The sequence below is a fragment of the Panicum hallii genome, chromosome 7, assembly GCF_002211085.1.
Source record: "Panicum hallii strain FIL2 chromosome 7, PHallii_v3.1, whole genome shotgun sequence".
NCBI lineage: Eukaryota > Viridiplantae > Streptophyta > Magnoliopsida > Poales > Poaceae > Panicum > Panicum hallii.
This window is the reverse complement of record NC_038048.1, coordinates 27,215,261-27,286,632: the sequence shown is the minus strand read 5'-3', so window position 1 is coordinate 27,286,632 and position 71,372 is coordinate 27,215,261. Positions and strand designations below refer to the sequence as shown.

The window sequence follows — 71,372 nt, the reverse complement described above, 5'->3', positions numbered from 1 at the left end:
CACGATCATTAGCAGTTAGTTCAAAATGATCTATGATACCCCCCTTGATCGTGAGAAAGAAGAGTTTCACGAAGAAGAGATATTTCTTTTCTGAGTGGGCACCTGCATTTTCGTGAAGAGATGCAAAGGGAAAGATTGATTCATCAAAAACCATATCTCGCGAAATAAAAACTCATGCAGTAGCTGGATCAAGGCATTTGAATCCTTTGTGTTGGGAGCTAGGAAGGTTCATCTCTTGGATCTGAAAGTAAGCTTTCTGGAGTTAAATGGCCGCAGATTTGGCCAGCAGGCACAGCCAAAAACACGAAGAGAAGAATAATCCGGCTTTGATTTGAGAAGAACCTCGGTAGGTGTTTGATAGTCAAGGACTTTTGTGGAAGTAATATTTATGAGATGAGCTGTAGTGAGGAACGCCTCATCCCAGAACTTTAGGGGCATGGATGCATTAGCTAAGAGTGCTAATCCTACCTGCACGAGGTGTCGATGTTTCCGTTCAACAACACCATTCTGTTGATGCGCATAGGGACATGAAACGTGGTGAGCTATTCCAATCTTTTGAGAGAAAGAGTTTAGCTTGGTTTGAATGGTCAAGATTTTCCTACTGAATTTTCTTTCAACAAAGTTCTGAAAATTGTGGAAAACTTGAAACACATCAGATTTTTTCTTGAGAAAATAGATCCATGTGTGCTTGCTAAAACCATCAACAAAGCTTACATAATATGTATGCCTTCCTACTGAAGTGGGGGCAGGACCCCACACATCTGAATGTATCAATTCAAGAGGAAAAGTAGATATACTACTAGATCTGGAGCAAGGAAGTTGATGACTCTTGGCTTGCTGGCATGGATCACAAACAGACTCATGACTCAAACTACTGACGGGAAGATTATTGTTCCTAAGGACTTGCTTGACAATAGGAAAAGCTGGATGACCAAGACGACTGTGCCACCGTGCAATGGATGGCTTATTGACTCTGAATGCTTGCCTACTTGAATTGAATCTTGAGTTCTGTGGTACAAGGGGGTAAAGCCCTCCTTCACATTTGCCTTGAAGAAGAGTTCTCTTCGTGGGCTGATCCTTGATAAAAAAAATAGTTTGGATGAAATTCAAGATAGGCTTTATTGTCAACAGCTAATCGATGTACAGAGGCAAGATTCTTTTTAGAGTCAGGAACATGAAGAATGTTTCTTAGATGCAATGCACGACTAGGGGTATTTAAGATCGAATGAGCAATGCTGCTAATTCTCATACCTGAACCACTTGCAGTATGCACCTGATCACGTCCGTTGTACCTGTCGCGGACAGTCAGCTTCTCAATGTCGCTGGTGACATGATTAGTGGCGCTGCGGTCGACATACCAATTTGTGTCGACGCTGTAACCAGTGGTGGCTGATCCTGCAACCTTGGGCTGGTAATCTTCGTCAAAACGATGCCAGCACTCGTCAGCTTCATGGTTCGGCTTCTTGCAGATCTGGCAATGAAGTTTAATATCAACTTGCTATCCTCCTTGCTTGGGTGTGCCTTTGATGTTGTTGCCGGTACCTCCTGTGCCACGGTTGTTGCCACCACGACCGTGATTGTTACCACCGCGACCATGGTAGCCGCCACATACCTGTGACGCTGAGTTGGTGGAGGATTGGAAGCCACCATTGTTGTTGTCCTGCTGCATCTGAAGACGCATGTCGAAGGCAATGACTTGAGCATAGAGATCGCTCAGCTTCATGTCGGCACGGCCCATCACAGATGACACCAACAAGTTGTAGTCGTAGTCAAGCCCGTTCAGGATGAACAAGATCATCTCATCATCGTCGACTTGCTTGCCGATAGAAGCGAGCTCATCACCGATAGATTTCATCTTGGCGAAGTAAGCTGAGACGGTCATGCCACCTTTCTTGCAGCTTGCCAACTGCATGCGCAGATTGGTTGCACGAGCACGGGATTGGGCAGAGAACATCCTTTCAAGGGATGCCCAAACTCCGGCAGCAGTTGTTAGTGTTGCCACTTGGGCAAGCACATCCTTGGTCAGCGAGTTCAGCAAGTAGCCGAGTAGCTGCTGATCCTTGATCAACCACGACTCATAGGCCGAGTTGATGACAACTTCTTCTGTCTTGTCTTGCTTGGTGATGACCATGGTCTTCGCCGGTTCCTTGGTGACGTCCTCCAGGATATCCACCAGCTAAGATCCTTGGATCGCCAGCATGATCTGGGCTTTCCATAGGAGGAAATTGTCTCAAGTAAGTTTCTCAGAGACAGGAGGGCCAAGGCTCTGGCCAGATGTGGTGGAGGAGGAGGACGCCATGGATGTCGGCTGGAGCTAGATGGATTTTGATGGAAGAGTTGGCTCTGGTACCATGTGAGAAAATAGATTAACGTGAATTAGTCTTGGCCTTCACGGTTGCATGTTAATATAGGGCCAAAGGTCTACAAGATTACAACAGGTTGTTACAAAGCTTGACGAGCAAGTCCAGGACTCTATCTCCTAATCTATCTCTAACTTAAACATCTCTGGTTGATTCAACTTCTAACAGACCCGAGAGCAAAACTTCAAGGATGATATCGCCTATTTTTCCTTCATCTTCAGTGCAAGGGCTCTCGGTCCCTCGTACGCTTCTCTCTTTGGCTGGAAAGAACTTTCATTCCTGTATCTGGGTCGCCGCGTGGCCGAGGCGGGTTGTTCCCCATTTTGGTTGGTAGGTCATCTTCGAATATGCATAGTTGCTTCCAACTTACTTAATCTCTTGGTTTATCATTATCTGGTGGCAAAATTTTCAGATTAGCTATTCATGAAGGTGGCCGGTTACTCATTGCCGCCGCTGTTCATGGGTTGCAACCGTAGGGTATGGTGTGGCCATGGCCCATGGGCGTGCGGCTTCCCTTCTCTTCGTGGCTCGGATATAGGTACGGTCCTCTCTGATTATTGGCCTCCAATAGCCTAATAACGAATTGCTAACAAATAAACATGTGTACTATCCCACTTGGGCAATATTTCACGGGCTAGAGGAACCTAGTGCCAGTTTAGATGCCTGCAACTTGTTCATTTGCCAAGATATATGGTTGCACCAGATAATTTCCGAATCTGAAAAGTCTGTCAAGGAGTAGATAGTGCGCTTCTTCTGTTCTCTGAACTTTTGTACATATGGAATCCAAGTAGAAATAATAGATAAGAGTAATTCTAATTTGAAGGGAAACAAGTACTACATACATAGTGCAGAAAATAAGAAATTCTAGAGCATCGTCATCATCTTGGGGATGTTAAGGTGGGCCTCGACAAGATGATCCAGCACATGCCTGAGTGCAATGCAGTATTTTGATAGCTCTCGTAGGAAAAGAGACATCCACTCTCTCATAAAGCCTCCTTTTCCTCTAAAGTTCTTGTGGAATTCTGATACTCAAAGAGAACCTTACCGTGATACCCCAAAAGATGATCCAAAGTCGTGCTCCGAGCTATTAAATCTTTCGCTGTAGCGAGACTGTGAACTAGAACTTTGACCAAAGCTAATATCAAACGTCTCATATCTAGATTCAGCTCTTGTAAATAGCAATGGTTGCATCTCTTCAGATTCAGAATTATCTTGAACAACATGGCATGAGGTTGACCTTTTTGTTCGCAAGAACTGCAGATGCATCTCGACTTGCTTCATTGTAGGTCTCTCTCCACTGTTGAGTCTTAAGCACATTTCCGCAAGAGAGGCAACACTTTTAATCTCTTCCTCAGTTGCTTCCTCGCAAACTTGAGTAGCTACTATCTCTTTTACTGGCTTTGCTTTTAGTTCCCAAAGAAAGTAATTTGATAAGTTTTGCTTTGACCCTGTCTCATTTGTAAAAATAGGTTCCCTTCTTAGAAGTAGTTCCACAAGTACCACACCAAAACTATATACGTCGCTCTTGTCATTTAGCTGCCCAGTATGGTAATACTCTGGATCTAAATACCCAAACGTGCCTTGGACATTTGTAACAACATGAGTTTGATTGATAGGAACCAATCTAGAAGCACCAAAGTCTGAAACTTTTGCAGTATAGTTTGAATCAAGCAGTATATTGGAGGACTTGACGTCACGATGGAAGACTGATACTGAAGCTGCCGAGTGGAGATAATAGAGAGCTCCTGCAGCTTCTGCAGCAATTCTTAGGCTGTCATCCCATGACAGAGAGAAACTATTATCTGAACCAGAATGTAGAATGCCAAATAATGAACCATTGGGAACAAAATCATACACCAGTAGTGGAACCTCAGTTTCTAGACAACACCCAAAGAGCTTTACAATATTCCGATGATTTATTTGAGAGAGAATTGCAACCTCATTAATGAATTGGCTGATCTCATCGTCCTCAATCACCTTAGACCTTTTAATTGCAACAACACGTTGATCTGATAATATGCCTTTGTACACCATGCCATGCCCTCCACGGCCAAGGATTCGTGTAGGATCAAAATTGTTTGTTGCCTTTTCTAGCTCTTCCAAAGTGAAAATCTTTGTTTTGTCACTTGCATTTTCATCAGATGATAACAGTTGTTCCAAGAGAAGGCCTTTATTTTTCTGAAAATATCTTTTTCGTAGTTTCTTCTGGACATCTCTTTTCCATCGACGGATGAAAATTATTCCACATATTCCGATAAGTAGAATGCCACAACCGCTGCTAAGCCCAATCATAACACCTGCAACAGTAACGTTTTAGTTAAAAAATTATGTTCTCTTATTCATATAAGAAATGAAAAGATCATAAGCTTACCTAACAGGAGGCTTTGTTGTTTAACTGATGTACACTTCATTTTTACTGGATCATACTCTGTTTTGCGTGGGCACTCAGTACATTCATAGCTTCCTATGATGTTATGACAGGTCCCGTTACAAATATTAGGGTGGACAATGCACTCATTAACATCTGCATATGAATCATATGTGGCTTAGAAAAACATCAATAATAGTAATAGATCATTATTTTTTTCCGACTAGAAGAGCATGGATGATTATTTTATATAACATGGGAAATAAAAAATTAAATGAAAGTCATGAATCGGTGATGCTTCTAAAATTCTAGTGAAGGAGCGCACCATGCAACATTCTTTTATCTTAATTGTTCACGTAAGTGTACATATCTAGTGAAAATTGAGGAAGGACTACAGAAATTACCTGAACTGATGAATATATACAGCAGGAAATGTACAAATAACAGCACCAAAAGATAGATATTATTTTATCTAAGGGAATGTGTGATTTGCATTGAAAAATAAGGAAAATATATTTAGATAGATGCATCTTTTCAAACTTACATCAAGCAGGGCTATATTTTCTTTTATGTTACTATGTTATTCTGCACTATAATATGCTTCTTAAGCATAGGGATGAAAGCAAAGGATGCACTTTTATGAGAGAAAACAAAATGAATAAAATGGTGTGAAATGCACCCTCTATATTGTACGATTACTGTTTTTTTATCATGTGAGAAGGTGGGGCCAGTTAGCACCTGTGCAGCCATTTTGAATGTATGGATTCCCTACAAACCCATGGGAGCATATGCAGCGGTACCCAATATAACCGTTGGTAGAGTTGACTATCACACACATGCTGTGGTTGCTCACGCATGCATATCCAGAGTTATTTCTCTGTGCTTCCTGACAGGTTAGATTAGCAACAGCCCATTGCAAGGAGACAGATTCCCCCGAGTTAACAAAAAGACTAGCTTCATCGGTTAGAAAGTCATCAATGGATCCTGCCTCTTCAAAAGGTAAGATGTATTTGATGGTCCCATTCTCGACATCAATGGATGTTACTTGATAATATTTTTCGAAAAGGAGGATAGAGGACGTCATGTTTGTGCAGTTGAGGTAAAATTCTTTCCTCCCGAAACAACCTTCTTCCAGACCGAATGGAAATGGAACGCTGATATTTCCACATAAACGTGAACAATTTACTCCCTGCAGTGCTGGACTATAACCTGTTTCCAAACAATAACAGATATATTCATGAGTTCTATCACCAAGAATTTTACAAACTTCTATACATGCGTAAGTACTAGAAACTAGGTCATTATTTTCTGGAATTGCAGACCGTATGCCTTACACACGAGCATGAATGCCTATTCAATTAAGTTTTCAGTATGTTTTCTTATCCAATTTTGATGAGCCTAGCTTGGGCAATATTGATTTGCATCTGTTCAAGCCCTATGTAATCATAGAATTCACATAACGTTGAAAATCTGTATTGAACTTTGGATTGTTCCCCTTCTTTTTTTGTTGTAACATTGTTAGGTTTCCCTTCGTGTACGTTACGGTGTACCATTACCCATCCGGCACTTCTCAGCATGTTGCTGCGTCATGCGTGATCTCATCCGGCTCCCCTCCCTTGATTCTGTTTCCATAAATCAAGGAGGTTGGGTTGCACCGTATGAGATCTATATATTGTAACATGTGTCATCAGTTGAATATAATCGGATTACGTGTGAATCCTCCACTATCAAACATGAAAGATAACACCTAAACCCATCAAATTGAGAGCCTAAGTTTGGTAGACAAACATATCATTTGTTATTTAATAAAAAGCTATAGCCAGTTACACAAATGTAGCAACATCTACTTTTTTAGGCACGCAATATGTTACTCAATACTCCTTTCAGAAAAAAAAAATATTACCTTTGTCACGTGAACAGCCATCGAGAATGTAAGGGTTGCCACCATACCCAGCACTGCACCAGCATAGGTACCCAAAATTCATTCGCGTATAGGAGTCATCGCACCTGCTGTTCCTGCTGATACAAGCATAGCTTGACTTATTCTCCGCTGCGCTGGCGCAGCTAGGCTGATCCATGATGCTCCATGAAATTCTGGCTTCATTAGTGGTTATATTTATTTTATCCCACAGTGAGCTCTTGTCAGAGAACGCCTCAAGCTTGGATTTCGGATGTCGGACAAATTTTAACTCAAACTCATGGGTGTACATCTCAATAAAGATAGAACAACAGCCTGTACCATTGCAATTATTCCTAGCCATGCTGTCCGTAATTTCTTTGTTGGGGCAAGTCATGTTGCATAATGGCTTGGTGTAATCAATGTATTGATTGACCATGTAAATGTCCAAGTCACAACCAGTGATGTTTAGTTGGGCATATTCAAGGCCAAAAGATCTCCCAGGAGCTTTCCAGGACATGCTATAATTATCGACTCCAGGTCTCATGGTAATTATATGGGAGAACCGAACACTGAAATACTTAACATAGTTATAGAAAGACTCATGATCGATAACATCAATATTGTTAACAACCTCTGTGGTGCCATCAAGAAGGAAGAGCCTGGGGAGCTGCTTGGTGCCGTTGCACATAAGGTTGAAATCATGATCCCGGAAGCAGCCCGAGCCCATGCCGAAGGGGTAACCGAAGCTAAGATTGCCACAGCTTGTCTGACAACCTTTAAGTGTGGTCGTGGATGCTTGAGTCCTAACACCCCCTTGGCTTCTTACGATGCCAGAAGCTTGCACAATTGTGGACCCGGTAGAGGCAATTGCAAGTAGGAGAAGAGAAAGCAGGGCATCAAAGGAACTCATGTCTAGCAGTGCAAGAGTGTGTACCTTCTGAAACGTGACACAAATTGATGCTTGTATTGTGGAAGTACAGGGAATGAACGTAGTACCAACACAGGAGTAGAAGAAGGGTTCGATTTACTTCAGAAACTAATTGCGCTCTTCCTGTTTTATAGTCTCTGAGCACTGAAAAAGACCAGACAGACATTTTCTTGACCGGTGCAAAACTGAAGTTGGAGCGGACACGGCAAAGTTATGTTGCACAAGTATCCAAGGGCTAATGGGGACTTGGCCCTTTAGGGTCACATCATCTCTGATCTATCTTAATCAGGCACAGTAGCTATCGTTTGTTTTGATGGCATGGAAAATAGAAAACCAAGTTTTAAACAAGTATAGTACATCAGCAAATGAATGTAATTTATTCCTCTCAAACTGATTCTCGTTTTTATTCATTCTCCCCCCATATTGGAACCACTTGTGTACAAATTAAATTAACCAGTAAGGTTTCTGATCTTAAATTTTGAGTTGAACATACTTTCAGTACACCAAGTTTTAGTGAGCAGCAAGAAGTGACTCAGGATCCAAGAAACTAGTCCTTTTCAGAGGAGGAGCAAAATAAATAAAAACTAGAAGATATATGCTTTTTCCACAAATGAAGGTAAGAAAAGGCTGCCTAATCCCCTCTGATCTAATGTGAATTTAACTCACGGAAAGCTGTCCAGAATCCAGATGATTTTTCTCACCTCTGGACAGGTGAACCAGTGCATGACTATATATGGCATGATTGGTTCTTGAAACTCCAGCTGGACCTGGAGACTCAAAAAGTCGGTCAACGCAAGGATGAGCATCAAATGTGGCACAGACAATGGTACGAGTTGAAAGCCAAGCCACTACCACTGCATTCTAACCCATGAAATGGGTTGTTGAAAAAGTTGATAGATTTTGTCCTTGTCCTTGTAGAGCACGGCAGGTTTTCTGCAATGACTGGTCAACCTGAGGTTTCCTACTGTCACTGTTGAACGAGGCTTCATTGTTGGAAGTAGAGAAGAAAATAGCGAGGAGCAGTCCATTTCTTCGGTCAAGCATCTCTCCTGTTCGTCTTAGCAGTAAACTATTGGGCAAAAGGGGAAGACACGAGCTGAAATGATGCAAGGGTCACAGTTATGAGTCGATATTACCCATATTCCACACAATAATGCGTGCACAGCCATCCCTGGAGTTGGAACTACAGTTCGTGAAACTGGAGCCTATCATTTCACCAGATTATTTTTTTTCCTTAACTAAAGCATATCAGCAGATTTGTTGGAGCTGAAGCCAACAGGCGCTCCTAATGCCCTTGAATCGGTAGAACATGTTGTCTATGGATATCTGGGCATTAACTCGTGAAAGGCTGTCCAGAACTGAGATATTTTACTGTGCTACTAAATACGGTAGTACCTAAAGCCGTGCACGGAAAATTCATCTAAAGATACAGGTGGACAAGGCCAAGAAACATCTATTATCATGCAAAAATTGAGGTTGAAGAAAAACTTACACAAGGAGAAAAAAAATATCAGCACCCGAATAGTTGCGGATCAGCCACGAAGAAGCTCAATAAATTCTGTCCCTATTCGCGCGGGGCAGATTTTTGCAGTAATTGTCCAGTCTGAGTTCGGATGCTCAAATTGTTGGCAAAAACTGAGGTTGAATAAAAACTTACACAAGGAGAAAAAAAATCAGCACCTGAATAGTTGTGGATCAGCCACGAAGAAGCTCGATAAATTCTGTCCCTATTCGCGCGGGGCAGATTTTTGCAGTAATTGTCCAGTCTGAGTTCGGATGCTCAAATTGTTGGCCAAGCTGGTCAATCGGGTATCTGAGGTTTACTTTTCAGTTTCCTGCCGTCCCTGATCAAGGCATCTCTGTCCACAGCATCTGCTGAGGGAATACATACTAGAGAAGGGGAGAAACTGTTAATCATGCTCAGAGTATGGGAGTACCGATTATTGGCACCTATTTTTCTCCCAAGTCAGAAACTGATTAGTGGATGTTACGCAGAAGCAGCCATAACTCGAGGCTGGCGGTCCTTTATCTGTTTGCTGAAACCAAACTAGTTGGAGAAGACTCCCAAGTCAACGCAGAGAGTGAAGGACTTGGACAAGGTCCCACTACTGGTGTGATGTTGCGTCAGGAATGACGACCTGTTTGCAGAAATTTCAGTGACCCATGAAGCTGGGTGCTGAACAGTTGATAGACAGAATCTCTGTCCTCGCAACTCGGGAGTCGAGACAGTTGAACAGTTGATAGACAGAATCGCTGCTGTTCTGGTTCCTGACAGCCATAAATACCAGAGAAAACATCCGGGCGTTCTTAATACAAACCAACAAACTTATCACCGCTTTACCATAGACAATAGAAAATTTGCCAACTGGAGGTTAACAAATTTCTTGCGTGCCAGGTGTTGACGCAAAATTCGGTCAACACACCGAATGTGCCAGAACGTGCGGATCGCAAAAGAATCGGATAGTTGTGAGTCTGCGATAACCGCACACCGGTTTCAAGGACCGGTCAGGACGGTTCCCTCAGGCTTCGCCGGAATCGGTCGCCCGAGGAGGATAACGGCAACACTTACGTGATGGAGGACAGCTAGATTTACGAGCAAGCCAGAAAGGATAACCAGCGCGCTTACGTGACGAAGAACGACTAGTTTACGAGTAAACTAGCAAAGACCATCGATGCTCTCGCCCGGAAAGGACCCTGTCAGGGTATGGACGTCGCCGATTGTGCCCTAGGATGGCCAGCAAGCCTAGGACACCATCTATGGTCGTGGAGATCCGTAGACGAACAGCATGGGAGGTTGGAAGAGAAATTAGGATTTAGGGGCAAAAAGGTAAATGCATAGTATTTGGATCGATTGGATTGTGCTCAATCAGCCGTGGCCCTTCATAAATATAGGGTAGGGAGGCCTGTACCTAATAGGAGTTGAAACCCATACAAATCTCATATCAAAATACAACTCCTAGCTCGGATTTGGCTGACAAAATCGGTCGACCGCCCCTCTAAACCAGTCTGACCGGTCTGACCCAGGTGCAGATTTTCCTAGAGCCATAACTTCCTCATCCGGACATCAAATTGGGCATTCCATATATGCATTTTGATCATCTCGATGAGAGATACGCAATGGTGAATTAAAATCTGCATTTTGACAATGTCACCTAACCGGTCTGACTGTTTTGCATAACAGGTCTGACCGGTTTTTCTCGATTGTTTAGAAAACCTGAATCGTGCCAATTTTGGTCATCAACATATGCCCCCCTGTTTCTTGGTAAAGCTTGCGTACCAAGAAACATTTCTCGAAGCCAAAACTGCAATGAAACAATGAGAAGCACCTGTGCACCGATCATGTCTTGCTCCTAATGAAGAAGGAATCTGATTGACCACATATCTTAATATGTCTCAACATAACGGTTTCACTTTGCTGCCTGCATTCCTGCATCTTCAGTGAGATATGAGCCTGAGTAGACACCACCTCGGCTATGAATATTTGAAATACTAATTCGAAATCCCTCTCATACCTTCAAATCACTACGGATGCACAAAGTGACCAAATTGCTTTATATGGCAATTGGTCTTTACAATGTCTCTCAGATTTAAAATAAACGAGATCATAGACTGGCTAAAGATTGCATTCGCGTGCTCTACATCCATGAATCATAAATCTCTAGCCGGAATAAAAGAACCTCATATTCGGCTTGCTTATTAGTGCAAAACACTCCAATCGGCTAGAGGTCCCAAAATAACACCATTTAGCGAAATACAACACAAATTGAGAACACATGCAAGCCAATTCATCAAATTATAAACTTCATGTGATAAATTACTCATTTTGCCCTCAGAGCATTGAAGCCACATAAGCAATCTCTCATCGAGAAACTTACCACTTTAAGATGATGACCAAAAGTATTCATCGGCCGTATATGATGCCAAGGATGATATAAATATCATCCATAGTGAATTCATCTATAAGAGTATGTACAGCCGAAATAAATCATAGAGAGCATTATGAGCGCCAGATTATCTCTAAAATCTACATATTTCGGCTTCTAAAATAAAAAGCTTATTATATGCAATTTGGTAATGACCCTCCAAGATATAAAGACCCATAATTAAACCAAGGATCAAAATAAAAGTGTGAGGTATAACCAAACATACCTAAGGATGAATTCCAAGACATAGGCATATATGGCATTTGTAGATCAAATGGATTATGTAATGACCAATAATTTCGATGATTTGGTGCAAACCTCATACTTGAAAATCGTCTCTCGGACTTTCTCTTCCCCTTCAATTGTATTGCACCTTTTGCTTCAACATCAACCTTGTCCTAGTCCTCAGTGCTCCCTTTAGAAACCCATGCCAAGTTCCTCTTTTTCAGCTCTTGAGCACTAAGCTTTTGTAGGTTTTCCTTCTGCCAATTTGATAAACCTAGTGGATGGCTTGGCTTTGCTTCAGTTCTGGACAGCAGCAATTCCTTCTTGATTTTCAACTCTTTCAATCTACTTTTTTTTTATTTGACACTTGGAATATCAACACTTGATTTTCCCTTTCCTTTGCCATCAATAGCCGAAGTCCTCAACACATTAATTAGCTTTTCATCAATTGTATTCAGATCTGAACTTGTATCCTTGCAACCATCTCTTTTCACTCGATAAACTTGTTTGACAACCTTTTTCTTGTTTTGAACTCTAGACCGATCCTTATGCTCAAAACGGTCATTTTCAACATATGGCTGCCTTGCACATGATGGTTCTCTTGGCGTTGCATACTCTACATGATATGGTCTACAATATGAAGGAGCATGTGCCCATGGATCATTCCACCCCCATGACAAATAGGGATGAAAACTACTGTGATATGGAGCATAGGGCATTGGTATTGGCGGCTGAGAAGGAGCATATGGCGCTGCTGAATATAATTCCTTCTTTTGCCAATTCCAATTCCTAGAATTATGTTTAGGAGGTATTTTTGCTGATTTAACATAATTTGACCGACTAGCACGTTTGACCTCATTATCTTTTAGATATTTAGCCACAAGTTCATTGAAACTGAGCTTCAGATTTTTTGCCAATGTGCTTATCACGGTCTTTGCCTCCAAGTGTCCCAGAATGTTCAGGTTTTAGCAATTTTGGATTCTTTAGACCAAGACAGGTCTGACCGGTTTGTGAGACCGGTCTAACCTGTTTGGCAAAACCAGTCAGACCTGATTGGCAAACCGGTCTAACCTATTTCCTCGGTACAGCAGGAGCGATAGGTTCTTGATCTGACGGGGAAGAAGTTGCCTGCCCCCCCCCCCCACCCCCGCCCCGGTAACTTCTGGGATTTTAATAGGCTCATCGTCCCCATGAATTTCATCGCTTTGCAACTCATGGATGATGCCTTTATCATCCGTCAAGGAGTTAGAATCCTCCTTTTCACTAATATTTTCATTGTTGCATGGACTGACCGATGCTGGTCAATTTTGTAACCTCTTGTCATCAAGACCAATTGATTTCAGTTGGTTGTTCTCTTGTGCATGAGCAAATTTCAATGGTCCGGAGTTAATGGCCGATTGTATAAATTGCAAAACATATTGCAATTCTGAGTACCGTGATCAAATGAGTTATGCCACTTGCAATATTCTTGCCCCTTTGCATCAAGAGATGACAGCAAGACTTTGTGATGAAAAGGTTTAATAAAATTCTTGTCTATTAATATATCAAATAAATCATCATACAAAGTCAAATCAAAAGTGTACTTTATTTTCTCTAGCCGATGCTTTTGTGGAGAAGGTTTTAAGGCCGAGCAAACGAACAGTTCAGATTTCTCATCGATCCATTCGGCTATACCTTTCCTTGTGCTTCTCATATCCGATGCTTTAGAGCTTATCACTATACCATCATCGGATTTCACAATGCTTTTCAGTTTTGGTTTTTTATTCTTAATTCTAGAATGACCACAAGTAAACCATGTAGAGAAAAATTTTGGCAATGATGATGGAGCAAGTTTAAATGCCAAAATATTACTATTACCAGCCTTTCTAATTTTCACAATGCATTGGCCGATACTATCTGAAATTATTCCATTGCTAACAAGTAAATTACCTTCCTCAATCAATCTTCTAGGATTACTCATAATTATATCACTAGTAGATGTATTGACTGAAAAAATAGGATCTGATTAGGAATTGGTTAAATTACTTTCAAGACGTACCTTGTCAAATATGCTGGAGAGGCAAGGGACCTTGATGTGGATGATATCATGCTTCTCCTCTTGATGGCAGCCCACAATCACATCCTTCATGGACCGGTCAGACCAGTTTATAGAGCCGGTCAAACCGGTACTTCCAGAGTTGTTGGAAATCACCTTGTGCTGACATGCCAATGTTCCTTTCTTGCCTCCATTGTTATGTTTTTTAACAATTTGATGTTCTTCACCACTCAAACGTTTTCCAGCTAGAACTTGTCGTTTAAGCAACTGATAATCACTAGAAAAATACACGACACCTTCGGCTTTAGGAAAATCAAGTATGGCTGTTTTATTGGATCTGACATATTTTTGTATAGCTGGACTTGGTTCTTGTGATACAATAGATTCGAAACAATCTTTACCATAACTGAATTGTTATCCATATCCAAATTGTTTTCTTTTTCCTTGTCAATACCATCAGTGGCCAATGCTTCTTCTTCTCTTAGAATGAGATCACATATTCCAGATTTTTCAAGCTCTTGGCTTTCCCTTATTGCTTCAATACAGATTTCCCAATACCTCTTCATTCGAGCACAAAAAACTTCTTGTGAGACATTAAGAAATATATTACGAGGTAATTTCCCCCCAATGCTTTTGGACTCATTCAGCGAAGTAATACGAGTGTTGCCAAAATTTTGCAATTGTTTTGGACGCAAAATGTTTGCTGCACTAGCGTATGAAGGTGTATGCAAGGTCGCTGAATTTTCATTAATTTGGCTATAGTTACTATGAATATTTGAAACCAAATCATGACTATTAGTATTTGCATATGGTGCTGAATTTGCAGATGCAACCTCCACTCTAGTAATATGTTGTGCAACATATAATAGTTGAGAATAATTGGCCGGATAGCTAAAACAAGCATGGCCAATTTTATGATTCATCGGCGTGCTCTGAGATGGAATCAAATTTTGTGAATTCGTTGCCGATGAATAAACATGTGAAACACCTTGCTGAATAGTACTAAAATTATTAGCACATGTTGTCTCATGAAGATTGGCCGAACTTACCATGCTAGTTTGGCCTTGATAATTGTTCATCGGCATGTGAACTTGTTCCGCTGCCGATGTATGAAAAGGTGTATGCTGTATGTTGCTAGTAGCATCAAAATTCAAAGTATGCATATTATTTGACATTGGCCTTTCCATGTAGTTTTCAGAATTATGATGTGCATAATAAAAACCATTATCTGAATAATGACTAGCTGATGCAATATGCAAACTATCATTATATCTAGCAACATCAACATGAGAATTTGTGGTACTAGAATAATAATTATCAGAAACATATGATGTACTCGTATGCTGTACCTCAGGCGTGGTGTAGTAATATTGCTGTGGAGCATAAGAATAGCCTGCCATGTATGCCTTGTAATAGGTCTGGTTTTGTGGCCCACAAATCTAATTGATTTTTATAATCCAAGCAATCAACCACCAACACTTTGCTTTTCTTTTGATCTTCAATTTGCAGCAGCAAGCAAAGTAGAATGCAATCGGCTTGAGCAGCCTGGTGCAAGGTCACAGGTACAGATGCAATCGGTGTAAAGATCGGATACAATATCGAAGGTGAAAGGATCCTAGTGATACCTAGAGGGGTTGAATAGGCATATCTGAAAAACCTAAAAATTCTTCGCAGAAATTAAATCTGTCGGAACTTCCGACACTGTGTAACTTCTGGCTGGACCGGAACTTCCGACAGAAGGAAAGTTCTTTTATCAAATTCAAAAATAAACTTGAAACTGCAGAACCTAACTGAATCAAAAGTTGTGCAATGATACTAGGAGACTTCTGCAGGTGATCTTTGCAAGCACAACAACTCGAGTACGTAGATTGGCACAAAACAAACTCTAGGTCAACAGGAACTAGATAAATGCAATAAGCACAAGACACAAGAAATTTGTTCCCGAAGTTCACTCCCACTAAGGAAGCTACGTCTCCGTTGTGGAGTTCACAAAGAGCTGGGTCTTCCACTAACCGTTTACATCATTCAATCAACCACAAAGGAGGATTGAGTCACTTACTATGAAATCCACAAAGGATGGGTATTACAAACTTTCCAGGGCGCACACACATGAGAGGACGCTCAACCGGGCGATATCAAACCATCTAGAAGCAAACTTTATGAGTAACAAACGCGAATTGATGAATGAGGATGCTTCAAGTGCTCTTGAGATGAACTTGGCTGCCCTCACACTCAAATGGTTAAGTCTCACACCTCAATCTTGCTCTCACCCAACCCCTAGCTCAAATCAACTAAAAGATTAGCTCTTGGAAGGATTGGGGAGGAGCAGTAAATGCTCTTGGAGGTGTTTGTCTCGGGTTAGGTCAGCAGCAAATGAGGAGGGGGGCTGAGGGGTATAAATACCCAAGCCCAAAAACTAGCCATTAGTGAACTGGTTAAGTGATTGTTGGAACTTCCGACATAGGGTCGGAACTTCCGACCCAGCTAAAATTAGCTGGACGAGAACCCCCTATCGGAAGGTACAGGAAACTTCTGACAGGTGTCGAAACTTCCGACAGAGAAACTTCCAACCCAGCTAAAACTGGCTGGCCGAGAACCCCCTATCGGAAGTTACTATGGTCGGAAGTTCCGACGCACACTGAAATAGTCATAAAACTAGGTGCACAAGTGTGTGATTCTGTATCTCTCCTTGATGGTTAGCATCTCAAATAAGCACTTTGACACCTTCATGCTATCCATTCGTATCCCTCTTAATAGTATAGTATTTTCTATACTCAAATTCAGAATAGAACATATTAAAAGATCTTCTTTTAAGCCCAACACCGTCCTTTAAGCAAATTTGGCATCTTTTCTTGCTTTTTTTTATTTTATTGAATTTTAACCTATCTATAACTCGATAAACTCATTAGCTCCTTAATTTTGTATGTCATCAACACCAAAACCCACTTAGGGGGCCAAATGCACTTTCAATCTCTCTCTTTTTGGTGATTGATGATAACACAATTAAGGCTCACAATAAATTCAATAAAACATTTTGAATTCAATCATATAGTTGAACTCCCCATTAATATGTGCATTCATCAAGATAAATTCAAAAATGACATCAAATGCCATTTGCACATATTAAGATAGTTTCTTCTATATTATTGCATTCGTGGGGTGCAAAGTGTGATAAATATAAAAGTGATGCATATGGCAAGATGTATCACAACAATAAAGTGGAAATGAACAAGCACCAAATCATGAGCATCACAAAAGCAATAAGGTTCTAAGATCACACTAGCATTGAGAATCATAGATAAGTCTTACAAATTTAAAAGTTTCACTTGGCACTTCACACATTACACAAATACAAGTTTCATATGTCCACAAGCACAAGAGTTTAAAGTTTAATGATGAAGCTAAGATAGATAAAGCAGCCACAAATCCTTCCCAAGTAGCGCCTATGGTGAGCTCACTCCCCCTTTGGCAACAAGCACCAAAAAGGAGAGGCCCTTCCATAGCCACTACTTGTCGTCGTCGTCGTCATCTTCTTCATCTTCATCCGAGGGTGTGTCGGCAGCGAGGACATCATCATCTTCTTTTTCATCCGACTCCTCACGCCCACCCAAGTCTTCTTCAATTTCATCATCATCAACTTGAGGAGCCCCAAACATCATGGAAGGTCCACCCATTTCCTCCCAAGGGTTGTAAAAAGTCGGTGGAGGAGGAAAGTCCATAGGAGCATGAAGAGGTGAGTGAGGCATGTCATACTTGGCCACAATTTCCTTTTGTCTTGCCTCAATCTTGAGGAGCTGCTCATCGACATGCTTCTTGTGGTCATGGATTTCTTATACATTGTGACGTCCCACGTTGAAGCATGCAAACATGCCTTGAGAGATGAAACTTAGAATTCCTTTCTTCTTTGGGGCATGAGGAGGAGGACCACGGGAGATCAAAGGGCCTTAAGAGCTAGATGGACCATGAGAACTTGAAGGACCATGAGAGCTCGGAGCATGTGACGGTCCTTGAGTGGAGCGGCGAGGTGCATGAGAGCTAAGCTTGAGAAGATGCTGAAGTTGACCTTTCTTAGGCTTGTATACTTGATGGTCCTTGTCGATCAAGATATTTACACCTGTCACTTCCTTGATCATGGCAAAGATGTATGGTGCATAATGATAGCCTTTCTTTGGTGAAACAGAGCAAATGATGATTTCCTCCCAAATGAAGTCAAAGATGCTAAACTTGTTCTTGTTGGGAGCCATCCTAGCAAGCAGATTCTTAGACACGTTGGAGATGTTGTCCGAGTCACCACTTTTGGGACACAGAGTGTAGCGGAAGAGTTGGTTGAGCCGCTTGTAGTAAGGTTTCAAACAATGTATTGTCCCAAACTTAATGTCACCATATGCACTGTCACACAGGAAGTGAAGTTCTCCATCATCTAGCACATTTTCCTCCTCATGTATCTTCTCGCTCATGAGATCAGCATTAGAGAATCCAAGAATGCTTGCAAAATAAGCATACTCAACATAGAAGGGCTTTCCTTGAATGGTCCAATGGAAGGTCTTGGTTGAGAGATTAACATAAAGAGTTACATAAAACTGAGCAATGACCTCCTCATTCCAATCACAGTTGAAGGACATGATTGATGAGAGATTCATTCTTCTACAAGCATCTTCTACTTCCCTTACCACCGGCAAATCAATATCAAATAAATAATCCTAGTTGATGGATTTCATCTCGGTGGTAGGATTGAAGTGATATGAGGTGGGCTACGCTAGCGATAAACAAAATTTCCACCGCATAAACCAGGAAAACTGTTGTTACAGATAACGGAATTACCACTAGACGCGTGGGTGTGGAACTTCTGTAGCGTGTCGAGGTAGTGCAGTCGGTCGCTAGCAGTGCAGTTGCAAGACCTCCTCACGTGTCGTCCGTCCTCGTGCAGTAGATGCAGCATCTCCAGGGTATTCACATGTACGGGGAAGAAGCGTCGCACTCCGGACTGCTAGGTTCGCGAGAACAACCGTGGGCACGGGAACAGGCGGCTGCCAGCAGGCGTGGAATTAGGGTTAGCCCCTCCATGCACCCCACCCCTTCTTTTATAGGCGCCAACTACTGGGCTTCCTAACCGAGGCCCATTATTGCACCTAAGCCCAGTCTAATTCAGATCATATCCTCATTAGGCTTCCATCCCCTTAAGTGTGTGACCCTATAGGCTCACGCGCGAACAGACATGGCCCGAGTACTCCTACTCGACCAATAGTTGACAGCAGCCTTTAGCAAGACATGTTAACTCCTATGCACGGCGCAAAGATCATATCAGATGAGCCGTCACAATCTCATATACATGCTATTCCCTTTGCCTCACGATATTTGATCTAGCTCCAAGCTGACCTCTATTTCTCGATGCCGTGATCCAAAATCCTTGGCTAACACTTAATCCTAGTACGGCCATGCATTTCTTGATTCGATCACTCGAGGGGCCCAGAGATATCTCTCTCAAGCAGAGAGGGGCAAATCTCATCTTGACTGACCATGTCTCATAGCATGCTTCTTGACAAACCAAAGAACCACCTTTATGACTACCCAGTTACGGAGTAGCGTTTGATGGATCCTAAGTAGGTTGGTTCACATTTTGAGTACATGTGACAATCTCAGGTCTAAGGACACAGCATACACATTGTGTAATGAGAAATCCCTATTCCTCGAGTTGGGTCGGTCCAGCCTCATGTCATACATGCGCCCACATTATAAGTTTGATATCTCCATATCTATGACTTCTGAAACATAGTCATCAACTAATACATGTGCTAGTCTAATATTCATGTGTGTCCATACATGAAATCCGACTAGGAACAACTTTAGAATAACCATACAAGTAAAGAGTCTCACAAACAATTCACATAATTGTCAATCAATACAAGTTGCCTTTCATGGATATTCAATGAACACATAAAATATCATGGATACAATGAAATATGATCATCTCTATGATTATCTCTAGGGCATATTTCTAACAGGGATGAGATTTGCAAAGGATCACGGAGGCATACCAATCTGCATGAAAATTCATCCAAAACCGAACATCTCCTTGCTGCTTCTTGGCAAAACTGGATGGATCTTCATATCTTTTAGCATATAAATCATGCTTTCCCTTTGTGTAATCCACTTGATGAGTCCCATTGTATTGTGGAGCAGTTTGTCTAATTGGGGGCTGCATCCGGATGATGATCCTCTCAAGATACTCCAAAGACTCTCCTGCATTTGCCATGTGAGAGCCCAAAGGGAAAGCGCGCTTCATGCAAGGGCGAGCATCCTGAGCAGAAGTTCCCTGTGGATTAGGTCTTCCACGACCATGAGAGCACAACGGAGCCTTAGCAACTACCTTTCTATTTCCAGTTCGATGAGCCACAGGTGAAGCTTCTTGACTTGCTTCAGAATCAGATGAAGGGGAGGATTCAATTTCCGGTGAAGAAGCCCTTTGCTTTCCTCTCTTTTCACGAGCCATCTGAGTATATAAGATGAATATTAGGATGGATCGAAAGAACGGAGTCAAATGAGTCAAGATTGTGCAACTCAGGCACCTGTCGGAACTTCGGATAGAGCCTGAGCTGGCACAATCTTCCATGAATTAAGAGATTTAGCCCACCATACTTGACAAGATTCTAGGCAAGAGTTCTATGATCCATCTAGAAACTATCCCCAAAAGGAAATCATCTAACTCCTACAATGAGAAATCGGATGATGGGGATTTTGAATAAAATACCTTGAAGATTTCCCGCGTGAATCACAGGAGAGGTGATAGGGATCGGATATTTCGAAGAGTGGAGAATCCAAAGAACTCCGAAACAATGAAATCCCACGGTTGAAACTTGATTTTCCCGTGAGATATTGAGAGGAGAGAGGTGGAGGCGTCGGTGGTGTTTGAAGGAGTGAGGAGTTAGGGTTTGAGGGGCTAGCCAACGGGTATTTATAGGTTCAAGTGTATTGTCAGAAGTTCTAATGGGGGGTCGGAAGTTCCGAAGAAAAAGAAATTTCGAACCGGAGGTCCCTTGGTCGGAAGAATGAAGAAAGTTCCGAGGGTCATCAGAAGTTCCGACGTGGTGTCAGAAGTTACGATGAATATTAAAACAGCCTCCCGAGGACCCTTTGCCGGGGCAACCCTGATACTTCCGATGGTTGTCGGAAGTTCCGACCTTGGGTCGGGAGTTCTGACATATACTTTCAGCTCCATAAAGATAGATTTTGAGATTGAATGAATTTTGGAGTTTTTAAGAGATATGGCTTGTAAAGATATGAGACAACTTGATGCTTAGTGACCAGCCACAAACAATATTACATAACAATGATCACAAGGGTCAAGCTTTGATCAAAGATAATATCCAAATATTTTAAAAATGACTCAACACAAGTAAATTCATTTTTCCTATCTAGGCAACAATCAAGTATGTGCAACAAGTCAAGCCAAGTTACGAGAATCCAAGATATTTAGTTCACTCCTCGAAGCACAAAACCTTTGCTCATCTAAAAGCTTAGTGAATATATCGGCAAGTTGTTGTTTGGTGCTCACATGACGTAAAACAATATCTCCATTAGCCTCATGATCCCTTAAGAAATGATATCTTATATCTATGTGCTTTGTTCGGGAGTGTTGCACCGGATTGTTTGCTAGCTTGATAGCGCTCTCATTATCATATAACAGCGGAATCTTGCTAAACTCACAACTGAAATCACTCAACGCTTGCTTCATCCACAAGAGTTGGGCACAACAAGCACCCGTTGCAACATATTCAGCTTCGGCGGTGGATAAAGCAACCGAATTTTGTTTCTTAGAGCTCCAAGACACTAGGGATCTTCCAAGAAATTGGCAAGTCCCCGTGGTACTGTTTCTATCTACCTTGCAACCGGCATAATCCAAATCGGAATAGCCAAGTAGATCGAAAGTGGAGCCTTTGGAATACCACAAGCCAAGGTTAGGAGTGTGTACTAAATATCTCAAAATTGTCTTAACAGCTATTAAGTGATATTCCTTGGGATTGGCTTGAAATCTTGCACACATGCACACACACTAAGCATAATATCGGGCCTAGATGCACAAAGGTAAAGAAGAGAGCCAATCATGGAGCGATATACCTTTTGATCAACCGACTTCCCTTCTTCATTGAGATCAAGATGACCATTTAATGCCATGGGTGTTTTGATGGGCTTGGCATCGACCATGGCAAACTTCTTAAGCATATCCTTCACATACTTGGTTTAACATATGAAAGTCTCTTTCTTCATTTGTTTGACTTAAAATCCAAGGAAGAACTTCAATTAACCATCATAGACATCTCAAACCTCTTGGTCATGATCTTACTAAACTCACAAAATTTCTTAGCAGTAGAACCAAATATAGTGTCATCGATATATATTTGGCACATAAAGATATCCTTATCAACTTTGTGAGTAAAGAGAGTAGAATCGGCTTTGCCCATTACAAAGTTGTTCTTGAGAAGAAAATCCTTAAGGCATTCACACCATGCTCTAGGAGCTTGTTTAAGCCCATAGAGTGCCTTGTGGAGCTTGTACACATGATTTGAAAATCTTGGATCTTCAAAGCTCGGCGGTTGTTCTACATACACCAACTCGGATAGGGGTCCGTTCAAGAATGCACTTTTCACATCCATTTGATAAAGCTTGAAATCATGGTGAGTAGCATAGGTAATAGTATACGTTTGACTCAAGCCTAGCTACGGTGCATAGATTTCACCAAAATCCAAACCTTCAATTTGGGTGAAACCTTTTGAAACTAACCTTGCCTTGTTTCTTGTGATGACACTATGTTCATCCTGTTTGTTTTGGAAAACCCACTTGGTGCTAATCACATTTTGGTTTGGTCTTTCAACCAACTCCCATACCTCATTTCTTGTGAAGTTGTTCAACTCTTCTTGCATGAACGAGTAGTTACCCCTCTTTGAATACTTCCAAGGATATTGTCAATGGGATGATCCCGTTGAACGCTTTGATGAACTCTTAGATGAGGCACTTGTGATTGAGGTTGAATGGGTCCATCATCTTCATTTTCAACTTGTGGAGCATATTCTTGAGCTTCTCCACCTCGTTCTCCCCCTTGATCGTCACCATGAACTTGACTTTGATCTTGAGGTTGTTGAGAGCTTGGTGGTTCAACTCTTGTGGATGATTATGGATCATTGTTTCTTTCTTCAACAGGAGTTTGAGATTGAACTTCACAAGGCCTCACTTCTCCCAAGTTCATCCTCATGATTGATAGACTTGGGGTTCCTCTTCATCTACAAGGTTTTTATCAACTTGCTCTACTTGAGAGCCGTTAGATTCATCAAAATTTACGTCCACCGTGACCTCAACACAACCGGTGGTTTTGTTGATGACATGATAGGTGTGTTCGTTTGTACCATAACCAAGTAGAAAGCCTTCACAACCTTTGGTGCAAACTTTCAGCTTTTGGTTTTCATGTGAAGTATGAAACACTTACTCCCAAAAACTCTAAGATAGTGCACCTTGGGTTTGTTATCGGTAATTATCTCGTAGGGTGTCTTGCCCAAGTATTTCTGGAGGTAGAGGCGGTTGATGGCATGGCAAGCCGTATTGATTGCTTCAGCCCAAAAGGTAACTAGAGTCTTGTACTCATCAACCATTGTTCTTGCAGCATCAATCAATGTCCTATTCTTCCTCTCTACAATGCTATTTTGTTGAGGTGTGTATGGAGCGGAGAATTCATGCTTGATCCCTTCTTCCTCAAGAAATTCTTCAACATTGGTGTTCCAGAATTCCGAACCATTGACACTCCTTATGTTCTTGATCTTCAACTCATATTCATTTTGAGCTCTTCTAATGAACTTCTTGATTATTCCTTGAGCCTCACTTTTATCTTGGAAAAAAAATACCCAAGTGAATTGTGAAAAATCATCAACAATGATAAGACCATATTTGTTACCACCAATGCTTATGTATGCAATGGGTACAAACAAATCCATATTTAAAAGCTTCAATGGTCTTGATGTAGTCATGATGTTCTTAGCGGGGTGTGGAGCACCAACTTGCTTCCCGGCTTGGCATGCGCTGCACAACCTATCTTTCTGAAAGACAATGTTGGTTAGTTCTAAGATGTGCTCGCCCTTTTGAAGTTTGGCCCTTTTGAAGTTTGGCCAAGTTTCTCATCCCAACATAGGCTAGTCGGCGATGCTAAAGCCAACCAAGTCAGATTTTGCCACTAAACAAGTCTCGGGCTCAACTTTCTCCTTAGAGAAATCAACAAGGTAGACTTTTCCTTAAAGCGACCCGTAAAAGCAGTAGAGGAATCCACCCTTCTAAAGACGGTCACACCCTCATTAGTAAAGAGATAATTGTAGCCCATCTCACAAAGTTGCGAGAATGACAACAAATTGAACTCCAATGTTTCAACCAAATAAACATTTGAAATAGAGTTGTCATTTGAGAGAGCAATTTTACCCAAACCAATCACATCTCCTTTGCTATTATCTCCAAACATAATAATTTATTTAGGTATGTCATGAAGCTCTAGGGATGTGAACAAGTCCTTCCTCCGGATCATATGATTTGAGCATCCACTATCAAGCAACCAAGCGGTTGTGGCAGAACCACCTGAATTATTCCGGCTCAAGTACGCTAGTCATCGCTATACAGCCGATACTAACTCAACGCACTTCAAACGGAATAACCCATTGGTTTGTCGGGTCTTCGCCCGATGCAACCACGGTTCAACAGGATCGAAGCAGGTTTACCTCGCACGAAGGTGAGTATACAATCACATCACAGCTCACCAACTTTTAATTTACAGAAACTTAAACATTATTACAAACTGTTTCAACTTAAAGTAAACTTATACAAACATAGTTTTCAAACGACAAGCTACACAGCTTGTCCAGGTTCACAGCGGAAGAGCATTAACACGCGACTACACGTCGCGAAGGTTGACACCGCGCTCAGCCCAAAACTTGGTGTCACTCAGGAGGGTCACTGCTAGCCGGGGACGGATCCCACTCCACGGACCAGCCAAACGGAACAGAGGTTGGCCATGCCGAACTATCTGGGGGGTTCTCAAAGGTTATACCTGAAAAATGGAGTAGCAAGACTGAGTATACTAATACTCAGCAAGACTTAACCGGGCTCGGGTATACTTAGCCCGTAATTAGACTCATGAAAGCTTGAAATGGTTCTGGGTTTAATTTCAGCTGAAAAGCAACAAAGAGTATGATCTACTTTCAAATTTTAGCTTTCAAATTCTACTTGATTAGCCCTTCTAGGTAAGCACCTATACTAGACAAGCAAGGTAGAGATTAGCATTCATCAAGATTATTCCGACAGTAGTTACACTTCTTACTCTATGTGGCAGAAGGAATAAGCAGTCTCAATCTCCGTGAGAAATGGACGATTCTGAATTGAATTTCCAAATCTTGCAAGGCAAACCTAACTCACACGCTTGGAATATCCAACGATAATTCCGAAGCAACCGTTCGCCTTTCATTCAGACTCGTGGAACAGGGCCACCACAAGCGACTGTAGGACCGTACGCACACCAATTGTGCCGGACATACGTCTGTAGCGCGACTACATGACTGTACTCCTGTCCGCTGCGTGGAACGTACTCCCGCACGTCGGTGCATGAGAAAAACCAAATTACGAGTGGTGGGAGGTATATCCACTCCTCGGGCCGATTGGTTACTAGGCTTACCGCTTTACCATATTTCGCGGCATGTGGCTAGTACATTCAAACGCTTAGCCACCACTACCACACACTGCGACCTTAACAACTTTTATCAACACAGACGGGGTAACCTTCTGAGTCATGATATCGCACATGACCCCATCCATGATCCTTATAGTGATTGCAAGATAGTAAACATTCAACTCCTATATCGCGCGAGTGACATGAAATCACCCGACTTCTACCGGTCCTATTAGCAGAGCATCTAGCCGATATGGACTCAGGCACAATACATTGGTTCCTAGCATCAATGCATCTAGGGTTCCATTTCAACTCCTAGACTTAACGCAGAATATAATTTATAAGTATAAGATTGCATAATGTAGTAATTTGAAATACTAGGTTATGCACCGAGGCTTGCCTTCTTGATTGGGGTTGGGGGCAAAAGTGTCAAGGATTTCCGAAATTTGGTTTGGAGCTTCAGTTAGAGTCTCGGCGACGTTTATCGAGTCTTCAGAAAACCCTTGGTCTTGTTCTAGGACTAGCTCGTAGTCTCCATCGTCGAGTGTTGCTGACTCTACATGATATGCAATGATTTAAGTGAGAGGGTGCTTGAGTTTAAAGATTTTATTTCACAATAAAGTTGCAATCCAATAAATTAACCAATATAAACTTATCAAGTAAGGGGGTTTGAATCCCAAACTATTATTTACACTTAAGTCATGGAATTACTTGAAGTAATTGGACAAGTTTGATTTTTATTTTTAAAACCATAAAGGTTCTAACCATGGATTTTTGGGGTTAAGTTTATTTTCAATAAATAAGCATATGGTGAATGTTTCATAATTTTCTAAAAATAGAAACTAAAATATTTGAATTTGAATTTAAAACTTTAAGTTTAAATTCAAATTCCAAGCAATCAAAATTATAAACTCTTGAAAATTTAATTATGAACTAATTATCAATATATTAGGTTATAATAAAAAGATCTAAACATAGAAGCCTTAAGAACATGCTTAATTAAATTCAAATCATTTCGAATTTGATTTGCCAAAGTTTAAAAGAACCTAAACTACAAAAAAATACTAAGCATGAAATTTTTACACAAGTCTATCCATGATCCAAACAAGTTACATACCAAATATCACAGGAAAATAAGTTTGTATGCAAGAATTATGCACAAGATACCTCTTTTATTTAAGTTTCAAATAAGTTTAAAAGCATTTAGTTTCAAAGCAGACTTTATTAACAAAAGTTGTAGAGCTTGAATTCTAGTTTCTAACAAAACTGGTTTGGTAATTTTTGGATTTTTCTACACATTCCTATGAATTTTACAAGTTGACTGATTTGTGTTTAAAGAGGGGTGCTATTTTCTCACAGATAGACCCCTGGAAACTTTTAAAACCTTGCAATCGAGTCCCTGGCCGGGCTACACAGGAGGTCCGACCGATGGCCAATCAAATTCTGGCGAGATAGCTCGCCGGCGGCGAGGGGCATGTGAGGGAAAAAGATCAGCGACTCACGGCGGGCACGGGGGGTGGTCGGTGTCGGGGAGGAGAGGGGTCGTGGTGGCGTAACGGCGGCGAACAGGGGCGCGCGGCGGAACTCCGAGGGGGTCGACGGTGTTCTGGTGGCTAGGGTGCCGGAGGGCGGCGGTAAAGTGGTCAGGGAGCTCCCACGTGATGATGTGGTGCCGACGGGGTGCTTGGCCGGGGCTAGGGTGTGGTGGATCGGCGGGTCGACGGCGAGGCCGAGCGGCGGCGGAGCAAGGAGCTCGTCAGTGCTGCGGTCCGTCTTTTCCGGTACACCAGAGTGAGATTGGACGGGCTGGGAAGCACCAGTGGGTGACGGGGATGCTGTTTGTGCTCTGGATCGGGGATGAGGAGCAGTGGTGGCGGCTGTCGACGGTGGGCAGTGGCGGCGGAGGAGGTCCGGTGAGGGATTAAGCTCGGGAGGGAAGGTTGCAGTGGAGAAGAAGTCCTTGCGTGTGTTAAGCAGGTCGGGGAGCAGCTATTGGGTATGCCTTAAGGCCAGGAGGAGCGTTGCGCGCGCGAGCAGGAGCTGGCGACGCCGGCGGCACGCGTGGCGGCGCGGGCAGCGGCGGTGCGACGTGGAGGGAGTAGGGGCGTGCCAGCGCGGGGTCGGGAAGGCAGCGGGAGGGCGGGGAAGGATGCGTGGGTCTGCAGGGAGCAGGAGGTGGCGCCGATCGGGTTGCAGTGACGGCGAGCGGCGGCGAAGAGCGGCTCGAGCAGACGGCCGGGCAGCGTGGCACGGCGAGGAGAGGCTAGCGCGAGTCGGGGAAACGGTGGCACTGGGCTGAGGCGGCACGTGGCTCGGCTCTGAGCAGCACGGGGACGGCGGTGTGCGGCACATGGCCGGCAGGAGCGGCGGCGGCGCGGCGCAGAGAAGAAACAGAGGAGAAGGAGGGGAGGTAGACGAAGGGGGACTGAAATGGAATTTCTCAAAAACACAAGGACTCCACTGTAATGTCCAAATAACTTTCAAACCAGAGCTCAAATAAGGATGGGCCCAAAAGCAAAAGTGTAGGGTTTTCCAAAATCTACAACTTTGTTTTAAGGTTCATTTGCAGAAAAGCTAAGTATTTGTAATTAATATAAAACTTAGCAAGGTTTCCAAACTTTACATAAATCCTATTTAAAAACTACACTACATATATATCCTATGTGTAGTTTCACCTATATTTGCGATTTAAACACAAGTTTTTGACTTTTGCCAAAATAACCTTTATGTATTTGGATTCCACTTCCCATACTCACCCATTTAGCACTAAAGGACCTTTATTAATTTATAATTATATAAACAACCCTTTTTCCTTATCATTTAAATTTTTAAACATACTTTCTCCACATTTTGCACATAATTTCATACTAAAATCTAGTGTGTAACCATACTAATTACTTGAGTGTCACAGCCTTCCCCCCTAAAAAGAATCTCGTCCCGAGATTTTGGAATAGGATGGAATTATATGATCAAGTTTGGAGGTTGGCTTGAAGGAAATCTGGGAAATTACGCTGAAGATAAGATTTGGTTTCCCAGGTTGCTTCCTCTTCAGTGTGATGACTCCACTGAATTTTGAACATCTTGGTAGTTTCTCTTCTAGTGCTTCTCTCTTTAGTGTCTAGCACTTTGAGTGGATGTTCTGTATAGGTTAGATCAGGTTCGATTTCAACGGTTTGAGAATCGATGACCTCAGTAGGAACTTTGACGCACTTTCTAAGTTGAGATACATGGAAGATGTCATGGATGGCCGCTAATTGAGGAGGAAGTAGAAGACGGTAAGCTACGGGTCCACAGATTTCAAGGATGTCAAAGGGTTCGACATAACGAGGAGCAAGTTTCCCTTTTACGCCGAACCTTTGAACACCTCGGGTAGGAGATACTTGAAGATAGACGAAGTCTCCGACTTGAAACTGTAATGGTCTTCTTCGTATGTCAGCGTAGCTTTTTTGTCGAGATTGGGCTGCCTTTAAATTGCTCTGAATAGTCTTTACTTTTTCCTCTGCTTTAGTGACAAGGTCCGGTCCAAAGATTTTACGCTCGCCGGTTTGTGACCAACTCAAAGGAGTTCGGCAATGGCGACCGTATAGTGCTTCGAAGGGAGCCATCTTGAGACTGGTTTGATAGCTGTTGTTGTAAGAAAATTTTGCCAAGGATAAGCATTTGTCCCAATTCTTGTCATACTGAAGGACGCAGGCTCTAAGCATATCTTCCAAAATCTGATTTACCCTTTCAGTTTGTCCATCTGTCTGAGGATGATACGCGGAGCTTCGGATTAGTTTAGTTCCAAGAGCATGTTGAAGTTGCTCCCAGAACCGAGTGATGAATTGTGCTCCACGATCAAAAATTATTGTCTTTGGTACTCCATGAAGACGAACAATTTGATCCAGATAGATTTCGGCATACTTTTTGGCATTATACGTAGTATGCACGGGAAGGAAATGTGCAGTCTTGGTTAATCGATCAACGATTACCCAAATGGAATCATGCCTTAAAGAAGTGTTGGGTAAGCCAACGATAAAGTCCAAACTGATATCCTCCCACTTCCAAGAGGGAATAGGTAGAGGTTGAAGAATACCAGCAGTTTTCAGATGACTGGCTTTGACTCTTTGGCAGATATCACATTCTGAGACATACTTGGCAATTTCTCGGTTCATACGAGTCCACCAGAAGTTTTGTTTCAGATCCTAGTACATCTTCGTACTACCAGGGTGCATAGAGTATTTGGATAGGTGGGCCTCGTCCAATATCTGTTTACGGAGCTTATGGTCTTTAGGTACAACAATACGTTCATTGAACCATAAAACTCCTTCTGGATCTACTCGGAAGCACTTATAGTTCCCTTCTCCCTGTGTTATCTTCTGTTTAATGATTCTGACCCCTTTATTACGTTGTTGTGCCAGAACAATGTCATCCCATAGTGTAGCTTCAATTGAGAGATGATTCAGACTGCCTTGAGGAATGATCTCAAGGTTGAGTTTTCTCATTTCCCAACAAAGTGTCTCATTGAAAGCCTCTACTGATAAGTAAGAACAATGTGGCTTGCGACTAAGTGCATCTGCAACGACGTTGGCTTTGCCTGGATGATAGTGTACTTCCAGATCATAGTCTTTGATAAGTTCTAGCCAGCGTCATTGCCGCATATTCAGGTCTGCTTGTGTGAAGATGTACTTGAGGCTTTTGTGGTCAGTATAGATATGACACTTCGTACCCATCAGATGATGTCTCCAAATCTTAAGTGCATGGATAACAGCTGCGAGTTCAAGATCATGGGTAGGGTAGTTCTGTTCATGAGTTCTATGTGCTCGTGATGCATAAGCAATTACTCGGTTGTCCTGCATAAGCACACAACCAAGTCCGGTTCCTGAAGCATCACAGTAGATGTCGAAAGGCTTTGAAACATCGGGTTGAGCAAGAACTGGAGCAGTAGTGAGATGTGCTCTAAGGGTGTGGAATGCATCTTCACATTTCTGATCCCAAGAGAATTTGACGCCTTTCCTTAGTAGTTCGGTCATGGGTTTCGCTATTTTGGAGAAGTCGGGAATAAAACGACGATAATAGCCAGCTAGACCAAGAAAGCTACGGATCTGATGGAGTGATGTTGGAGGTTTCCAATCCATCACTTCTTGTACTTTGCTGGGGTCAACAGATATACCATCACCGGAAATGGTATGGCCCAAAAATTTAACAGTATCTAACTAGAACTCGCATTTAGAGAATTTGGCATACAAACGGTGATCCCTTAATCATTGAAGAATAACATGAAGATGTGTTGCATGGTCTTCCGGAGTTTTGGAATAGATCAGAATGTCATCAATGAAGACCACAACAAATTTGTCGAGTTCTTGCATGAAGACAGAATGCATGAGATACATGAAATATGCTGGAGTATTGGTAAGACCTAACGACATGACCAAATATTCGTAAAGTCCGTATCTGGTAGCGAAGGCTGTTTTTGGAATGTCACTAGGCCGGATCTTAATCTGATGATAGCCGGAACGAAGATCAATCTTTGAGGGGATACTTGTTTTTGATGGTTACCGCATTGAGAGGGCAATAATCTACACATAGTCTTAGGCTATTGTCTTTCTTCTTCACGAAGAGGGCTGGACAACCCCATGGTGAAGCACTCAGACGAATGAAACCCTTATCAAGGAGATCTTGAAGTTGGATTTTTAACTCGGCCAGCTCATTAGGTGGCATACGATAGGGTCTCTTAAAGATGGGGGCTGTGCCGGGTTGAAGTTCTATGATAAACTCGATATCTTAGTCCGGGGGCATTCCAGGCAAATCATCTGGAAAAACGTCTGGGTATTCACAAACGACAGGGATATCCTTTAATTGGATTCCGGTTGCAGCATAGGTATAGGATTTGATGCATTCCCGTTGTGGAAGATAAAGAATGGTAGGCTCATGTTCGGGGGAATTTATCTCCACAGTTCGGGAAGAGATATCTAATAACACTTGGTTTTGGGTCATCCAATTCATACCTAAAAGAACATCCACTCACTCTAGATCTAGTACTAGTAAATCTGTTTTGATTAGATGGCTACCCAGTTGGATTGGTACCTTTCTACAGATTCGATTGGATGAAATCTTACCGCCAGGAGTTATGATCCTATAGGCTTCATTCATAGAATAGATATCCAAGCCTATTTTAGTCCCACAATTTGTGCTGATAAAACTATGGATGGCACCAGAGTCAAAAAGAACAAGTACGGGTTGGTGGTGGATAGAGAAAGTACCCGTCATTATAGGTGTTCCCTCAAGGAGTTCGGAGAGAGTGGTGAGGTTCACCCTTCCCTGGCGGACTTGGACCACTTGCTTCTTTCCCTTGCCCTTGCTGGCTGGGTTGGATGGTTGCCCTTGAAAGGATCTTCTGGGTTGAGGGCAATCCTTGATGAAATGGGATGGGTTGCCGCAATTGAAACAACGATAGTTGTTGTTTCCTTGGTTGACTGGCGGAAAGCTCGGCCGCGGACCCTGCTGTTGTTGTTGCTGGGGTTGCGGTGTGGGTGGTCGATTGAATCGAGCCTGCGGTGGTGGTCTGGCTACCCATCTGCCTAGCAGATTATTACGGGGTGGGGCTCGGGTAGCAGTGTTCTGGACCAACCGATACCTTGAGGGTTGTGCTGTTGAAGGGCCCGTCGGGGTCTTCTGTTTCTTTTCCGCCTGGTGGGCTGATATGCAATCCTCTTGGGTGATGGCCATATTAACCAACTCATTGAAAGTGTCGGCCTTGACCAGATTCAGTCATTCCTTAAGTTTGGTATTCAGGCCACGACGGAAGCGATCACGTTTGCGGGCATTAGTGTCCGCATGATATCCCGCATATTGGCACAAGTGGTTGAAGGCTTGTGCGTATTGCATGACGGTGCGGGTTCCTTGTGTCAGATTCAAAAATTCATTGAGCTTTCGCTCAATGAGTCCTTCGGGAATATGATGCGCTCTGAAAGCAGCTCGGAATTCATCCCAGGTCACCACATGATCTGCTGGCTGCATAGCATGGTAGTGCTCCCACCATATGCGGGCAGTGCCGCGGAGTTGTTGGGCTGCAAAGAGCGCCTTGTTCTCATCTGAGCATGGGGCAGACAATAATGCGAACTTAGACTCGATGGTGCGGAGCCAAGCATCAGCGTCAAGGGGTTCGTCTGCCTTATGGAACAGTGGAGGCTGGGTACTGAGGAAGTCTTGATAGCTGGCCGATGGAGGTTCATCTCGGCCTCGGGACTGATGATGGAACTGGCCCATTTGAGCCTGCACCAGCTGATTGAGGAGTTCGGTTTGTTGGGCCATGACCTCGGCCAGAGTCGGCGGGGCTGGTGGCGGTTGCTGGGAACCGCTGGCTTGATCGGGCCGAAAACCTTCCGGAGTACCGCGAGTAGCTCCAACCATCTGAACCAAAGGAGACGTCCATCATTATCAACATATTCTTACTCCTAATTTCAGATGATACACAGTTGCCAAAAAGATATTTAATATGCTCCATTCAATCAACTCATTCCGGATGCAAAGGAATTAAGTAAGATAATAGAACACAAGGTTTAATTACTACGCAAATACTGGGGGTTCTTACATCTTACATCAGGGTGCCTTGACTACTACAAGTCATTTCATGAATACACATGCCACATATAATACAATAAGTGGCTCTAGATCTAGATAGACTACTCACTACCTATGTCACTCCTTTCTACACTAATTACAACTAGGATGTCACCAACTCGAACGAAACTAATAGTCATCGAAGTTGCCCACGGATGACTGACTGCCCGAAGAGGAATGATGGGGACTAAGAACAGGATCTCCATGTTCGGAATTGAGGCCTGAAACTCCCTCGATTTCCTCCGGATCTTCTTCTTCGGCTTCAGGTGCTTGTACAGCAGGAGGTACTGGCTGCTGTTGGAGTTTGTTGATTTGAGCATGGGCATCATCAACCTCAAGGATGAGGTCATGAATCTGCTCTTGGAGGAACTCAATGATCGTGTTGCGTTGGGTGATCACCGCATCACTCTCATTGATCTGGTCTTCTCGGTGATGAATGGTCTCCTCACGTGCGGCGATGATTTCCTCCTTCTCGGTCACCAAAGCTTGAAGCTGCTCTATTTGGGTGACTTGTCGGTCAGCATTCCTGTAGTGACCTTGCGCAATACTGGTCAACTGACCCATACTGTGGCGTAGCAGAAGTTGATAGTGATGCTGAACGTTCATGAATCGGATAGTACCTCGAAGCGTTTCTTCTGCTGAGCCTTCCAAGCTGTGACCATCAGGAACTGCCCTGAGATTCCACTCAGGATCGCTGGGATCTACGGCAGGGAGTAGACCGATAGGATGTCCTGCAACTTCCGTGGGGTGTTGGTTACAGAAGAGGTAGATGGCTTCCAGAGCTGCTGCCTCAATAGTGTCGACTATACGATAGCCCACCACGTCAACTTCGATGGGTTGCCATTGGGAGCGGAAGGGATGTTGAGGAATAGTCATTCTGACTCGACATCGGCGCACACCTTCCTCCTGATATTCCACTGCGTCATATTGTGGGGGCTCAGTATAACAGAACGAACTTAGCGATTCCCAAAGATGACGAGGAAAACCCTCCCAGTGCAAGGCATTCATGTGGAGATACCCTGCGGAATCCCAAAAAACATTGGAAGGGGCTGCCATCTGCAACAAGAATACAAATGGTGAGATATATTTACCCTGCTAAGAACTCACAAGGTAAATGAAACGAAACAATTGATTCTGATAACAGCAAAAGCTAGAAATCAGATGGACGCTACAAATAATCAACTGAAACTACCATAAGAATCCTATTGACCCATACTAGAGATTGACAACACTTTACCTGTTCTTAAAGAATAATACATTTAAACCCTCATTTGTTTGATGATGAATTATGCATGCACGTACTATTCAACCTCACAACCAAAAACAACTGCCGAATATCTTCGGACTTACGCAGTTAATTTCGATGGCACAACACATACGTCTCTTACTAATAACTAGTCGATAAGTCCTATCCGTCTTAACCTCTTAATCGTGGTTAGTGTACCTGCAAAAAACCACATATGTATATAACATGAACCTTTCATGGCAGCACGACATGAAAGCGTCCCCAAATAGTACTGTTCACTATAGAAACAGCATCCGTACAATTACCGCCGTACAGACAACGTTAGCATATGTTATTGAAACAACGTATTCACGGGGGTACTGCAAGATGCGGGGGTATGAACAGCGATCGCCATACCCTGCGCCGAACCATATACTCCCAATATAACCAACCTAAGTTAATATATTGGCAGCATCTCAAGTAGGCCACTGCTTGAGAATCAGCGTTCGGTTCGCATCACCGACGGGAAGGCTAACTCCCCAGTTAGCTGAGGATCCTTACCTTCTTACCTCACCATCGAAGGTGTCGTTACAGATAGTAAAGTTTGGGTTGTGCAGGAATTTAAGTTTTGACCGAAAGTAGTGCTACAAGTTAGAGCTATCTATATATATACATATACTAGCAGCCACCTGATATTTCCCATATACTTCCCTAGGGCTTCGCGTTCTAAACACCAACCTTAACGAATCCAACGTACTTTGCAAACTCTTTTGTTAAGCAAGTTTTATCCTGAAAACATTTTTAAGAGTGGCTGTAATTATAAAAGTAAACCTACAGCTTTGATACCAGCTGTGGCAGAACCGCCTGAATTATTCCGGCTCAAGTACGCTAGTCATCGCTATACAGCCGATACTAACTCAACGCACTTCAAACGGAACAACCCATTGGTCTGTCGGGTCTTCGCCCGATGCAACCACGGTTCAACAGGATCGAAGCAGGTTTACCTCGCACGAAGGCGAGTATACAATCACATCACAGCTCACCAACTTTTAATTTACAGAAACTTAAACATTATTACAAACTGTTTCAACTTAAAGTAAACTTATACAAACATTGTTTTCAAACGACAAGCTACACAGCTTGTCCAGGTTCACAACGGAAGAGCATTAACACGCGACTACATGTCGCGAAGGTTGACACCACGCTCAGCCCAAAGCTTGGTGTCACTCAGGAGGGTCACTGCCAGCCGGGGACGGATCCCACTCCACGGACCAGCCAAACGGAACAGAGGTTGGCCATGCCGAACTATCTGGGGGGTTCTCAAATGTTATACCTGAAAAATAGAGTAGCAAGACTGAGTATACTAATATTCAGCAAGACTTAACCGGGCTCGGGTATACTTAGCCCGTAATTAGACTCATGAAGGCTTGAAATGGTTCTGGGTTTAATTTCAGCTGAAAAGCAACAAAGAGTATGATCTACTTTCAAATTTTAGCTTTCAAACTCTACTTGATTAGCTCTTCTAGGTAAGCACCTATACTAGACAAGCAAGGTAGAGATTAGCATTCATCAAGATTATTTCGACAGTAGTTACACTTCTTACTCTATGTGGCAGAAGGAATAAGCAGTCTCAATCTCCGTGAGAAACGGACGATTCTGAATCGAATTTCCAAACCTTGCAAGGCAAACCAAACTCACACGCTTGGAATATCCAACGATAATTCCGAAGCAACCTTTCGCCTTTCATTCCGACTCGTGGAACAGGGCACCACAAGCGACTGTAGAACCGTACGCACACCAATTGTGCCGGACATACGTCTGTAGCGCGACTACATGACCGTACTCCTGTCCGCTGCGCAGAATGTACTCCCGCACGTCGGTGCATGAGAAAAACCAAATTACGAGTGGTGGGAGGTATGTCCACTTCTCGGACCGATTGGTTACTAGGCTTACCGCTTTACCATATTTCACGGCATGTGGCTAGTACTTTCAAACGCTTAGCCACCACTACCACACACTGCGACCTTAACAACTTTTATCAACACAGACGGGGTAACCTTCTGAGTCATGATATCGCACATGACCCCGTCCATGATCCTTATAGTGATTGCAAGATAGTAAACATTCAACTCCTATATCGCGCGAGTGACAGGAAATCACCCGACTTCTACCGGTCCTATTAGCAGAGCATCTAGCCGATATGGACTCAGGCACAATACATTGGTTCCTAGCATCAATGCATCTAGGGTTCCATTTCAACTCCTAGACTTAATGCAGGATATAATTTATAAGTATAAGATTGCATAATGTAGTAATTTGAAATACTGGGTTATGCACCGGGGCTTGCCTTCTTGAGTGGGGTTGGGGGCAGAAGTGTCAAGGATTTCTGAACTTTGGTTCGGAGCTTCAGTTAGAGTCTCGACGACGTTTATCGAGTCTTCAGAAAACCCTTGGTCTTGTTCCAGGACTAGCTCGTAGTCTCCGTCGTCGAGTGTTGCTGACTCTACATGATATGCAATGATTTAAGTGAGAGGGTGCTTGAGTTTAAAGATTTTATTTCACAATAAAGTTGCAATCCAATAAATTAACCAATATAAACTTATCAAGTAAGGGGGTTTGAATCCCAAACTATTATTTACACTTAAGTCATGGAATTACTTGAAGTAATTGGACAAGTTTGATTTTTATTTTTAAAACCATAAAGTTTCTAACCATAGATTTTTGGGGTTAAGTTTATTTTCAATAAATAAGCATATGGTGAATTTTTCATAATTTTCTGGAAACAAAAACTAAAATATTTGAATTTGAATTCAAACTTTAAGTTTAAATTCAAATCCCAAGCAATCAAAATTATGAACTCTTGAAAATTTAATTATGAACTAATTATCAATATATTAGGTTATAATAAAAAGATCTAAACATAGAAGCCTTAAGAACATGCTTAATTAAATTCAAATTATTTCAAATTTGATTTGCAAAAGTTTAAAAGAACTTAAACTTCAAAACAATACTAAGCATGAAATTTTTAGACAAGCCTATCCATGATCCAAACAAGTTACATACCAAATATCACAGGAAAATAAGTTTGTATGCAAGAATTATGCACAAGATACCTCTTTTATTTAAGTTTAAAATAAGTTTAAAAGCATTTAGTTTCAAACCACACTTTATTAACAAAAGTTGTAGAGCTTGAATTCTAGTTTCTAACAAAACTGGTTTGGTAATTTTTGGATTTTTCTACACATTCCTATGAATTTTAAAAGTTGATTGATTTGTGTTTAAAGAGGGGTGCTATTTTCTCACAGATAGACCCCTGGAAACTTTTAAAACCTTGCAATCGAGTCCCTGGCCGGGCTACACAGGAGGTCCGACCGATGGCCGATCAAATTCCGGTGAGATAGCTCGCCGGCGGCGAGGGGCATGTGAGGGAAAAGATCAGCGACTCACGGCGGGCACGGGGGGTGGTCGGTGTCGGGGAGGAGAGGGGCCGGGGTGGCGTAACGGCGGCGAACAGGGGCGGGCGGTGGAACTCCGAGGGGGTCGATGGCGTTCCGGTGGCTAGGGTGCCGGAGGGTGGCGGTAAAGTGGTCAGGGAGCTCCCACGTGATGATGTGGTGCCGACGGGGTGCTTGGCCGAGGCTAGGGTGTGGTGGATCGGCGGGTCGACGGCGAGGCTGAGCGGCGGCGGAGCAAGGAGCTCGTCGACGCTGCGGTCCGGCTGTTTCGGTACACCAGAGCGAGATTGGACGGGCTGGGAAGCACCAGTGGGTGACGGGGATGCTGTTTGTGCTCTGGATCGGGGACGAGGAGCAGTGGTGGCGGCTGTCAACGGTGGGCAGTGGCGGCGGCGGAGGTCCGGTGAGGGATTAAGCTCGGGAGGGAAGGTTACAGCGGAGAAGAAGTCCTTGCGTGTGTTAAGCAGGTCGGGGAGCAGCTGTTGGCGTGCCTTAAGACCAGGAGGAGCGTTGCGCGCGCGAGCAGGAGCTGGCAACGCCGGCGGCACGCGTGGCGGCGCGGGCAGCGGCGGTGCGACTTGGAGGGAGCAGCGGCGTGCCAGCGCGGGGTCGGGAAGGCAGCGGGAGGGCGGGGAAGGACGCGTGGGTCTGCCGGGAGCAGGAGGTGGCACCGATCGGGTTGCAGCAACGGCGAGAGGCGGCGAAGAGCGGCTCGGGTAGACGGCCGGGCAGCGTGGCACGGCGGGGAGAGGACAGCGCGGCTCGGGGAAACGGTGGCGCTAGGCTGAGGCGGCACGTGGCTCGGCTCTGAGCAGCGCGGGGGCGGCGGTGCGCAGCACATGGCCGGCAGGAGCGGCGGCGGCGCGGCGCAGAGAAGAAACAGAGGAGATGGAGGGGAGTTAGACGAAGGGGGACTGAAATGGAATTTCTCAAAAACACAAGGACTCCACTGTAATGTCCAAATAACTTTCAAACCAGAGCTCAAATAAGGATGGGCCCAAAAGCAAAAGTGTAGGGTTTTCCAAAATCTACAACTTTGTTTTAAGATTCATTTGCAAAAAAGCTAAGGATTTGTAATTTATCTAAAACTTAGCAAGGTTTCCAAACTTTACATAAATCCTATTTAAAAACTACACTACATATATATCCTATGTGTAGTTTCACCTATATTTGCGATTTAAACACAAGTTTTTGACTTTTGCCAAAACAACCTTTATGTATTTGGATTCCACTTCCCATTCTCACCCATTTAACACTAAAGGACCTTTATATTAATTTATAATTATATAAACAACCCTTTTTCCTTATCATTTAAATTTTTAAACATAGTTTCTCCACATTTTGCACACAATTTCATACTAAAATCTAGTGTGTAACCATACTAATTACCTGAGTGTCACAGCGGTGCTGCCCTTAGGAGTAGGCCTACAAAACAAGTTAAGCTTTAAATTTAGGTACCCAAAAAGATTTGGGTCCTAGAAGGTTTGATGGATACACTTTTGGAACCCACACACTCCCAAGAATTTCCTTTTCAGTGTAAGCTCCAACATACTTGACCACTATTTTATTATTGTCTCAACCAACTCTTGATAAAGAATTTCACCAAGAAGTTGATTAGGTGTCTTGATCTTGAATTTGGGATCTCTTCTAATCATTATTGTAAGAGTAGGGCTCCTTGGTGTGAAAGCCCTAAACAACTTCTTTGTGACCTTGTGATATTCCCACTCTGTGCTTCCAAGAGATCTAATATCCGACACAAGAATCATTAGTCTATCACACATTTGCCTCACGGTTTCTTCATAATGCATGACAAAGTGCTCTAGCTCTCCTTGCAACAAATCTATCTTGCCTTCTCTAACTCCATCGGTCCCCTCATGAGCTTCTCTCAATGTGTCCCAAATTTTCTTGGCTACTTTGACATTGCGGACTTTGTTGAATTCTTGGGCACAAAGGGAACTTGTGATGATCCTCACGGCTTGCGCATTACGGGAGTAGCCTTAAACTTGTTCGGCCGTGGGTACACCGTTCGTAGTAGGAGTCACACCTACAACCACAACTTTCCAAATAGAAGGGTGAAGCCCGTAGAGATGCATTTTCATATCATAAGACCACTTGGGATAATCCGTCCCATCAAAGAAAGGAGGTCTTCCCAAGTGGACCGATTGAAGTTGAGAAGTAGGATATTGAGATGAAGCACAGTTATGAGGAATATGATGTAACCCGAAGAAAGGATGCTTCTTGCTTTCTTCCTTGATTCGCTCCATCATCAATTTATCAGCCTTCTTCTCAATTTTGGCCTTCATCTTCTCTTTTCTCCTTCTTGCTTCCGATGTCTCACCCTCGCTTTCATCACTTGAACTTAAATCGGCATCATAAATGGAGGATGAACGCCTTGGCCCAAAGGGATTTTCGGCACCATCTAATCCGGTACCGGCATTGACTTGAGCAGCAACGGTTGCGATGGCGTCAGCACCATCCCCAACTATAGACATCTTGATATCCCTTAGTGGTTAAGCCTTAATCAAGAGATTAGGCTTTGATACCAATTGAAAGGATTTTGGTGATGCCTAGAGCGGGATGAATAGGCATATCTAAAAAATCTGAAAAATTCTTCGCAGCAATTAAATCTGTTGGAACTTCCAACACTGGACCGGAACTTCCGAGAAAAGGAAAGTTCTTATACAAAATTCAAAAATAAACCTGAAACTGCAAAACCTGGCTGAATCAAAAGTTGTGCAATGATACTAAGTGACTTTTGCAGGTGATCTTTATAAGCACAACAACTCGAGTACGTAGATCAGCGCAAAAAAAAACTCTAGGTCAACAAGAACTAGATAAATACAATAAGCACAAGACAATGGAGATTTGTTCCCAAAGTTCACTCCCACTAAGGAAGCTACGTCTCCGTTGAGGAGTTCACAAAGAGCTGGGTCTTCCACTAACCCTTTACATCGCTCAATCAACCACAAAGGAGGATTGAGTCACTTACTATAAATCCATAAAGGATGGGTATTACAAACTTTCCGGAGCGCACACACATGAGAGGACGCTCAATCGGGCGACATCAAACCATCTAGAAGCAAGCTTCATGAGTAACAAATGCGAATCGATGAATGAGGATGCTTCAAGTGCTCTTGAGATGAACTTGGCTGCCCTCACACTTAAATGGTTAAGTCTCACACCTCAATCTTGCTCTTACCCAACCCCTAGCTCAAATCAACTAAAAGATTAGCTCTTGGAAGTATTAGGGAGGAGTAGTAAATGTTCTTGGAGATGTTTGTCTCGGGTTAGGTCGGTAATAAATGAGGAGGGGGGCTGAGGGGTATAAATACTCGAACCCCAAAAACTAGCCGTGAGTGGACTGGTTAAGTGATTGTCGGAACTTCCGACACAGGGTCGGAACTTCCGACCCAGCTAAAATTAGCTAGCTGTGAACCCCCTATCTCCCTTGTCGGAAGGTACAAGGAACTTCCAACCCAGATAAAACTGGCTGGCTGAGCACCGCCTGTCGGAAGTTACTAGGAACTTACGATCCCTAGTCGGAACTTCCGGAATTTCTTATACTCAAAGTCAAAATAGAAAATATTAAAAGATCTTCTTTTAAGCCCAACACTGTCCTTTAAGCAAATTTGGCGTCTTTTCTTGCTCCTTTTTATTTCATTGAATTTTAACCTGTTCATAACTCGATAAACTCATTAGTTCCTTAATTTTGTATGTTGTCAACACCAAAACCCATTTAAGGGGCCAAATGCACTTTCAGAAGGTGAATCAAAATAGTAGATAAATTAGGTAACTAGCTAGGGTTTGATAGAATGGTTGGAGCAACCAGATCTTCCTCCCCAGTGAAGTCGCCAAAAAGTATGTTGACGCAAAATCCAGTCAACACACCGAATGCGCTAGAATGCGCGGATCGCAAAGAATCAGATAGTTGTGAGTCTGCGATGACCGGTCAGATCGGTTTCAAGTACCGGTCAGGCTGGTTCCCTCGGGCTTCGCCGGAATCGGTCGCCCGAGGAGGATAACGGCCACACTTACGTGATGGAGGATGGCTAGGTTTACAAGCAAACAAGCGAAGGATAACCAGCACGTTTACGTGACGAAGAACGATTAGTTTACAAGCAAACTAGCAAAGGCTATCGATGCTCTCGCCCAGGAGGGACCCCGTCAGGGTGTGGATGTTGCTGATCGTGATCTAGGATGGCCAGCAAGCCTAGGACACCATCTATGGTCGTGGAGATCCGTAGACGAACAACATGGGAAGTTGGAAGAGAAATTAGGGTTTAGGAGTAAAAAGGTAAATGCATAGTGTTTGGTTCGATTGGATTGCCCTCAATCAGCCGTGGCCCTTCATAAATATAGGGTGGGGAGGTTTGTACCTAATAGGAGTCGAAACCCATACGAATCTCATATCAAAATACAACTTCTAACTCAGTTTGGCTGACAAAATCGGTCTGACCGCCACTCTAAATCGGTCTGACCGGTCTGACCCAGGAGTAGATTTTCCTAGAGCCATATCCGGACATCAAATTGGGCGTTCCATATATGCATTTTGATCATCTTGACAAGAGCTACGCGATGGTGAAGTAAAATCTGCATTTTGACAATATCACCCTAACCGGTCTGACTGGTTTGCATAACAGGTCTGACCGGTTTTCCTAGATTGTCCAGAAAATCTGAATCGTGCCAATTTTGGTTGTCAACACCAGGTTACTGCACTGACTCGACACACGATCAAACGAGTGAAAGAGGACAAGCAAGACATGGGGCGCAAGTATCTAGCTCAAGCAACCATGGTATCCTACTTATTTGGGTTACTCGTATTAAAAGAAAACAAATCCTCAACCGTACCGCCTTCTAACCATTAGGCCACTGACATGTTGGTCCAGAGGTGGCAAGAGGACTCACCTTCTTTCCATACAGGCTCACGTGTCAGTGACCTAATGTTAGAGAAGACTACTGCAATAGAGACTCATCCATATAGAAATGTTGCAGCTTGCAAGTAACAATTACACGGTTCCAAGTAATCTTGTGTTGCTTATTCCACAGGTATCATCCGAATCGATACCAGAGAGATTACGAAAGTTGAAAAAAAAGATCATCATGATTCAGTACCAATTGGATTGCCTAGCTAGTACAGGCTCAATGGATTTTTTTTAAAAAAAAAAGTGGATTGCCTGGCTAGTACAGGCTCAATGGATTTTTTTAAAAAAAAGGTAATAGAAAAGTTTGGCTCGATAAATGGTATGAACATTACGTGTGCTTGGACTACGTAAATTATGCATGTGGTGCGAGTGAACACTGAACAACCCAGCGTCGTATGTATAAGTGTAATTGGAAATAGGGGTTGACATAGAGCCGGCTCGGCTTGGCTCGGCTTGTTTAGATAACGAGCTTGCTCGGCTCGGCTCGTTATCTAAACGAGAAAAAAACGTGGCTCGGCTCGGCTCGTTTGTAGCTCGAGCCAGCTCGTTTGGCTTGCGAGCTGGAGATGGATCTTGAGGGACGTTGTGAGTTCAAGCTAGACGAGGATGCGAGGCCGTCGTGGTGTGAGAGGTGCGGAGGGACTAAGGAGGCTCGTCAGATCTGGGCGTCGTTCGTGTCCCCGCCGCGAGCCGCTTCAGCTCGTGAGATGGTGGAGTTGAAGCTGGAGAACATAACAGGAGCAGCGCTCGACGACGCGACAAGAATCATGATCTCCAAGACGTGCAAGCTAGGGGATCAACAATACACACACCTCCACTGGCAGCATTCGGGCAAGCCACTCCACGTGCTTCCTCCCGCATTTTGGCCTCCATTCGTGAGATATGTGCGCACAAAATCTACATAAGGGAGCATGTTAAATCAAAGCTAGCAGACACAAGGAATCTGACTTCTTCATGCTTCACGGAGCATCTGAGACAAGAAAGCCGCACAAAAGCAGCGAATTGAAGCTGGAGCATTCTCAAATCTCAATTGCTTTAGCCTCACCTGTGCAACGCCAATGGCAGAGGTGCAAGCCCGCAAGGATACTGACGCTCGGTTTGGAGCCAACCAGATTTGCTCTGAGAAGGTGACGACGACGACCGGGAGGTTGGGAAGGAGGAGGAAGGAGCGCGGCGCCGCAGCCGCCGAGGCGTGCAAATCCTAGCAATTGACGGCGATGGAAGAGATAAGACTGAGCCTGCAGCTCTGGCTTGCTTTGTGCCTAGCCTACCGATAAGTCCTTTTGCCTTTGCTTGGTCTGCTGAGCTGCTCGCCTGCGCCTATGCCTTGTCTCGTTTAGCTCGCGAGCCGCTCATGAGCAGCTCGAGCTGGCTCGTTATCTCTAGCAAGCTGAAACGTGAGCTTGGCTCATTAGAAAAACATAACGAGTCGAGCCGACCCGAGCTAAGCTGAGCTATCTACGAGCCAAGCGAGGTAACAATCTGCGAGCTTTTTATCAAATCCTAATTGGAAAGGGAAAAAAATAGGAAAAAACAGTTTGCACGCAAATGCCACGGTGACCAAGAAGCACATCAGCCCGGACGGTCAGAGACAGCTACGGTAACCAAGGCACTTTCAGCTATTTTATCTCGAGTTGGAACCGGAGACCTAGACCCACAGGTCAGTCAACGGGAGAGTGAAGTTTCATCTTTTTAACAGTTACTCGCCCAGCTGTCAGCAAGAAAATTCATGATCTTACTAAAATTCTCCTTCAGAACTGTCTCACACCTGTCATCAAGAAAATTCATGAATTGAAGCGACTGATGAAAATTCTGAAGGAAAAGTCATGATCGCTCAAGCTTGGGAGGGCGTGGAACAGATCCATACTCCAATAGTCTGGAAAATCTGGGTGCCTCCAAGGGTTCAACTGTTCCCGTAGCTTTTTGAAAGTGCAGCTAGGCCTTCTTGTATGTTTTGGTGGTTGAATGACACCACAATTAAAGAACTAATGAGTTTGATGAGCTTTGCATAGGTCTCATTGCAAAGAAGTGTACCAAAATTATAATACCTCAAATTGAAGAAAGAGCAAGCAAATGGAAAAGGTAAAAGAGATATAGTTGCAAGGGCTATTATATGATCTCAATAATGGCTTGGTTGCATGAATGAGTAAAGATTGATAATGTATTGGTATATTGATCACTTACTATTTCAATAGAAGTGAAGATTCTCAGTTGCTTGATCACTAAGTTGGTATGATAAATTTTGTGAATAAATGGAATTCAATAAGTATTATGCATTGATATTTTGATCAAGAAGGAAGAAATGTGATCAAGAGCTTAATATTTCAAGTGAAGATTCATGGATGTTTGATCACAAAATTGATATATGAATCAATTTGTTGAATAAATGGAATTCAATGAGTATATATTGTGATGCAAGGCTACGTGTGATTTAAGATGGGAAGATGGTTAAGGATTAGTAAGAATTTGGCTACGAGGTACTAAGCGAGGGAGAAGTGTCGGTGTTTTTACCGTCAGCCTACCTAGGGATATCCTAAGGTAGGTGATTATTTGGTGAGGGATCGCCGGATCTGAAACTTGAAGGTGAATGCAAGGACACAAGATACAAATTTAGACAGGTTCGGGCCGCCGGAGTAGCGTAATACCCTACGTCTTGTTTTGAGGTGTTGTATATTACGCCCTGCGCTTGGGTGTTGAGTTGCCTGTTGGCTGCTCTCTGTTGGTTCTCTCTGCCTATCTAGGTATCCCTGCCCTCCTTTATATATCCCAGGGGACGAGGTTCCTAATAGGATTATAAGGTAGGAGTCATAGTAGGATTACAAGGTATGAGTCCTAATAGGATTACAGTGCAATCCTAGTAGGAATCAGACTTCTTTTTTCTCACGGGTAGCTTCCTTGCGGTACCTAGAGGATCTATCCCTGACAAACCCTCGAGCTCTTCATAGCCGAGTACTGCAGGCATTTCGAGTATTTCTGAAGTAGTCTTCGGCTTCTTCTGAAACTCCATCTTAAAGGTTTTCTTCGAGTACTTTCTTGGTTGCATCGAGGCTATGAGGTGCTCATGCCCCGAATAGCTTCAAGTCTTCTTTTGTATGGGGTGCGATGAAAAATCGCACTCCATATGGAGTAGCCCCCGAGCCTTAGGTTGAATCGAAGAATCAAGCTTTGGGTCAAAGTAGTCTTGAATCTTATTTTCTTATCCTTCGAGTACATTCAAAAAATAAATAGTCGATGACACGTATCCTGCGGCTCCCGAGCCTTGAATTCAAAACCCTTAGATTCGGAAAAAGGATCCAAGAATCGTGGCATTGGTGTAACTCTGAAGTCCCGAGAAAAACTCTTCGCCTTCTGCATAGTGAAATTGAGCCTCCCTCTAGTTTATTTAACCGCGCGGTGACTTAGGGTTTCTTCTGCACTCTCAGTCTTCATATGAGTCATCTTCGAGTAGTTTTGCGACGTCCAGGCCCCGAGCTTACGAGCCAGGAGAGCCGAAGGAGCCATGTCGAGTAGTTTGCATCGCCCAGCCCCCGAGCCTAGGAACTAGCAGAACTGTGATGGCACGCCGTGCTGCCTGGAGGGTTGTTGCCGAAGCTTGATCTGAAAAAAGACAATGCATACATTATGTAGCATAATACGAAGATACCGAGTAGTACTCAGTAATAATGTGAAGACACCAAAATTTATTCGGTGTAAAAATTGCTGTGTCGAGCTCTTTTTTAGACCATTTAAATCTCCCGAATAGTCCACCCTTTACGTTCACTCGGTCCTAGTTTAGCCTTCGCCCATAGCATGTACAAGTCGCTTAGGTCTCTAGCTTTCGCTCATACAGGACGGGTTGCTTAGATCTTGACTGGAGACTCGAGGTTTTACGGATTAAGGCATTTGCTACTCGAGTAGATTAGCGACCGTTAAGAGGAGACAACGAGCAGAAAGTAGTCGTCATGCGATAAAGAGGATGCGCAGTGCGCAAAAGTAGTCGACATTGTGACAGAATGAATGCGTGTTGCGCAAAAAGTAGTCGACGAAGTGTAGCTCTAGAGGATTTCAATACCCATCGAGAAACGTACACGGATAAGTAGTTAGCAAAGTGTAGCTCTGGAGGGTTTCATGCCATCGAGAGATGTATACGGATAAGTAGTCGGCGAAGTATAGCTCTGAAGGGTTTCAATGCCCATCGAGAGACGTACACAGATAGGTAGTCGATCATGGTGTAGCCCCCGAGGGTTTCATGCCCATCGAGAGGCGTACCCAAAAAGGTAGCCGATCTTGTGAAGAACAAGTCGGAAAAGGTATAAGTCACTTAGCTTGATTCGTGGATGAATGTCGACGAAGCCGTAGAGCTCGTTGATGGAGCTGCGACGGTTTGTTGATGAAACTTGACTAGTCGGAGTCAATTCCGACTAGTTTTCAAGTCGAGACGAGTAGTTGATGTAGTCGTTGCTGTGAGGCTCGCCCTCGACTAGTTTCTAGTCGAGACGAGTAGTCGAGTAGTCGTCGGCGGGCTGCTGATCGTCCTCGCGAAGTCAAAGTGATCGCCGGCGGGCCGCCGAGCCTTCTCGCGAAGTTGAAATAGTCGCTGGCGGACCGCCGAGCCTCCTCGCGAAGTCGAAGTAGTCGAACTCATCGCTGCTGCGCGTGGACATTGCGGCACAAGCCGAAGTTGAACCGGGTCGTCGGGGTCGGCGGCCGCGGTATCAACGATGCAGCGTGAGGTGAAGTCGAGCCGACTAGTCGAGGTTGATGTAGCCGTTCGCTGAAGGATCCGATCTCGAACTCGATGAATCAATCCGTCGATGCATATGTACGAAGTAGCAATCCGCTACCTTGAGTGGATTGATGTTGATGAAGAGGTCCTTCAAATTCGCCCAATGATCGTGACGATCGGCTCCACGGTGGGCGCCAGCTGTCGGTGTTTTTACCTTCGGCCTACCTAGGGATACCCTAAGGTATGTGATTATTTGGTGAGGGATCACCGGATCTGGAACTTGAAGGTGAACGCAAGGACACAAGACACAAATTTAGACAGGTTTGGACCGCTAGAGTAGCGTAATACCCTACGTCCTGTTTTAGGGTGTTGTATATTGCGCCCTGCGCTTGGGTGTTGAGTTGCCTGTTAGCTGCTCTCTGTTGGTTCTCTCTACCTATCTAGGTATCCCTGCCCTCCTTTATATATCCCAGAGGATGGGATTCCTAATAGGATTACAAGGTAGGAGTTCTAGTAGGATTACAAGGTATGAGTTCTAATAGGATTACAGTGGAATCCTAGTAGGAATCAGACTTTTTTTCCTCATGAGTAGCTTCCTTGCGGTACCCAGAGGATCTATCCCTGACAAGAAGGACAAGCAAAGGGCTTGGCACCGATGACCCTGTACTAAGGTGAAGAAGTAAGTTAGTGCTAGCATTTATGGACCAATCAAGCTCATGGATAGTCAAAGTTGCTAAGCATCAATCATTGTTGAATCATATGGATTTAGGTGACTTGAGGATATCAAGTTGATTATTGATCATATATGGTGAAGAATCTAAAGGCACTAGCTCAAGAAGGATAATGCTCAAGAAAGAGGCAAAGGAAATGTTTGCAAACCCTCAAAGTATGATATTGAAGAAAAGCAGCATGGTAAAGATATTCAAGCTTAAGAGGTTGATATTGTGTTCATTATTTGATCTTGAATATAGGTAATGCCGTACTATCAAGAGGGATACGATGTTGATAGCTTTGTTTATATCTCGATGCTCAAACCTAACATTTCAAGTGCTAACATGAAAGAAACACTTGTCACAACACTTGCACCGGTTGATCTTGGACATTGATTTCAATTGGAATAGGTAGTCCTCTGAATAAGCTTTCCACAGAGTTTAAGATCATCGAAATCGGAGTCCGGAGTAAAAAGTTATGGCATTTTCTCTTAGGTCACCTAAGCTGTCTTGTGGATCTACGGAAACTCCGAAGAATTCTGCTGAAACTCCAAAATTTTCGAAGATTCCGAAAAATTTTACGGAGATTCCGAAGATTTCTAAGAAAAGGGGAATGCTAACTTTGTCCGGAGATTTTTGCTAAGTCTGCAGACCTGTTCTGAACCTAACGGCTAGTTTTTAGGCTCGGAGTCTCCGGAGATTTTTTGAAGATTCCAGAACTTAACAGTTTATACCCCTCACCCCCTCCCATTTGTTGTTGCTGATTCCCCACACAAAATACACTTATACACAGCCCTAAGATGCTTTCCCCACTCTAGATTTGCAAGAGATTTGAGAAGAGAAGTGAGTTGGGGTTGAGAGAGAGATTGGGAAGGAAGATTGAGTAAAAATGAGCAAATCCATTCTTGAGCATCCGAGTTTATGGCAAGAGATCATCGAAGCATTTGTTACTCTTAGAGGTCAAGCCTTCTAGACGGCTAGGCGTCGTCCAGTGTGCACCCAAGCTTGTGGTGTGCAGCGGGAAGTTTGTGAAGGCTTCGCTTTCACCTCTGCAAGGGAAGAAATCAAGAAGTGAAGTGGGGAAAGGGTTGAGAATGGCCCAACTTCTTTAGAAGCACCCAACGGAGACGTAGTAACCCGTGAAGAGATCCGAACTTCGGTAAATAAATCTTTGTGTCACTTGTTCTTGATTTGTTAATTTTTCTGCTTGTTGCTTGTGCTAGCTCGTTTCTAGGTTTATCTCGATCTATCCTTCGAGAAGGTTTACGCTGCAAGTATTTAGTGACATAGCTTGGAAACAACTTACTGGTGTATGGTAACTCGTCGATCTACTTTTGGCTGTGGTTTTCATAGGCGTGTTGTGTAGTTTGTGCTATCTCCGGAGACTCCGAAGATTTCTACGGAAACTCCGGAAGTTGCGGAGATTCCGGAGAAATCTCCGGAGATTCCGTAGGTTACTAATTCTACTACAAGTTCTTTTGTAAAATTTTAGAAATGCCAATTCACACACCCTCTAGGCGACATCAAAGATTCTTTCACTTTTTATGCAAGAACAAGTTGCTTACTGGGGACAACTTGAATAAGAGAATACGTGTTGATGACCTCACTTGCTTATTCTGTGCTAATCCTGAGTCCGTGCACGACTTACTTTTCGACTGCTGTGTGTTGGCTAATGTTTGGCAGCTCTGCTCTAAGCTACTGGGAGTACATCTGAATAATAACTTTGAATCGGTTGCCAGTACGTGGTTGAGCCAAAAAAGACATCTCATTACTAATATGTGTTCCTCTGCTGCCCCATGGGCTATATGGAAACTAAGGAATGCTCTATGTTTTCATGGATAGGTGTGGACGGACATTCGGGTGCTACTTTGCGGAATGGCAAGCATGCTGCAAAGGTGGAGGATCCTATGCAAGGAACAAGACGCGCTGAAGCTAGATGCGTTGGTTTTAAGAATGGAAGTTAGAGCAAAGGAACCGCTGAAGCTCGCCTGGAGGGACTCGGCGATCCAGGCGCCAAGCTGTGTGAATCAGGAACAACTGGACGCTTCATCGAGTTCCGCGCAATACCCCATCTTAGTAGTGCGAGCGCAGGGCGCAGTCTATGAAGTGCTCGTTTGCATCAAACTAAGCGGGTGCACTTCGAATACGTGAATGCTTAAAAAACTTGTTAGTTTTATCTCCTTTTGAAATAAAACGGGAGAAACCTTTCTTCTAAAACCCAACCTGCTGCACATGCGGCATTAGCACATACAGCACGTCCTATCGGGATGTGCCGGCCCAAGTACGACATGAACTGGACCGTGCTGTGCCGGCCCAGGCACGACATTAACCGTGCCGACCCAGGCACGATATGAACCAGACCGTGCCGTGCTTGGGCCATGCCTTAGCAGGCCATGCTCTGGGCTGCCTGTGAGGCACGGCCCGTCTGGCCATCTATAGCTTCTGGTTCCTAACACAGTGGCACCCAATAATCCGAGAGCAACACTACTGAAATCAGCAAGCTTGTCTCCTCTGTTGGGAAATAGAACAGCCCTGACAAGTGACAACATTTTGGATGCATTTAATCTACTGACATTGCAGAAGCATAGGCGACGGGAAATTAATTGTTCCAACCATGAAAATAAGTTCCAGCCATGGATGAAAATGTTCCATGACTGTTCCAACCATGATAAAGAAAGAAGCTCTAAACTAGGATGAAAATGTTCCAACTGAACTCATGTTCTTCCTCCTCCCAGGTGGTGCTGTGCATAGATAAGTAATAGTTAACAAGTACTTGCACTTTGGAGAATGACCCTTTCGTTAACCCCCGATCAACTGGTTTTATTCGGTCCAGGTCCATTCGTAACCATCAGCCTCACCTCAGTTATTTTTCATCCATCTAACATGAGGATATAATGAGAAAAACCAACTATTACGACTCTATAAATAGGGGGTATGTTAAAATTCACGGGGTACAAAAGTCAAAACAGAATGGTGTTAAGCGTCTATTGCTTGTATAGTATCACTCATCGCTGCCAGAATCTATATCAGAGTCAACCCCTTGATGGACCACTCCGTTCGCCACCTTCCCCTTTCCCGTCCCCTTGTTCTTCTCATCCTCCTCGTCATCGCTGTACTCACTCTCATAGTCATCATACTCCTCTTCCTCTTCCTCCTCTTCCTCCTCAATCCCATCCTCTGCTGCTGCCACCGGCCCTTCCTCAGGCACGTGGCCCCTGGTTCCTGCGCGGCTGCGCTTCAGGACCTTCAGCTTGAAGCTGGTCTTGGTGTCGCAGCCTATCCACGAGTCGCACAAACAGAAGGAAGTCAGGTTGTGAGTGCCCTCTGCTGGAGCTTGAAACTTGCCCATTACCAACCTACTGCCTTTCTTCACCCTGTCAACTGCCTCCCTAACTGCAATTCCTATTTCCTTTGCACTTGCACCCAAAGCCTCCTGGGTTTCTTGTATAGCTTTTGATGCTGCAGTAATGGCAGTTGCCTCATCCATGAAGCTGACCTTTTGGGATAACCAGACATCATTCGATGCAGCGTCTGCTAGAAGCAACCAGAAATTTTCTTCCTTGTGGAATGGGAAATTGGGACAATGGGGAAGAGCAGCAGTTAGTCCATTGCGGCGCTGAAGCGAGACCCAAGCATACATCGTCACGACATCACCCTCTTGAATGCCCTCTTCACCCTCAGTCTCACACTTAATATCAACTTCAATAGAAGGAATCATCTCCAGTACGAGCTCCACGTCACAAGCTTGTTCTTCAGAAAGCCCGGCAACTTGTGTCAGCAATTTGGCACGATCCTCCACAGACATGTCGCACAGTTCTTGGAATGCACGGATTTTCTGTAGCCAAACACAGAACAAGATTGTTATATTCCAGAGTTACAAGTATTGCTTTTCCGAAAGACCATCAATTTTCTATACTCCTTTGCTCAATTTACTTCTAGTCAAAAGATGCTAAGGGCAGTAAAGAAATACCTTGCGAGCTATCTTTTTCACAGTTGCCTCTGTGAAATGCGGCAACTGCAAGAAAGGCGCTATTCCTTCCGAGTTACCTCCACTAGCTTTTCGCGCACTTAGCGGTACAGCCTAAACATGTAGCATCCAAATATTACATTGACATTAATGGTGATGGACAAGCTTATAAAATGGAAGGAAATGCAGTAACAGAAACAAAAGGACATGAAGATAGTTACTTTCAAAGGCAACAAGTACCAGAAAATATCCATAGATGTTTTGAGAATCGACAGAGGCGTGACTATATATGGCTCAATCGAACCCCTATGAAGTATTAACTATCGTTGTCACATCATGGTAATCCAATTCATAATCTATTTCCCTACCAAGACTATTTCCACAAAATCAGTAGCTTTTCTGATTAAGCTACATAACACAAATCTCTATTGTGTTGCATAAAAGCTGACCAACCAACTTGAAGGACAAAAGTTAATTAAAACAAAGGTATAACAAAACAGCACGGTAAAGACAGTTAAACCATATTAACAGAAAATAACTATAATTAAGATACTATTTTTTAATATAATGGCTAGTGCATTATTGCTTCATCCCAAGCCCAGTGTTCAAAAAGGCGGAAGTAGGTGGGCGACTAGGCGCTAGGTGAGGGGTTCCCGCCTGGCCTATGGGGGTAGGCGGACCCCTAGGCGGCACCAGCTCGTCGGCGCCAGCGAGGGAGGAGGCAGAGCAGAGAGCAGATCCTGCAACCCAGGGACGAAGCAGAGCAGAGAGCGCCGCCGGCGGCGGCGGAGGAGGCAGGGACGGGCGCCGGCGGAGGAGGAGAAAGCAGGGGACGGGCGGCGGCTGAGGTACAGATGGGCGGCGGAGGAGGAGGCAGGGGCAGGCGCGGAGGAGGAGGAGGAGGAAGGGCGGCAGCAGAGGCGCAGAGGAAGGGCGGCAGCGTCGGGAACGAGAGGAGGCAGGAGCGTCAGGAAGGCCGGAAGGGTAACAGAGGAGAGGGGAGGAGATAAGGTGGGAGGTGGGCTGTTGGGCTGCTTTGATGGGCTTATTTTTCAACTCAAGGCTTAGTGGTCCTCTCCTTTTCTTTTCTTTTAGAGGTATATGATGTATATGACAAGGTATATGTACCGCCTAGCAAACTGCCTTGAAACACCTAGGCTCGCCTAGGATCTAGGCAGTGGGTCACTGCCTAGAAACCGCCTAGCGCCTTTTTGAACATTGCCCAAGCCCCACCTACTTTTTATTTGCCAGGACCGCCTAGTAAATTAACCAGTATGAAAGAGGCACCAAAAAATAATAGGCACCACCAATACTGACTGGACAACCTCCTCTTTTTTACATTAGACACTGCCGTAATGTGCCATTCATTAATATGTAAAAAGAGGAATATGTCATCCTGTTGTATGCTTATAACATGTATCATACAACAAGGCTAGAAAACTGGCTCATTTATGTTACATTTGCCTCCTATCCTGAAAACATTATGAATTGACAAGTTGTTGCCATTTAAATCAAAATGCGAGTATCCGATCCGCATTTTTCATATATTGATACTGCTTCCATATCCTTTACACTTTGGTAAGTTATATATTACCATAAAAGATCAGGATCACAGAATATCATAATGACTAGTTCAAAATTCAACCAAAGATTAAAGATTTTGAATAAATGCTGATATTGACAACATCCCTAACCAGAAGCTAATTCTATGAAGTGATAGTTGAAACTGATCAATCAGGTATGTACATAAAGAAGTAAAGATGCACCTGAATGATTCAGCTAACTTAAGCTACTTATCTATTGTATACAGTTCATGAGTTTAGTATGCCAATATGGACTATTCAAAAAATTATATAGCATTATCTATTTTGTACAGCTCACCATAGGATGCCTGAAGAAAAATCAGGTGGAAGACAATACCTGGATGATATTTTGAGAAAGCTCAATAACACCAGTTGCTGGCCTGAGCCATCCAAAACCATGGGGATTCCGTGGTAGAACTGCAATCTGCAAGCCAATGAGTAATTTTAAATTGTATAGCATGAAACAATAGAAAAAGGAATAATGTGTTAGTTCAAAAAAACTGGAAAAAAAAAGATTAACAACGTAAGGTGGCTTCAAATTACAATAGAACAATTTCTCCATTCATTGCTTAAATAAGTAGAGAGTACACCAATTTGATGTACACACTCAATAATAACTGTCAACTATTGAAAAGCGGACTAATCAGAAATTTCATGTATCAGATCTCAAGCCTAATGATTTCTGGGCAGGCAGTCTAAAGATGATCTTGTTGGTGCTCGAGTAATTGCATAAATTACAAACGGAAACAGCTTGTGCCATGTGCACATCCATGAGGCGTGGTCCATATGGCAACTCAAGAATCTCTTATTCAGATATTTGAAATTTAGGATATTAATATGGTTTACTAGGTAAGAAACAGTGCATAGGGCTTACTGTCATAACAACAAAGATAAACGAAATGGTTTTGAAAATGTGTCACAATGTGCAAGACATTGCCAGCTTGCCCAAAAATATACCCGGTCCAGGTTTGAAAAGATTTTTGACCTCAACCAAAGAACTGCATTATTGGTCCAGAAATGTTGGTTTGTTTACATATACAACACAGTGCAGCATAGAAACTGTTAACTTGAATCCACCTTGCCAGAACAGGTTCAATGTGACCCAATAGGGTTTAACCGGCAAATTGTATACTTAATTGATAGCTGCATGGAGTGAAATCTTCATTCTTATGGTTTTACCACTATGTATGGCTTTACAAAATTTACTCCATGAATTCTGATAGATTCAGATTTCAGATGTTTCATGGATAAATTATTCAGATCAAATTACCAAACTCAATAGTTACATGATGTCGATGTCAAATGGCACAAATAAGCAACCAAGCATCCTATTTGTTTAAACAATTGTAGAGAACCAAAACTTACAATATGCTAAAATTAACGACAGAAATCTAAAGAGTCAGCAAGCAAGTACCTTAACGAGTTCTTCTAGAAGACGAGGTGCAAGTTCAAGCATGTGCCTGTAATCTTTTAGAAGTGCTGGGGTCAAGGCAAATGACTCCCGAGTGAGATGGGCCTGAATCAAGAGTTCCATCTGCAAAATGGAAGACAGAACTTTTTAGATTTTAGGACTTTCCGCAATGAAGAGATTAATTTGTAAAATAACATCCAGAAACAAAAGACCAACCTTTACTAGTGATGGATGCTGCTTCCAGAATTTTGCTTGTTCTGTCTTAATGTTCTTTAAGTCCAGATTTAACTCGCTTCTAACAGCTACAAACAATTTCTGCAGGGGTTCATCATCACTGCGTCGAACCGGCATCTCCATATATTCTGCAGCCTTGATGAAGACATCCATAACTTTGCTGTGACATAGCACCAATCCATTGCTCAGGTATGGTAAAAGGAGACAAGATTTTTAAGGCTAGCAAATACCCAAGAAGGGAAAAGAAAGATCTGACTAGATTCATCCACTAGATATGCAAAAATATTTATATTAGACCCATGGCTTTGGTCAGCAGCAACAAAAATGATTCATTACCCTTATATTGTTTTTGAAAACTGAAACTCTTAATTTTGTCAAGAGTGAGCAATGATACATAAAGCAATGTGGTTCTGCATGTGCAGAACATCGTTTTTTTCCATCGAACTATCAACAATAATGCAAAGTAAAATTGAGTTGCGCAACCATATGTGTCCAACAAAATTAATCATTTAAAAAAAAGATCTTGTACTGGATCATACAAGAAAACTAAGTCTAAAACAGTGAATCAGTGATAATATGATAATAAATCATATTTTCACTTTCAAATGTTACGAAAAGCCTCCATTCCTAATGGCCTACTAGTCTTGTGTCAGTCTGACATTAAAAAATTGGGGAAAAAGGAGATACGAAGCACTTTCACTTCAATAAGACGTGCTAAGAAAACATAAATTTCAATTACAGTGAGATTTTTAAAATAAGGTGTTGCAGGTATTACCTTGGAGCAAGAGATGGCTTCATAAAGTAGTAGTAAGTGGACAGTGTCTGATGCATGACATAATTTCCAGTATACTTTGAGGACCTTGACAAATAAATAACTGCTATCATCAAGGGCAACAGTATACAAAATCCCACTATTCCTAAAAGCATTATCCCACCAGATGCACCATCAATATTCAGTAAGAACTTGGGCAAAGCAATGCCCATTTGCAACCCCTGAATCATACATGACATACATCCCATGTTAGCTTAATACGTTTCTGAAATATGATGTCGCAAAATTTAGCTTAGGCTATTACCTGCCGCCCATCAGGGTGACCATACTTCTCATAATTTTCACGAGACACAGGATCAGTTAATGCCTGATATGCCTTGGATATGTATTCAACGAAGTACTTATGGGCCTCTGGATAAGTGGAGAGAAAGCATAAGACATGGTTCATTATGTAAGACAATTTTTCTTCACTGAGCAGCATCGCAGGTTGCGAAGGAGTACCTGGATCAGGATTTTTATCAGGATGATATTGAATAGAAAGCCTCCTGTATGATTTCTTGATTTCAGATTCAGATGCCCCAGGTTCCAGTCCAAGAATGCTGAAAGGCTCAAAAACTTGGACCTAAAAGATTCAAATGCAAAATCATAAAACACAATGCATTGGAATTTTATCATGCTGAACTTTCAGAACACACAGTGGCTTCAATGCTCACAGCTTTTATAGCCTTGCATATACCATATCTTAAGTTCACTAAACTGTTAAGTTATTAGTATATCAATACAAAGAGCCATCACCATGGAAAACGCTGCAGCTACAAAATCAATATATACTAAGAAACACAACACGCTATCTTGTCTGCCGCTGGGCCCAAATAACTAATGGTTATTTTGACAATTTATAAGCAAGTGACAGCTAAATGAGTTTTCAGCAGAAAATAAGGGGGTGGGGGGGGGCGATCAGCAGCTCAGCACTAGGACGTGGTGAATACTTGAATGTAGTAAACAATCACATACCTCACGGCTAACATGCTTGATGTAGTAAACCAGGAAGATCATCACGATCCAGAGCAGAACGATGGTCAGGTTACTGCACGTCGAGAAGTTGGATATCTGCGAAGTTAAGACAAGCCGAACAGAGTCAGAGAAGAAAATCCAGCAACACCCCCAAACAGAATCCAATAGTAGCAAAACAAGACAGCAAAAAAAATAAAAGGCAGGAGACGAGCAGCAGCATCCGCACCCTCTTGTAGATCGACTTGCGGTACTTGCCGGAGCGGCGGCACCCCGAGCAGCGGCAGTGGATGGTCTTGACCTTCTCGGAGGCGGCGCGGCAGAGGCGCATGATGGTGTAGGGCACGAGCGGCAGTGCGATCATGGTGAGGATGAAGATCAGGAACAGCGAGGTGTTCTCCTCCGCGGCAGCCATGGCTGCTGCGACCTAAGCCTCCGCTCTCCCCCCGCCTGGGATGCGGCGGCGCAGGGTTTTGCGGGGACAGGGCCGGATCTGGCGGCGGGGCGGCGGGAGGGTGGGAGGGGGCAGGCGGATCTGGGGGGCCGCCGGCGCGCGGCCAGGCGAGATCGAGGAGGGGAGGGGGCGGAGACGCGGTGGAGTGGAGGGATAGGTTTTGGGTACCGTAGCGGTGGGCTCGCAGGCACCGCGACACGGGGAACCAGGTGGGACGGCACAGCAGTGTCCGAGGCTCCGAGCGGAGGAAGACAAGTGGGTTTGACGTGGAGGAAGGCGGGGTGCAAGCCTGGGCCAGGAAAGGATGAGCCGGCCCATTACGTGGCATTTCGGCCTTTTGGCCAAGAAATAATTGTATTCTTCTTAGCTTTGGCGCATGAGCAAAATCCTGTGAGCAGAGAAAGGATAATGTGACTGCGCATCCTTTGGTTGATTCTTTTTTTCAAATCTTACTAGGAATCTGTCTCGCAAGGCTCCTAGAGAAGTTTTCAGGATGCATCAAAATGAGTTCTGTCAAATATTCTTTTTAAAGATATAATTTTAGATTGATTCTATGAAGCGATTCTCATAAAAATATTAAGAGATGAGAAGCTGAAAATATAGCTTCTTTTAATTTATTTCCTAGGCTAGGAACCGAAAAATATAGCTTCTTTCGATTCATTTCCCACTCCAAATCACTTCATACCTAAAAATTTAACATAGAGAGACATAAAATCACTTCTCTACCAAACATGTCATAACTCATAAGTCACTAGATGTTTCCATCGGGCGGCTCTGTCACTCTATCAGAATATGAGAAAAATAACATCTAGGATATGAACAAAAAGCTTCTGCAAAAAGGAATAGTGTTTGCAATATCCGAAACATGCACTAAAATACTTCTTTGCTATTGATTCTAGGAACAGTGCCATCAGATTTTTTATAAGATTTGAAAGGTCACTTCCAGAGTACTCCACCTCATGCAAGAAGTTTTGGTTTAGCTTACGAATCCACATGATAACCTTGACGGATAATTTAATTTTTTTCACGTATAAAACTACAAGCCGATAATAATAACTCAATAAATCGTTGGTGATGAACTATCCCACATGGTTTTTGTGTACAAGCTGTGATAGAAAATTTATTTTCCATGCTTCAAAGCAACGGGTGACAACCAAGAATTCCAGTATGAGCATTCATGGCATTCCTTGGTCAATTTATTTACCCTATTTGTCAACTTTTTCAAAAAAAAAACTATGTACATGCTTGACTATGGATCAGTGTTCACCTAAACACTAAACAGTAGTCGTTCGATCACCCCTCGAGTAGCGACTAGGCCGTGTACATATCATGTAAACGGTGTGTACACGGGCTACACGGTGTGTATGGTAGAATAAAATTCATATAACAAGTGAAATTCGGAAAATCTAATATTTTATCAATCAAATATTACAGATTACCAAACTTAACTGTTAAATCGACCAAACATGTAATCATATGCTCCTTATCAATTGACGTGACAAATCACAATTTACAAATAATAAATGTCATACTGTTTAAAAAATAAGGCATAGTTGATACTTCTCTATAACCTAAACGTTGTTTCAAACGGTCTACTCGCCGTGTAAAATCATGTAGTTGCCCTTTTTTACACGGTGTAGCCCGTGTAAACCTATTTTTTACTGTATAATCACTGTTTAGGTCCTGCATGTTAGCTTGTCAAGTAGCGTGTACACGGGTTACAGGACCGTTTACGGCAACATTGCTATGGATAGGTTCACTTCACAATATATGAGCACACATACTCGGAATATTTGTTATTTGAAATGCATCGGACACTGATAAGTTTATAAAATTCGTTTTTGGAAGAAGAAAACAGAAATAGGTCAAAAACGAAAAAGGTCTCGTCAATGAAAAATTAAAAAAAGAATTTACTTCTAGTTTACTGCAAGGAAGTTATTTTGATAGGAAGGATGTAAGCTACTTGCATATTTTGTGGTTTTATATTTGAGCAGGATTCAAATATATATTGAGCATGTGCGACAATTGTTCAAATTATAAAGTTATACTAGAAAATAAATTTGAAATGAGTTTCACAAGTTGATTTGTGTTTTGCGATGCGTTTGTCAAACCTAGTACCACGGGACTGCGCATATAGCATAGAATATTCTAGAATAAGGGATGGGGTATGTCCCGTACCTTATACTTATTGTAAACTACTCGGGCATGAGTAGAACTAGTCGGAACAGAAGTAAACCACCTGATTAGTACTTGGGTAGGACTCCTGAAGCTCGTATCTGGCTAGAATCTCTATAATCCTGTCCTCCAGACTAAATAAGGGCGGGCAGGCACCCCTCCAAAACACAATCATCTAAGGCAATACAAACCACAATACAGGATGTAGGGTATTATGCATACTGCAGTCGGAACTTGCCTAAAATTTTATACTTCTTGCACCTTCGAGTTCCAGATCTTGACGACACCCTACATATAATCTACCACCTCGGGATATCCCTCGATGAGCTTTGCGGTAAACACCGACAGCTAGCGCGCCAGGTAGGGGAAATTTCCCACTCATGCTGGATCCTGTGGTGACAGGCTCACAACTCACTCAAGTACTCATCGACGGCGGGAGCGGCCTCAACCTGCTCTTCGTGGGTACTTTAAAGAAGATGGGGATGAACATCTCCAACATGCTCACCCTCTTCGTGGGTACTTTGGAAAGATGGGGATGAACATCTTCAACATGCTCACCCTAGCAAGGCGTCGTTCTAGGGCATCATCCCATGTAACTCGACTACACCGATCGGCTCGGTGACTCTGCCAGTCACCTTCAGGACCAAGGACATCTATCGCGCCGAGTACGTCAAGTTCGAGGTAGCAAACTTAGAGTCATCTTACCTCGCCATCCTTGGAAGACCTGCTCTGACCAAATTCATGGCTGCACCCCACTACGTCTACTTGCTCCTCAAGATGCCGGGCAAGGCAGGGGTACTCACTTTTCATGATGACTTATAGAAGTTGTACGACTGCGTCCAAGAGGCAATCGAGGATGACTCGACTACACGTGTGCCTGATGCTTTAGCTGAAGTCTTCGTGGCCGCGCAGCAGCTCCCTTCATCAGATATGGCGATTCTGACCAAGAAGTCGAGCCAGTCCTCAGTGAAGCCCACCAGCGAAGTTGGTATGAAGGCCATCCAACTGCAGGAGGGCGACCCCTCCAAGATACCCCTGATTGGCACAGGGCTGAGCGACAAATAGGAAAGCATGCCCATCAGCTTCCTTCAAGCTAACCGAGACATATTTGTGTGGAAACTAGCGGATATGTTAGGGATGCCTAAGGAGTTGATCGAGCACTCCCGAAGAAGCAGCGACTACTCCAATTTGCTCAAGACAAGAGGGAGGCCATCAAGGAGTTAGAAAAACTACTCGCGGCTGGCTTCATAAAAGAAGTGTACCACCCAGAGTGGCTAGCTAACCCTGTACTTGTTTTGAAAAAGAATAATAATGAATGAAGGATGTGTGTGGATTATTACTAATCTCAACAAGCACTGCCCGAAGGATCCCTTCGAGCTCCCACGCATCAATCAAGTCATCAACTCTACGGCTGGTAATTAGAGTATTATTGGAACTATGAGAGCAAGGCCCCTTCAGTAAATTACGCATACTACTAGTCGAGAACTAGTAAACGGAGTGTTACTGGAAGTATTGGAGCAAGGCTCCTTCAGTAAACTATGCGTAGTACTAGTCGAGAACTAGTAAAATGGAGTTGTACTAGAATTCTAGGAGCGAGATCCCTTCAGTAAACTACGTGTAATACTAGTCGAGAACTAGTAAAACGGAGTTATACTGGAAGTATGGGAGCGAGGCCCCTTCGGTAAACTACACGTAGTACTAGTCGAGAACTAGTAAAACGGAGTTATACTAGAAGTTTGGAAGCGAAGCCCCTTTAGTAAACTACGCGTAGTACTAGTCGAGAACTAGTAAAACAGAGTTATACTGGAAGTATGGGAGTGAAGCCCCTTCAGTAACATAGCGTACTAGTCGGAATCCAGTAGTCTATTACTAGAAGTATGGGAGCGGGGCCCTTCAGTAAACTTTGTGTAGTACTAGTCGAAATCTAGTAAACGGAGTTATACTAGAATTATGTGAATGTGACTAGAGGTCAATTAGCGAGGGAGAAATAGATCTTGCTGGTAGCTTTATTCATATCCTTGGGCAGACCATGAGAATTCACATGTTGACTTGCGAAAACATCACGGTTGGCCCGACGGGGTTGATGACAAGGTCCTTCATGTGGGGCGATGAGTTCCTTGAACAGGCCAAGACAAGTCTTAAGTGGCATGCAAAGCTGTCTCGGTTGGCCCAAAGGAAGTGACACACAATTCTGTACGTGCATTGTTACAGAAGTAGTCGTTGAGCAAGGATGACTCGGCTAGCCCAAAGGAACTCCTTGGGCAGGCCAAGACGAGTCGTATGTTGCCGTGCGCAGATGTCTCGGTTAGCCTGAAGGAACTTCTTGGGCGGGCCAAAACAAGTCACAAGTTTCCATGCGAAGATGTCTCGATTAGCCCGAAGGAATACCTTAGACGGGCCAAAACAAGTCACGTGGCGCTGAAGTAAGGATGAATGAGTATGCCCTAATTTGGGTAAACTCCTTGATCCCCTGACCGAGTGGTTGAACAAATTTTTTTGGGAAAAAACCCCTTGTGTTGAGAAAAAAAACTCGAGACAATGGTTAAACAAATTCCCTAAAGATCTCCGTAAAACCTCCTTGAATCAGGTCTCAGTCTTCTCATGGGTGATTGGCGATCTTGATTCGTTGGTGATTGCTAACGATGTCGTGTTGCTTGTTGATGAAGTTGTGTCAGTTTGTTGATGATCCCAACTAGTCAGAATCAATTCCAACTAGTCACTCTGCTTCTGGCTAGTTGTGAAGTCGAAGTAGTCGTTGGTGGGTCGAGGGTCCTACCTTTTTGGAACGGTGCTAGGCCCGACAGGTTGTTGGGGTTGATGGCGCAAAAAAGGTGGGCTAAGCCAGGTAGCTTGGAGGACCCGTGCCCTTCCGATACCTGAGCCTGCCTGACCAGGTCGAAAACACAAAAAGGTGGGCTGAGCTGGGTAGCTTAGAGGACTCGTGCCATCCGATATCCAGGCCCGCCACACCAAGTTGTAGTCAAAGAAAGGTGGGTTGAGCTGGGTAGCTTGGGGGACTCGTGCCCTTCCAATACCCTAGCTCGCCTGATCAAGATGGAGGCGCAAAAGGTGGGCTGAGCCGAGTAGCTTGGAGGACTCGTGCCCTTCCTATGCACTAGCCCGCCCTACCAAGATGGAGGCGCAAAAGGGTGGGCTGAGCTGGGTAGCTTGGAGGACTCATGCCCTTCCTATGCCCTAGCCCGCTCTACCAAGATGGAGGCACAAAAGCGTGGGCTGAGCCAGGTAGCTTGGAGGACTCGTGCCCTTCCTATGCTCAGGCCCGCCCAACCAAGATTGGTGTTGTTGATGAAGTCCGAGTAGTCGGGGGATGGGAGCCTTTTGATGGATGTTGGCTAGTCCTTCTCCAACTTGTAGCAGACGATCCGAATCCTCCTTCGACTTGTAGTAGGTGATCCCAATCCTCCTCGACATGTCGTAGATGATCCAAATCCTCCTCCGACTTGTAGTAGGCGATCCCAATCCTCCTCCAACATGTCGTAGATGATCCAAATCCTCCTCTGACTTGTCGTAGTCAATCCAAATCCTCCTCCAACTTATTGTAGACGATCCAAATCCTCCTCCGACTTGTAGTAGAGGAGCTCCACCGAGTGGGATTCGGTTCGAGGGATTCCAAGTCATCGATCGAGTCGTCGATTGCACAATTGATTTCCATGCAGGTGGTACGGTTGCTTCTTGCTGCTTCTAGTCGGGAAAAATTGAATGCCATCGAAACCGTTGGCAAAGTTGTGCGGGAGCAAGGCCCCTTCAGTAAACTACGTGTAATACTAGTTGGAAACTAGTAAACAGAGTGTTACTAGAAGTTTGGGAGCAAGGCCCCTTTAGTAACATAGCAAAACTAGTTGGGAGCTAGTAATCTGTGCGTTACTGGATGTGTTTGATAGATAATCAAGAAGATGCTTTATTTGGCTGATTAAGGGTTCCACTAGTCATTGCCAAATAAGGCATCCACTCTTGGCAGTCGCATGGTTTGGCTGTGATAAGGTTCCCTGAGTTTAGTGAGGGAGTCGTGGTTAACCTAAATAATGAACAAGAATAGCGATCCTGACTAAGTGGTAAAAAGGGGTGCTTTTAGGCGTGCAGAACCCCTTGTTTCAGGATATAATGCCAAAATAGTGGTTTAGACAACGAAACACCTAAAAGACCCTCAGAAAACCTCCTTGAATTGGGTACTTGATTTATGAGTAAATCATTAGTCGGATAGTCCCGTTGCCTATCTTCGTAAACTTGGCGGAGCTCCAAGGGCCCTTCGAAGGGCTTGACATTCAAACACAGAATGCTTGATCTTCGAGTGGCACGGGCATTGCCCGTGGAGCACTTCCTCGAGTCGTTTCTTTGATTCGGGAGTCTTCTTTCTGCGAGTGGATTGTTCCCCGGCTTCTAGCTTGCGCTTCCAAGTCGTCTCCAGGTAGTCGAGAGGAAGCTGATAGCACGTGGGGATGTGGGTTTCCACTTCTTTGCGCTCCTGCTACCTGGCAATGATGACATTGTGGGCATCCCAGCCAGCATTGATGATGGCTTGAAGGTCACCCGTGGAGAAGTCATGGAGGTTACGGCTCCCCTGCTAGTTTCTCTTGACGGCGCGGTGCCTGCGTTGGGCGCACTTCGCATTGATGAGCCGTGGCGTTCCTTCTTGATCTTATCTGCGTCTTCCACCTTGATGTTGGATGAGGATTCCCTATCCATTGTTTTGTCCACGTCATTGTTGAGTGGATCAAGGAGGTAGTCATCTAGCTAGACCCGCTCTAGGCCTTCACAATCCTCATCGGCATCAATCATGAGTACTTCTTGATTGAAGTGTTTGGCATGCTGCACCACTTGGCCCTCGTCTTCATCGTCGGAAGGGAGGAGGGGTCTGCCTTCTTGAAAAGGGAGTTCCCCGGGTGTGGCAATGAATCGTGGTGGACTTGATTTGAGAGACTTGGAGGGTTTTATGCCCTTCCAATGCCCAAGCCTGCCCAACCAATTTGATCCCCTTACCAGACCACGGGTCACATGAATAGATGGATCTGAGTAGTTGTCGAAAACCATAGCCCCCCGACAAGCGGTGGCTTTTCCTTCTCTGACAGGTGGTAGATGATCAAAATCCTCTTCCAAAGCGGAGAGGATTCTGGGTTGAACCATCTCAACCCGATCCTGATCCGTGAGCGATTTGTCGATGGAGCCAACTAGTTGGAGTTGATTCCGACTAGTTGCTGACTGAGCAGAGCTAGTTGCCGAGTAGGTTGTGGCTTGGTCCCGACTAGTTTCTAGTAAAGATGAGTTGTTCAAGTTGTCGTTGGTGTTGCCGATTTGTCGAGTCAGTCATGACTGCGGCGCAAGTCGAGTAGTCGAGGTTGTCATGGCAGTGCGTCGATGTTGAGCGGAGTGAAGTTGTGCGGAGTAGTCGAAACCTTCTGGCTTCCTGGGGTCGGTACACCGAAGGGTGGATTGTGCCACAAGGTGGGAGTTGAATTCGAGTACCTCAGAGGGCTCTAGACCCTTCCAGTACAGGAAACAGTCTTGCGGCATGGATGTTATAGTTAAACCCTAATGATTATTCGAAAATGATTTGGAGTAATCATCAGGTTGTGAGTGGATAACGAGAATTGGGGCCTCCCGACAAGCGGTGGCTCCCCCATCCTCGAGTCCTCCTTGGCCTGGAATTGTAATTGATAGGTACTCTTTGTTTGAGTCAGAGTCGTAGTTGAGAACGGGGAGCCCCTGACGGGCAGTGGCTCCCTCGTCTCGAATCTTGAAGAGGTGATCCAAGTCCTCCTCTGAGTCGGGGAGGGACTTGGATCGCGAAGCCTCCTCAGATCGGTTTGAATCCGATCCGAGTCCTGGTGTAGCATGAGTTGAAGTTGTGTCGGAAACGGACTTGTTTTCGATCCGCCTGGGCAGATCGGGGAGCAGCAACTGATCAAGATCGTCGATGAAAGAGTTGAGGTTGCAGCGTCATGTTGCTGCAGAGGCCTCCGGCTTCCTAGAATCGACTAGGTGGCTGATGAAGCCAGCCAAGCCGTTGGCGATGCAGATCAAGGAGCCGAAGATGAAGATTGTGCCCTCATCGAGCATGTTGTTGGTGAAACTGAGAGATGCCATCGAGTTCTCCGATGGATGCCCGATGAACACCTCTACCTAGCGCGCCAGCTGTTGATGTTTTACCGCCACGCCCACCGAGGGATACACCCGAGGTGGTGAGTTTATAGGTAGGGTGTCACCGAGATCAGAAACTCAAAGGTGCAAGGAACAAGGTTTAGACAGGTTCAGGCCACCGAGAGCGTAATATCCTACGTCCTATGTGGTTTCTATTGCCTTTGATGGTGATCAGGTGATCTCCTAGGTGATTCCCCAAGGGAGTCCTTGTCCACCCTTATATAGCCTAGGGGGACACGTTTATATGGAAGTCCTGGTCGAGTACAAGCCCAGGAGTCCTATCCGAGTACTTCTCGGGTAGTTCCCTACTATATCCAACTAGTTTTACTACTGTATGAGCAGTCGTACTACAGTACGTGTAGTTACAACAGATGTAGGGCGTGGGCGATGTCCTATCCCTTATCCTAGAAAAAGTATACCACATGCACAGTCCCATGTGCCCAGGTCTGACAAAGTCACCAGAAACACTCGGGGGGCTACCGCCATGAGTCTTATCTGCGCAACTACTCTCCACAGGCCATTAAGGCTAGGCCGCAAAGACTACTTGCACATATTTCGACTACTTCGAGTGCTAGCCTACATGATTCAGCAGAATCAATTGTGCCAAGGCACTATGAGAACGTGGAAGAGGTCCTCACACCTATACAACTTAAGCAATCCAAAGTATCATGCGATGCGAGTAAACCCTGATTCACTTAAGTCCCTGTGAGGGGCCAACCATCAAACGCTAAGCTATTGACTACCTCCAGAGTCGCTGCACTCTATGTAGCCCAATCTAAGCGTCTCGAGTTTTCCCTACATCCTACGATTGTCAAGTACTCAGTGTACTCTGGACAAATCCATAGGCATAAGATAATACAAAAGACATAGTTACATGTACCCAGACAGATTGTTCATGACATGTTCATTGTTCTAATCCTGCTCTAGATTTTCAACTATTTTTTGAGCCACATGACTGACTTATTCAAGATATTCTGTGATCTTCTCATCAGAGCAGTCTGCAGCCATACCATCGGCCAGTGGACTCAAGTTGCCTTTGGGCCAAAATGACTTGATGAGCCCAAGGACGTGCGCTAAATAAGTCTTGGTGGTCTTCGTGAGGTAGCCTGATATCTTCTGCGGTACCTCGCGAAGGCGCTCCAGCAGAGTCCTATTATCAACTACTCCTTTTTTGGAGGGTCCACCATGTCGACGACTACCCGTGCAGTGCCCTGAAGGTCTTTAAGTTGCTTCTGCCTCAACTCTTTCTCCTCGGCCATCAACTTGATGTGCTGCATGCACTCTATGAGTTGCTTGTCAACATCTTCGAGTTGCTTCATCAGGAGCTGTACATCATCTGAATGATGGTACACATGATTCTTCAAGTCAGTTAGCAGTTCTTATTTATATTTTAATGTATTTTTGAGCTCTGAGGACAAACGACAAGGAGATGGTACTTGAAAAAAATTCTGAGAATGCTACTTGATTACATCAAACTGGGAAAAGTAGTCGGGATAGCAATTACCTCGATGAGTCTTAGCCAGGGATTTATTTTTCTCTGACAGATTTTCAGTTTCCTTCTTGAGGAGCCAGACTTCTCGGGTGCGCTCAAGCTTGATGGCATCAAGTTCACATTGGAGACCCACAATTTGATATGTTTTTTCACCAATCTGGCGATCTTTGGCTTGCAACTGGGGAAGCCCATTCTTAATAACTCTTAGCTTGTTAGATTTCTATCTAGATCGATTGGCTAATGTCTGCTCGATAAGAGAAGTGGTCAGTTATGCAAGCAAGCTAGTCGACTAAGTGTGTTCTAATAGAATAGCAGGCATACCATGGAGAATTTAAATAATTCCTTGAAGGTATCTTTGAAATTTTTCAAGACCTCTAAGGTTAGCATTGGATCATCGACAAGCTCCGTCGGGACGACGTGCTGCCACCCTGATAGCGAATCTAGAATGTTACCCAAGGAAGTACCCGCAGGATTCTAATTCTCACGAGTTGGCTGCTGCTGCCGGGTACGTGCCACCTCGCCCGCAAGAATTAGACGCACTACACGTAAGATGGTACTTGCGGGTGAGGCTGGCAAAATCAGCTCACCTGATAGAATCTTGGGGGCTGGTTCCTACACCTTGGGACCTTCCGCTGCGGCACGCTCTGCACTCACCACATTCTCCTTGACTTCAGTGGCGGCGGGTGCAAGGGACCCTGTATGTGGCGGCGGCAGATCAACCCGACCAGCGATGGCTACCGCTATCACCAACGCTGTAGCATCGGACCCTTGCTCGGGGGCTGAACTAGCCGCGGTGTCGCCAAGTTGCTCCAACTCTAGCGCAGAGGATCTCCTTCACACATCAAACAAGTAGTTAGGCTTTCTAGCGACAACTATGAATCTACAAATACCAACAGTAAAGTACTCGAGTACTCACGGTAAAGATTTCTTTATATCAATTTCTTCGCCTTCAGCACTTTGGGGGCTGGAGCAGCACCCAAAGTACTCAAAGGCACCAGCTTGTAAGCCGAGGGCGATGTTTGCCCCGGCACGACACCAGATGCAGCTGCATCCACTTGAAGGCTAGCCGAGGGTGGTGTTTGCCTCAGCGCAGCTCCATCACCACTCGTTGATGGGTCCACTGTAATCAAGGGCACAGCTCATCCCGTTACAGTATCATCCCCAACTACTTGGTCCTCAACCCTTTGCTTTGAATGCTTAGGGTTGGAGGCGAGATCACTGAAGAAAAGGAAAAGGAAAGACACTCGGAAAATCAACAAAAGGCGAACTAAGGGAAGTACTCGTAAGTCTAGGTTAGACACTTACCTTGGTTGCTTGTCATTGTCATTACTTGCAGAGGTTCCAGCCTTGCGCTTCCGTGCTGCCATCCTAGCCTTCTTGGGAGGGGCAGGAAAGATCTCACCACCAGGAGAAGTCATATTCGCCTAGGAGGTAGCCATCCCCCTTTTTCCTCTTCAAGTCAGAGAGGATGCAGCCATCATCAGAATCATCATCTTCTTCCTCCATCACTGGATCGAGGTCAGGGTGGGAAGAGATGTTCTGATGAGCTGTTGACAGCATGTGGCGGGGACGCTCAATATTCATCATGGGAGGCATGCTTTTGTACACGTTGATATCATCCTGCAAGTCAATTACCTACATTTCTGCTCAATTTCCAGCATAGCAATATTTTCCGAGGGACATGTGCGTTTGGCATTATTTTGGATAAATATGCAGGCGTGACATGTTAGTTCTCCCAATTTTCTGATCAAATTGATTGTCAAAATTGAGCCGTAACGAGCGTCAACAAGATCCCCCACACTTAGTCTTTACTCGTCCTCAAGTAAAGGTTAGGACTAAGATGGAACACCACTTCCTTTTGATACGATACCTGCACACAGATTATTCCAAGCTTCATCTTTTACATGTGAATCTTGATGTGTCTACCATAATAGTTTGGGAAGTTGAAGAATGGAATGGCATTGACTTGAGTCTCCTCCACTTCTCTGCTATATGACTGGGGGATGATAGATTTTTGAAAAGACAAACCATAGCTTTACTCCTCCATAAGATCTCTCATGTCACTCAGCGTGTATGTATCCTTACCAAGGCATTGCCTCTTTTCATCCTACTTCTAAAGATAGCTTTTGTGGAGCTCATGGTTGGAGATTTGGAAGCATGCACTTGTTTCACATATATTGGTAAATCAAAAGTTCAATCCATGAAGACGACATATCATACAAGTTGATCAAGATTGTGCAAGTGTATGGATAGTGGATGATGAAAATGAGAGACTCCTTTTTACGAAACTCTCTCTCCTTTATTTGGAAGACTTGAGGAAATGGCTATATAGTTTTTTTCTTGGACCTTCATGTGTCCAATTTTTTTTGTCAACACTAGGACCTTCATGTATCTTCTTTTTTTTCTTTTTTTTGAAAGCCCATGTCCCTTTTGTATCATTACTGGAGAGAGAGATCATTTAGTATGGAGTTTTATTTTGTGGATGGATGGAATGGAATAGTTAACTTCCAATGTAGAAGTTTAGCATGATTAGTGTACGTGATCTTGATCAAGCAAATATGAAAAGACATCTCACTAGGGTCACAAAATTTGATGAAGCTCAATGCACAACAAAGCACATATGTATATGGTTTCTTTCATGAAGATTGACATATGGCTTTGGTAGGACAAACATGGGGAGTTTGTAAAGCTATGGAGGGTTCTCTTTCTTTTTGAAATAAAATTTCCCAAACATAAAAGGAGAGAAATCAAGGATTCGTTCATCAAACTATATCTCACTTGTTAACAACTTAACAATTATGGGTTCCCAAGGATATGATTCACATGTTCAAGCTTAGCAGGGAATAAAACATATGCAAGCCAATCAAACTCGAAGCATGTGATCAGAGAGCACCATTGAGTTTGGTTTTGATTAGCAACGAATTTCATTTAAACTCATGGATCAGGGAGATTTGAGGGGTAGAGTGCACAAACCGCCACGATGTGGTCTAGGCCTTTTGCGTGCTAGTTCTTTCGGTCTTGTGCACGTGTCTGTGGGTGATCTCGAGCGTATGTGCGTCAGAACTCCAAGAGATCTTCTCCACAATTGTTCTTGTACCTGGTGCTTTATTCACAACAAAGTGGAAGCAAAATACTGGCTCTACCGGTTTTAAGATCTAGGGAGCCCTAACTATTATCAGAACTCAAATATTTTTGGTTTTTTTCATTTTATTTTATTTTCACCATGAGACTTACTCGAACAAGGCTGAATTAGGATTGCATCAACATGAGCAAAAGGGGATATACTCACAGTGGACCCTTGAAGGGTGATATGTACCTCCTTTGTATGTTGCGTAACATGAATCCGATGCTTTGGCTTACCTTCCCATTTGAATTAAGCTCAACGACTTTCACGTTTAGATTTGAAGATTTTCCAATAGGGGTTAGTGCACATATACAACCAAGATCTATACAAGCATTGACTCTAAGGTTCATTAATCAAACTTGACACCATGTCTAGTTTGATTAAAAAAGACTTTTTTAACCTGCGCACCATGCTTAATTTAGAAAAGTCTATGAATGTAGTTCGAACATACACTCAAACTAGAGCATACGAGCATAGATAAAGGAAGCATGAAAACATCATCAAGCCATATTTGAACAGAGATAAGCAGGAGCATCAGAGTGGTGAACTTCGGACTACCTCCCGAAAGGGCTTTGTTTAGAGTCGAAAGTAGGACATACCTGGATGTGCTTGCCATGATGTTGTATCGATGAAGAACTCAGAATTGCCACCATGGTAACTCCTCTTTTTTTCTTTTTTTATAGATCAAGATGCAAGAACCAACACCATCTCCAAACCAAGATAAATTTGGCATGAGAGGAACTTACTTGGGATCCTTACATACCTCCCCTACATTTGGAGTTTGCATCGCTGAGCAACACAACTCATGTGTGTGAAGTTCAAGCTTCCCTTCATTATGTTCCCTCACCAAGAATTACCATTGTGTTTTAGTCAGTGTGGCTCTCATGTCTTTAGGCATCACCTGTCCGTCATTCTTTTTGATCTCCACTTGAAATGGCTAGCG

At 43.8% G+C, this 71,372-nt stretch overlaps 3 protein-coding genes, 1 long non-coding RNA gene and 1 other non-coding gene across 6 annotated transcripts; 1 reads left to right on the top strand and 4 right to left on the bottom strand.

Moving 5' to 3' along the window:
• Nucleotides 1-1,680: 1,680 nt before the first annotated feature.
• On the bottom strand, nt 1,681-1,816 carry LOC112901756. The gene has a single exon (XR_003230345.1). It is a non-coding gene; the product is annotated as a small nucleolar RNA Z247 (small nucleolar RNA).
• A 566-nt stretch (nt 1,817-2,382) lies between these two features.
• LOC112900048 (wall-associated receptor kinase 3-like) lies at nt 2,383-9,536 on the bottom strand. Of its 2 annotated transcripts, none has more exons than XM_025968763.1 (6): nt 9,237-9,536; nt 8,258-9,159; nt 6,632-7,700; nt 5,467-5,937; nt 4,732-4,884; nt 2,383-4,657 (listed from the first exon to the last, which is right to left on the bottom strand). In XM_025968763.1, the coding sequence occupies exons 3-6, from the start codon at nt 7,536-7,538 to the stop codon at nt 3,402-3,404; spliced, it is 2,787 nt and encodes a 928-aa protein (XP_025824548.1). In that variant the 5' UTR covers nt 7,539-7,700; nt 8,258-9,159; nt 9,237-9,536; the 3' UTR covers nt 2,383-3,401. The 2 variants fall into 2 exon arrangements, with proteins under 2 accessions (XP_025824548.1, XP_025824547.1); XM_025968762.1 differs by having other exon boundaries at nt 6,632-8,652; nt 9,049-9,159.
• Nucleotides 9,537-36,727: 27,191 nt separating this feature from the next.
• On the bottom strand, nt 36,728-43,907 carry LOC112901690. Its single transcript, XR_003230336.1, has 3 exons — nt 43,681-43,907; nt 43,448-43,532; nt 36,728-36,761 (listed from the first exon to the last, which is right to left on the bottom strand). It is a non-coding gene; the product is annotated as an uncharacterized LOC112901690 (long non-coding RNA).
• Nucleotides 43,908-50,838: 6,931 nt separating this feature from the next.
• LOC112899784 (dnaJ protein ERDJ2) lies at nt 50,839-57,443 on the bottom strand. Its single transcript, XM_025968390.1, has 10 exons — nt 57,258-57,443; nt 57,032-57,127; nt 56,519-56,639; nt 56,322-56,428; nt 56,021-56,238; nt 55,228-55,405; nt 55,015-55,134; nt 53,938-54,024; nt 52,021-52,131; nt 50,839-51,885 (listed from the first exon to the last, which is right to left on the bottom strand). The coding sequence occupies exons 1-10, from the start codon at nt 57,441-57,443 to the stop codon at nt 51,052-51,054; spliced, it is 2,058 nt and encodes a 685-aa protein (XP_025824175.1). The 3' UTR covers nt 50,839-51,051.
• Nucleotides 57,444-60,037: 2,594 nt separating this feature from the next.
• Nucleotides 60,038-60,722, top strand: LOC112900561. Its single transcript, XM_025969411.1, has 3 exons — nt 60,038-60,173; nt 60,289-60,452; nt 60,504-60,722. Exons 1-3 carry the CDS (start codon nt 60,038-60,040, stop codon nt 60,720-60,722), a joined length of 519 nt encoding a protein of 172 aa, XP_025825196.1.
• Nucleotides 60,723-71,372: the final 10,650 nt, after the last annotated feature.

Bases quoted from the DNA above. Each gene is read 5' to 3' on its own strand.
- LOC112900561 (XM_025969411.1), top strand. From the start codon at position 60,038: ATGCTGGATCCTGTGGTGACAGGCTCACAACTCACTCAAGTACTCATC. The intron at 60,174-60,288 runs GTACTTTGGAAA...TGACTCTGCCAG, and splicing joins CATGCTCACCCTCTTCGTGG to TCACCTTCAGGACCAAGGAC. The intron at 60,453-60,503 runs GTACTCACTTTT...TGCGTCCAAGAG, and splicing joins AGATGCCGGGCAAGGCAGGG to GCAATCGAGGATGACTCGAC.
- LOC112900048 (XM_025968763.1), bottom strand. From the start codon at position 7,538: ATGAGTTCCTTTGATGCCCTGCTTTCTCTTCTCCTACTTGCAATTGCC. The intron at 5,938-6,631 runs GTAATATTTTTT...GTTTGGAAACAG, and splicing joins TGGCTGTTCACGTGACAAAG to GTTATAGTCCAGCACTGCAG. The intron at 4,658-4,731 runs GTAAGCTTATGA...TTACTGTTGCAG, and splicing joins ACAACAAAGCCTCCTGTTAG to GTGTTATGATTGGGCTTAGC.
- LOC112899784 (XM_025968390.1), bottom strand. From the start codon at position 57,443: ATGGCTGCCGCGGAGGAGAACACCTCGCTGTTCCTGATCTTCATCCTC. The intron at 55,406-56,020 runs GTAATACCTGCA...GCTATGTCACAG, and splicing joins AAGCCATCTCTTGCTCCAAG to CAAAGTTATGGATGTCTTCA. The intron at 51,886-52,020 runs GTATTTCTTTAC...GTTTGGCTACAG, and splicing joins TGAAAAAGATAGCTCGCAAG to AAAATCCGTGCATTCCAAGA.